At 45.8% G+C, this 71,911-nt stretch overlaps 3 protein-coding genes across 5 annotated transcripts; all 3 read left to right on the top strand.

Moving 5' to 3' along the window:
- Positions 1–13,078: 13,078 nt before the first annotated feature.
- On the top strand, positions 13,079–25,026 carry slc2a15a (solute carrier family 2 member 15a). The gene is made up of 12 exons (XM_067235890.1): positions 13,079–13,123; positions 14,770–14,868; positions 17,196–17,356; positions 18,726–18,850; positions 19,063–19,208; positions 19,955–20,087; positions 20,384–20,571; positions 22,131–22,241; positions 22,458–22,559; positions 22,671–22,746; positions 23,524–23,651; positions 24,772–25,026. The coding sequence occupies exons 1-12, from the start codon at positions 13,079–13,081 to the stop codon at positions 25,024–25,026; spliced, it is 1,569 nt and encodes a 522-aa protein (XP_067091991.1).
- Positions 25,027–40,276: 15,250 nt separating this feature from the next.
- Positions 40,277–45,224, top strand: fgf8a (fibroblast growth factor 8a). The gene is made up of 5 exons (XM_067236377.1): positions 40,277–40,308; positions 40,400–40,436; positions 41,469–41,649; positions 43,150–43,256; positions 44,940–45,224. Exons 1-5 carry the CDS (start codon positions 40,277–40,279, stop codon positions 45,222–45,224), a joined length of 642 nt encoding a protein of 213 aa, XP_067092478.1.
- Positions 45,225–50,580: 5,356 nt separating this feature from the next.
- Positions 50,581–71,644, top strand: fbxw4 (F-box and WD repeat domain containing 4). 3 transcript variants are annotated; one of them, XM_067236504.1, is made up of 9 exons: positions 50,581–50,915; positions 51,839–51,934; positions 52,964–53,149; positions 53,279–53,411; positions 54,065–54,150; positions 63,410–63,475; positions 69,494–69,634; positions 71,190–71,331; positions 71,491–71,644. In XM_067236504.1, the coding sequence occupies exons 1-9, from the start codon at positions 50,731–50,733 to the stop codon at positions 71,620–71,622; spliced, it is 1,167 nt and encodes a 388-aa protein (XP_067092605.1). In that variant the 5' UTR covers positions 50,581–50,730; the 3' UTR covers positions 71,623–71,644. The 3 variants fall into 3 exon arrangements, with proteins under 3 accessions (XP_067092605.1, XP_067092606.1, XP_067092607.1); XM_067236506.1 differs by having other exon boundaries at positions 50,779–50,915; positions 53,013–53,149; XM_067236505.1 differs by lacking the exon at positions 63,410–63,475.
- Positions 71,645–71,911: the final 267 nt, after the last annotated feature.

The following is a 71,911-nucleotide window of genomic DNA, read 5'->3' as shown; positions in this document are numbered from 1 at the left end:
ACTACTTTAAAAGAATACAGACTGGAATCATTCCAGTGTTTTGGGTTCTGCCGTGCAAGTGTCTCTTCTGTAGTTGATGATTCAAACACAGAATCACGTCTCAGACTTTGGGGATGTATCATTCATTCCTGATCAATAACAGAGAAGCCAGTTTGGAATCCCATTTGTCACAGCTAATGATCACTTTTCGTCAGCACCCACCCACGCACACACAGCCTAACTGATAGATGTTTTTACAGTTATCCTTTTGTACTTTAACACTCACATCCGGGTGCTCAAGGAGACCCCCCCCCCACCACCACCACACACACACACACTCACATCAACATCAGTCTTGTCATGTAAATACCTACATACAAAAAATAAATCTGTAGATCTGTAGATCTAGTTAGAAAAAACTGAGATGTAAATGGTAAACTCTTTCTTTTCATTTGTGCCCTTCATGATTGACTTTTGGGTGTAAAAAACGGTATTGTGAAGCACTTGTAATTCTGCACTACAGACCGGACCCTGTCTCAGTGCTTTAATGCTTAATTAGTCTGCTACAAGTACATGTATTCTTACGGACCCTTTCCTAACACGCGTGCACATGCGTCTATGTGTGAGGTAGATAGTCCCCCTCACACACTCTCAAAACAGCAGCATGCTGAAAGAGGCTGAGGCAGGCCGCATATCAAACACACAGATGGACGAGGAGGCGAAAGGCGAGCCACGGACGTCTAGACTTCACCACGGTAACGGATCTGAACACCGTGGCAAGGTCGAGGAGGCCCTCTGCTCTCTAGGCTCAGGGTCAACTGACCTCTATTAACCTCTGACCCCCAACACTACTCCTGAACAAGCCCTGCTCATATGAAATGGAATATGTGTGTGAGATGAAGATTGAGCTGGTTTTTGTGTGCAGTCCTGTCTGTGGAGATTGTCTGTTAAATTCTGAGCTCCATGACCAATCCTCAATGTCCCTCTGTGCCTTCATTTGACTGTCTGTCTTGTTCTTACCTAAAAATGTCTAATGGAATAAAAAATTTGGCACAGGAAACTAAAGGAACTTCCCAGGCCCTTTGTATTTTTTTATGTTGGCGAGTCAATTACTTTTCTCAGTCTAATTGCTGAAAATTAGGTTGTAAATAATGGCCATTCAAAAGGGTTATGCTAGAATGGATCTTGATGTCTAGTCCAGTAGCTACATGAAAATGGATAACAAAAATAAAAAACTAATTCAGATGATGAATTAGAACAAGTAATCTTGATTTCGGTGGTTCCATTCAATATTATTTATGTATTAAACGTCTATTAATTTAACTGACTTTAAACAATGGCTATGTATTTGTTTTTAATAGGTAATCATGGGGGATCCGCTTTTAACATGAAAACACATGTGTGATTTTTAATCTGACATTTGGACTCACACATGATCTCACACACGACTCGGTGTTAACCCTTTAAGCCCCGCATGCTGATACTGTCACGTTACAATAGACATGGTGATCCGTGCCCAGTGAGACCTACCGCTCACGGAGACCAGGAAAACCTATCCCTGTTTGTGTCGCCCAAACAGGTGCAGGATTTCGGCATTGATTGCTCTAGAAAGTGGACTGTCCCATCACACGCAAGGGAAACCCACGCTCTGAGAAATGTTTGGGGGAGTTGAGTGTAGCCACATTACTGATTTGTTAGCCTATCAGCTGGCTGACCTATGATTACGCTTCAAAACAATCAAAAGCACAGTTAGCCTACTTTCGCCAATGAAATACCATATCACATAAACAATATGTTTTGTTATTACTGATGAAGACTCAGTATCTTGTATTGTCTTTGATCAGACCAGTACTTTATATCCTTCCACTTTATGAGTTAGTATTCAATTGACTACCGTAAAATACGGTATATCACATCTTACTTGAAGATGATGTTATAATTGTTGATTTCAGGCGACATTCATAGACCAAGATGGTGGTCAAGAAAATGTATCACTTCTCATGAGCACATGTGGTTGGCCTAGCTCACGTCCACACATTCTTCACACCAAAAATCCTGTCAATCCATTTTACGAGTTGCCCTTTTTGATGGAGCTGGGATTAAAGGTCACTGTGTGGAGATTCCTACAGTTACGGTGCGATTGGAGCGACCATCGGAACACTGTAGCTTCCGAACAGTGCCGCGGAACGTGAAGAAACCAGGAGAAGGCCACACACGCCGAACATGCAATGTCACACGGTCCAGATATGTAGTTCACACGTAAGCAACACAGATGAAAGCCCGATATAAACAGTGCTTGTACATGCAACATGGAGAAAACATGCAATGCCCACATGTCTCAGCATTCTAATGCCTGTTGCTTACAAACCTGCATCAGCACAAGGGGAGTGATGACCTAAAAGAAATCTTGTTTTATGGGTTTTGAACAATGTCTGGGTGTGGATTAGCTGAGAGCAATAGCCGAGAATCCATGTTATGAGAGGTCTCTGAGGAGAGTTTGTCATGAGGCTGGGTCAGTTATGTTAAGGCCTATATGAGCTACCAATAATAGCACAGGGTATCCAAGCAGGTTTTTTTACATTGCAAGTCTGGGCATCCTCAATGCTGTAGGAACAAAGCAATAGAAAACACCAATAGAACTGGGATTGTATGTATAAAGGACATTTATTGCAGCTTCAATAGATTGCCATGACCACCTTCCAATGCTTACGACAGGCCAGTTACGCCAATGAGAAGCTTGTAATTCAGTGGCATGGGTTATGTGTAGTTTAGTGAGTTTAACAAAGTCAGCTCAGCCATATTTTATGTTCATCTCTCCGGGCTTAGAGGTTCCAGCAAAAAGACTTACATATAGGCTACTTCCTCATCTACCCTCTGGTATATTCATGTAGTATTACAATCTGTGCATGTTAGTTTGTTTAGAACAAATGTTATCTACAATGGCACCTAACACAGCACAGGTTCTTGCTAATTATGGCAGCTGGAAATCAAGCAGGTGTACAAGACACCGTAACAACAAATCTTTAGCTCCAGGTACCGTATGTGTGTCAGTGTGTGTCTACATGAAAGTCAAAGAGAAGAAGGTGTGTGAGAGAGTAAGGACGTGCTTTGTTTCGCAGTACTCAAATTGTAACTGGTCAGAATTTCAGCATTTTGTAGTCTTCGGTTTTAGCCAACATACACTTGTCCGACATAGCCCTTATTTTTCATCACTCCATCTTGCTCTATACATCTCGATTCTCTCTTTCTCTTTACATCTTTATCCATATGTCTTACCCACTTGTCTCTCTTTCACTTGTGCACACATATACACACACACCAGTGAACTCACAGTGAACTCTGGTGCTGTGTCTAAGTACAGCTCTGGAGCCAATCGGAGCGTGGCTGGAGGGCACCATCACCTCTCCCATTAGGATAATGGGAATCCCTCTCTGGCTCATGATTCAGAGACACAGAGAGAGAGAGAGAGAGAGAGAGAGAGAGAGAGAGAGAGAGAGAGAGAGAGAGAGAGAGAGAGAGAGAGAGAGAGAGAGAGAGAGAGAGAGAGAGAGAGAGAGAGAGAGAGAGAGAGAGAGAGAGATATCACTAGAATTGATTTGTATTTTAATGTTTATTATATGTTTTCACAAATGAGGGACATATTTTTCAGTCCAAGAGTTTACATAAGCAGTATTGAACGTTTATCATGTATCTTGTATGGTTTTGATTAGAAAAGCTCATGCTAATATCCTATTATATGAAGAGAGAAAGAGAGAGAGAGAGAGAGAGAGAGAGAGAGAGAGAGAGAGAGAGTGAGCGAGAAAGAGAGAGAGAGAGAGAGAGAGAGAGAGAGAGAGAGAGAGAGAGAGAGAGAGAGACAGAATGAGAGAACAGGGAATGACAGCGACAGAGAAAATTAGACAGAGAAAGAAAGGTGGAAAGACAGTGGTATGTGAAGATATGAGTTTCTTCACGTACACTACATTTGTGTTTGTGTGTGTATACGTATACAAGGAAAGTGCATATTTACGGTGTATGTATGTATGTGAGCAAGAACGGGAGCGAGGAAGAGAGAGGAAGGAAGAAAGATAGAGTGTGTGCATGTATAATTCTGTATACTTAAAATGTGAGAATATGTGCTGTTGTGTGTTCCCAGCGCACATGGTTGTGTGCACTTGGGGGTGTTAATTTCCACCATAGGGATATGTCTTCACCATCCCAGCATGATTCATATTAAAACTCAATTGGCCTTTAAATTTGGCTGGACCCCCAAAGTGTCCACTGGCAAGAAATGGACGACTGCAAATGGCACATTGTCCAACAATCACACAGCTGAAATTGAATCTGACCACTGAAGCCAATGGGCCAGAGATGCTGTCTGAACAATTGACCATTACACAGATGAAATTCTCTTGGATGGACACTCCTTTCTCTTGCTCAGAGTGCAGGTATTGGCGGTGTGTATGTGTTTGCACTTTTACAGGCTATGCATGTGAGTCACAGTTCACATTCCGTGTCTGTGTTTGTGTGTGTGTCTGCGTGTGTGTGTTTGTGTGCACACACGTGCCAGCATGTGTGTGCGGTTCTCCTCCTGTGACCACATGGCCTGTTAACAGCAGTGATTGGTACTGGCCCACTCTTAATTTCTCGCATGTCTGCCTTCGTAGTGAGAGATGGCATGGCTGGGTGGGAGATAGGAGGTTGGGGTAGAGAGGCTATCACCCTCCTGCTGACACTTTCATCTCCTCATAATTACTAGCCAAACCACTTCCTACAGCACCAAAGTTTGCCACTTACCTGAGTTCCCCGCTAGAAGTAGCTATCAGCCCCCCCAGCCTAAATTAAACACTTGAGAAGTCTACCGCAAACCAAGTAAGTGAAGGCACGTAGGATACAAAGTTTAAACGAAGAAGATTGTGTTTTTTTCTATCCATCTGACTTCAATCAAAACTTTACATACTGAATGTGCATTTGACCTTTCTTTCCTTAAGGTCATGTATTTAACATTGCTGCTACATTAAATTATAGATAATAATGTGTGTCTCAGCTTAGTAATATAAGATCAGTGCATTTTTTGTTCATGGGGGAAAGAATGGAAGGAAGGAGGGAAGGAGGGAAGGAGGGAAAAAAGCAATGGTTAAACTGGAGCCTGTGTTTTAGCTAGAGGGATGAGCAGTGGATCTGACCGTGGCATGAACTCACGGCGCCCCCTAGAGCCCAGGCAGCTGAGCTCAGGACAAACACCTTCAAACAGTTCTCCCCGGTCTGGCCCAGACCTGCCCCTCATTAAACATCCAACAAAAGGTTGTTAGTGGTCTTTATCGTAGTTATTTTAAACCTTTCTCAGTTGTTTTAAATCAAACCAACAAAAAAAGATGTCTCCCCTCCCTCCCTCCCTCCCTCCCTCCCTCCCTCCCTCCCTCCCTCCCTCCCTCCCTCCCTCCCTCCCTCCCTCCCTCCCTCCCTCCCTCCCTCCCTCCCATCTCAATGGCAGATGCACAGAGCCCGAGGCAGCTCCTCAGACTACGTGTGGCAGAGGCTCTTTGTTAGCATTCCATTCTCTTTCCCCCCATGACAGAAATTAGTTGTCACACTAAACCCTGTGGACTGTGACAGCCAGTCTGGGTCTGGGAAGAGGGGCTCACCGACTGGCCCCATATAACACTCTTGTAGCTCAGCCTTACACTTTAAACATGTCTGTCTGTTTCTATGTCTATTTCTATTTATTGTACTGTGAGACCCGCTGTTTAATTTGAACTTCAGCCAAATTTTCATATGTTTTGGTTGAGTCTTCTGATATTCAGCCTGTCTCAGTCTAGATATTAGTGTATTCCTATCAGATGGACATACAGTATGATCACATGATAAAAATGGAATCCATATATTCACATTTAAATGGGGAGGGGACAATTAGAATTGTCCTCAGACCTGTAATCACCATTCACAAAGGCAGATATAGAGCAAAGTTTCCACCTGTTCTTCGACAACCACAGTCCCTGTTGAAATATTCCTGTAATCACAGGAGTACTTCCAAACAAGGCTTCGGTTTTGTGTTGACAACAGTTTATGTCATGAGGGGTTTGGCCTTGAGACTGTGTTTTGCACCATCAGATTAGCACATGGCTAAAATAACACAATGTTATTCATCATTCATCTTATGAGTGCTACATGCTACCACACCACTAATGCCTACGCCATCCATCATGCCCGGGCTAAGCTAGCACATGGGTAATGTATTTATCATTAATCTTATCAGCTCTGTCTTTCCACATCATTTCAGAGCTCTGCCACGATTTCTAGCACTAATTTGATGGTAATGAACCTGTCTACACACAGTGCTTGATGAATATAGTGATAAATGGCCTTCTGGTCTGTTTTGGACACGATGCATCTGATCTCATTAGACGATCCCTAGCCTCCGTTCTGTTAACACGCATGTTACAGTCATGTGCAGCTCAGACAAAACACTGTGGGTGCCATAGAAGCACTGCATTTTCATACTGCCAAATAAACCAAGAAGATAACAATCATTTGTTCTTGTGCACTACAGCTATGAATGTAGGGGAAGTTGTACTCTCTTTATTACCTATATTTTGAGTTTGTATTTCCCACAGTAGGCATATATACTGTGTATATTCCCCCATCTGCATCACTCCATTCATGGAATGACAATTGATCACTGGTGAAGTAACGCTTTTTAGGCTAAGGGTTAGGGTTAGTCTTAGGTTTAGGGTAAATTATATAAAAGGTCACTCTTCAACTGCGTTGAAGTTCCGAAGCAAACAATTGTGTTGTTTAATGTGACAACCCCTGAGAGTCAGGGGACTGTCTGAAGACCCATAGGCCACAATTTAGAAGACAAAATAACCGGCTGTGATGCAACTTGGGGCGAAAATCTCATTATATACTTTGGGGGGGACAATGTCACGACATTTTCTAAAGGGCAATTATGAGGGGGGGACACCAAAAGTAGTGCTGTAATACATTACCTATGTTGTAATGTATATTGGGGGGGACAAATCGTGTTTTGCCTAGGATTGGGGGGGTCGTGTTCTGTTTGTAAAAGTTCCTTCATTTAAAGAAGAGACTTGAGTGATTCCTGTTTTTGACTATGGAGATGAAGACCTATCCACTTTATTTTACCAACACAGACATCAAGCATGCATGCCTATAAGATGCCAGAACTATTAAACTTAATAAAATTCATTCTAGTCAATAGGACAGCTACATTTAGAAATATAGAGACTACGTCTATGTGTGTCCATCAATCAGAAACCTACAAACATAGAGAAGATCCACAGAGCTCCTAGAGTTAATCCTGGCTATACCAGGTACCTGTAGTTTAGCCTGGCTATACCAGGTACCTGTAGTTTAGCCTGGCTATACCAGGTACCTGTAGTTTAGCCTGGTTAGACTGGACTTGCCGCCAGCCAAATGGAAAATGCAACAGACAAGATTAGACTAGAAAGTGATAATACACGTACGTCCACACACACACACACACACACACACACACACACACACACACACACACACACACACACACACACACACACACACACACACACACACACACACACACACACACACTCATCCACACACTGAATGTCCTGAGAGCAGTGCAGTGCATCTGTAGCCCATTATTCCCAAACCCCCTTAGACGAATGCCCTTGCTCAGCACAGTTATTACGGACAGAGTTTATTGGGAAACTGCTACATTATGAGTAGTGTGTAACAAATCACTTATGCTCCCGTAATTGGATTACAACAGCAGCTTGCTCCCACTACGGAGACTTGGCAGCTAAGACCACGCATGCGCATGCATGACCAGAGAAACACACACACAAACACACACAATGTTAGCATAACATAATAGAAATAATTGACCTGAGGCGGAAATTGGCATTGTAGATGATTGAACATGCATATAAACATTTTATATGTTTCCCCTCTCTCTAAAACAAAAAGGTAATGAATAGAGACAGCAGGTATTGGACAAAACACACCATCACAGAATAATAAGAATCTGCGAAATAATCTAACTTATTATTACAGAAAAGGTACTAAATAACATTCAATATTGTTACAAGGGCTCCAATTGTATTATAATTTGGGAAGGGAGGTAGCCCCCCCCTTTCCTGAGTAACAGTCTGTTAAACCAGCCACATTTCATGCCATTATTGCATTATTCATTGGCCTGGTTTTTTAATAAACTGCAGAGTGAGGCATGTTCCTTTCACTTCATTTAGAGGGTGTGGTGCCAGAGGGCCCCCTTATGGAGCCATTTGACCCCTGAGCCCCACCCCCTGTAAGGCGTAGGGGTTCTTTTCTATGCAAATGAACTGGGATATTGTCCTAGAAGTGCGAGGCTTTTGTCTGGGCAAGCTTTGACTGATCACAGCCTGACAGCTCCAATGTGTGTGCACACTGTCACCGTCCGTTCACATGTGTGTATGAGAGCAGACTGACATCATCATTAAGGTGGCTGGACCCACCCAGCAATCAAAACATTTACCCCCCCCCATCCCCCCCCACTGACAAGCAGCTGAGTCAGTCATCCCACAAAGAGAGGCAGCCCTCCAACATGCTCTCTGATCACACACACACATTCATCATGATGAAGTTTATTGGTGCTGGCTTTAAACAAATCTCTACCACCTCCTCTTAACACACTTCCTGTCAATGACTGCTGACCTGTGCAGCGGACGCTTATTAACCCAGCGAAGCTGAGGGCTGAGGGAAGTCTCAACTGGGAGAATGTATTGTCTAAGGGTTCCCAACCAGTCAGAATGAGTCCAAGCCGTTGTTTGTATTTATTTTATGTACTACTACTTAGTAGAGCTGGACACAAATAATTGACTGTCGGATATTTGATGGTTGGGCAAGTATTCAGTTTACAATTTGCCGATTTGGATGTTCACTTTTGTTTTCTAATTGCAGGCAATCAATAAAGGTGAACTGCAAAGTACATTTAGTATCGTGCTGTGAAGCTTACTGTTACAGCTATCCTATTTTGTATCTTTGTTTGACTCTTGGTAGGGTCAGGTTGTAAAATGTAATAGACTTCGGCTAATAGCCGATGGAATTTGGAACTGAAGTTGGCCCCCGGGCACTGCAGCTACCCCTACAATCCCCCCCCCCTTCCTTGATTAATACCAACACTGCCCACAAAAGGGTAATAGGGACAGCCCTACTATTTACACATTTGTGAGTTTGTGCTTTGAGTTATTAACATCTGACTATTGTGCAATACAAAATGGTAGATGGTTACTTACTCACTGAATCCCTCACCTCTCATTTCCTCTCTGTCATTCCCTGTTCTCTCATTCTCTCTCTCTCTCTCTCTCTCTCTCTCTCTCTCTCTCTCTCTCTCTCTCTCTCTCTCTCTCTCTCTCTCTCTCTCTCTCTCTCTCTCTCTCTCAAACACACACACAGACACACTAACTCCCAGGGTCCATTAGCTGGCAGGCTGTAGAGACAGCTTGAGTGTGTGCTATCTATGCTTCAGGGTTCAAATATCACCTGTGAGTCTGGCAGCAGCTCTAACTAAGCATTTAAACCCAGACAGTCCTACAGAGTCCAGACCCCATGGTCCAGGTCCTGGGGACCTGTGCTGTAGGCCTCAGCTCTATTTCAGATGAGTGGTTGTTGGCCTACTTATGCTAACTGTAATGGATAAGGGGTTTTTAAATCAATTTTTTTTCTGTCACCGAGTCACTGAGGTTAAATGTGGTTGAAAAATATGTATTTTGACCTGGGTTTGAACATAAGCCTGCACCATGAATATCCTGTTCACTCCCAGGTACTCTGGGTAGAGCAACACAGTGTCTGATGTATGTCTTCTTTTCATTGCCTGTTGATTTTCAACAAATTACACATTTCACATTTACAGCTCAAAGAAAACCTTTAAAGCTGCACTAGGTAATATAAAATAAATTCAAACACGAGAAACCGCTTTCCTCCAGCTTGAGTTTGATCCGCAATTTTGCATTTATTGTCAACTGGCACGGAGTTGCCTGTGTAACTAAACAACTCTCATGAGGGCCTCATAGGTACATAATATGTTTATAGCAAACAAAACTTAGATTTTCTTTTACTGAAATGTTTTAACTATTGTACCTCTAATGTCTCACTGTCCCACCTCCCTACATTCTACCACAATACTCATTTTGGCTTTAAAAGGGCAGATTTGTAAGCAACACAAGACAATGGTGAAGTGTAGAGTGTATTAAAGCTTGGTAATGGTCTGTATTGATTGTGTGAATGTGTGTGTGCACACGTGTGTGTGCATATATATGAATGTGTGTGTGTGTGTGTACAAGGGAGGGTAACATTTGGACCCAGGAATAAGGGCTCGATTCCAATCAGTGTTTCCATCTCAGAGACTAACCTCAGTTGAAACCCTGAGGGCCATACGGTACACACACACACACAGACACACATACGGTACACACACACACACAGACACACATACGGTACACACACACACACAGACACACATACTCAAAATGACATTTACACAGACCCAGGACCTCCATAAGGCCTTAAGGCCCTCTCCTCACGCCCATCTGACATTTACACCATGAATTTAGAAAAAAAAAACAGAATGACCCTTTTGAGGTGTCAATCAAAGAGCAAGACAGGGAAAGTAAAACAGCTCAGGGTATTACACCTACAACCACTGTGCGTACTGACTGCTTAATGTACTTTAATGGTGAACACTGGCTTGTCTACTTGTCTTTTCAACTGCTGAGTTGTTCTGCTTCTGGTTGTGTTTTTACTTGGGTTCCTTAACTTACTGAATTGTATCTGTCATCATTCGTTTGTGCAGTTGAGAAAGTTGAGTTCTTCACCGTGAGTGTAGTCTGTGCTGGCTGTATAAATGACTGTGTGCTCTGGCTTTTTGAAACTCTGTGGGAATAATAAGATGCTACATCACTCTGGTAGGGTCGCGATTAAGTGTGTGTTTGCTTGTGTGTTTGTGAGCAAGGGCGTGTGTTTATCCCATTCTGTCATACTCACAGAGACACACACATTGCCTGCACCCACACACACACACACAGGCTGTCTCCCAACATAACTAATGGGTGCGTTTCACGGCAATGACAGCGAGCGGCGTGTGTGTGTCTGTCTGAGCATCATGGCTGGTATGATAATAATGAGAACAAATTAGAGCCATCCATTTCCTGCCTGGCTGCTGATTGGTGCTGATGGCCAATATGGCGGAGGGTAATCCATCTTACAGCCCCTCCCCTTAACAATCACCCTGGAGACCAGCTGGAGGACCTACCAATGGCATCACAGGATTGGAGGGAATGAGCATGTGGGGGAAAGAATTAAGTGTGCAGCACAGGGAATAGTGCTTGTAAATGACATGTTCATGGTTAGAAGCTGGTTTTGGATGAAACACAGTATATTCCTTAATCCATCTTTCCCTCATTCTCAATGAACTACACTTAGTGAAGAATTCCCCCAGACAGTAAGGTCACCATCCACCAGGGGGACTCCCTGCCTCAGCAACATCATTCAGATACTGCTCTTTATGCTCTCTCTCTCTTTTTCTCTCTCTCCTTGTGTGTGTGTGTGTGTAAGCAAGACATATGGTGGAGTCTTATGAACCAGTGCTTCCATCCAGTCCTGTCTTATCATCTTATCATCTGTACGGCAGCCTTACTGAGGACAAAGAATGCTGAACTCTGCTCGGATTAAAAGTTGAAGGACTCTCATTGGCTGAGTGCAGGAGCACAGTTTTCTCATAAGCGTAACAAGAGCCACATGGACGAGACTGTACTTCTATCACGCTGCCACACACCGCATGGGTGGGAGGGGGTTTATGGAGAAGCTTCCGGTAGCTGAGTTTTTTGGATGGCATGCAGGGCCACTGATCTTAATCACATAAACATGCGTGGGTCAATTCAAATCAATTTCAGCCTTAAGGAGAAGACAGACGCAATAACTGATTTTTTATCGTTCTTCCTTTTTTTCTTTATGCCATTCTTTCTCAGAGACAGAGCAATGGATTTCTGTCTGAACCCACCCTAGCTGTCTTTCCCACATTTTTTTCTCTTTCTTGCCTACGTGAGCAGTCAGTATAGTACAGCTGTATCACATCTCTGGCTCCATGAATAGTGCATTATGTGAAGTCATAATTGATTTTTTATAAACTGCAAGCTGCTGTACAGAGGAGTCATATGACCATTATGTCGTACCAGATTTTGACTTGTCAGAAACTGGGAGACTAAAACTGTATAAATATTTGTAGAATCACACATGCATATAAATATAGTCATAATTAATGTAATTATTAAGGTGCATTTAGTTTGATTTGAATTGTATTCAAAATGGTTATGCAGTACATTAGAATTGTATTCATATTTGTAAATATAGGTAATGTTAACAGTTTATAGTTTTTTGTGTAAATGACTAAATGTGTTTATTCATGATGAAGGAGATGATGATGATGATGATTGAACAAGATAATTTATTGTATGTCTACAAATGAAAAAACGTTGCTTTAACTGTGGCAATGGTGTAACAGTAAAAGCCTACCCCTACAAGGTTTAGTAATAGGTATTAATTATATCTGTGTTAGAGGCAAGGGGGAAAGTGGCAGTAATATATATACAGTAGATAGTTGGTAGGACTTGCATTATTGTATATTAATAAGGTGTAAGAATCACAGGTACACACCTGAGACTAGGCTGATCTTCTCATAAAACTACAGATGTAGGCCTGGGTTTAACTCACCATGTTGGCCCTGTCCTTACTTCTGACTGCCAGTCCAGTCTAAGGGGCTTTGTAAATTCACTTAACTAATTGATTCCAGCAGTCTTTCTCTGAGAATCACGTTGCTTGCCATCATGTGATGACACTGGCCTTTACTTGTTAGCCAGGACCGCTGCGCTACCCGTGGGCTGGAGACGCCCGACACGCCGTAGATTATCACACTCCAAACTTCAGTAGCCTGTGACGGGGTTGTCCTCTTGGACTTGAAACTATAACCACGCCTGTCTCAAAATGGGCTTCACTGTGATGCCGGTGGCTTCAAGAAAAGAGTAGCGGGAATTATCTTTCTTTTTATCGTCGGGGAGAGAGAAGCTACTCAATGACAGATTCATAAATGGCTGAGGAAGTTTTGTTAACGTCGTCGGGGAAAATTACATCAGTAAGTTTGTCCATTTGACTTATGTTATAATATATTAAGCGTAAAGTGATTGAATGAATTGTGTCGAATTAACTTTAACATTTTGCCAATATTTGATCAGAAAATATTGTTACAAACAATTTGGCAATGTCTATAGACACACATTTCAAAGGACAAGTTGGTCTTTAATATTTCCTCGACTAGATATCCCAGCTATTAGTCTAACTGTAGGTTTGCTCACTGAAATTACCTATATTGAGAGATGTTAACTCATTAGAGAAGAGAAGAATATAAATCCTCCACAAGTTGGTGTCATGAAGCTGGTCATATATTTGCTTCCTAGTTTTATCATACTTTTTCATTTGTCTCATTCACAACCATTATAGTTTCCTGTTTTGTGTATTTATCTGTATTGGACTTGAAATGTAATTTTAGGACATTTTCAAACATGGCTCATTGAATCCCTGCTTTCCTCTCAATAAGGGGATAGGTTCTCAACTGATTGATAATTATATGTCACAAGACAATGTCTGAAGAACCTTTCTCACGTGTGTGTGTAAGTGACTGCATCTGACCACTTAACGCCCAAATTAAGTTTGAGTGAGGTTTCCTGGCCTGACCTCAACTCTGGTTCTGGTTAAGAGCGCGCTCACCTTCTCTCTGACCGTAGATCTCAACCACAGATTGAGGACAACCATGGGTTCCTTTCAGATTGTACTTGAAATACCTGCCAAATTATTATGGCCTGTACTGTCTGATTGAATTCAGATTGTCAGATCGAATTTCTCAACTCACCATTACTGTAATTGAATATCTATGTCATTGATCAGTTTAGGAAGCTCAACTTGAATGACAAATTAGCCAGAAAACTTCCGGATACATTTCCAGTGAGCCCCAAGTTCAAACTCAGACTCTTCCCTTCTTTGACCCCCATTAACTGAACATCAACTTGCAGTAAACAGCAGCAAGTAACATCATATTATGTTGCTGTTCATATATATAGTCAAGTTGTTTTTTGTTTCTGGTTGTCATAGTAATTTATGGATGATAGAAGTCAATGTTGTGTGCTTAACAGTTATTCAAAAGGTGAAAGTTTTTTCTTTTCTTCTATTGTCTCCTTTCTTCTAGGAAAAAGCAAATCAGGTAAAAGCCAGAAGAAACCGATTCTAAAGTCGTTAGGCTCTCGTGATCTTTTAGTTCAGAGTGATGGCTTTCAGTCCAGTTTTAGTAGTGGAATCATGTGCCTTGAAGAGTGGTTACATTCTACATCTATGCGTGTCAGTGAAATGTACAGTATGAGTTATTATACAGCATGTGTGTGTGTACTGTGTGTAATACACAAACGTGAATACACCGCTTTATAAAAGGTAACTCACAGATTGTGTCAAAGGATAGAAGCTGGGCTAAGGTTCTTGATAATATCAGCTGTTCCCCTTTATCAGCCTTCATTCACTGATTTTCTTGTCCTCAGATATTATGATATTCTTTTCCTCAGAGATGTAAATCTGTCTTTCCCTCTCACTTCTGTCACCCCCCCCCCCCCCATGTGTCCACTGTTCCTCCTACGCCCCCCCCCCCCCCCCATGTGTCCACTGTTCCCCCTACGCCCCCCCCCCCCCTTCCCCATGTGTCCACTGTTCCCCCTACCCCCTTTGTTCCCCCACCAGCACCTGACTTCCTCTCTGTTGGCGGTAGCGTTCCTCACCTCCTTTGGGAGCTCCATGCTCTATGGCTACAACCTGGCAGTGGTCAACTCTCCAGCTGTGGTAAGGCCAACACACTGTGTACACGACGACCTAAATCCAAAGCATCTTAGAGACACGTCCTTAGATATATAAAAATACCCTTCCCTTTAGAGAACTGTTTTGCCAGTATCCATTCTGGCTTTTTATCCCTGACTAACTACATTTTGGCTTTGTATGAAAATGCTGTGAAACCAAGATAACCAATCTGAACACTGCATTATGGACCAATGTCTGACTTGAGGCGTGTGTATAACTCATACTTTCAACCAAATGCTTCATGGATGTCAGCGGGTGATTTAGGATGATCAACCCTTGAGCTGAGATTCAGCACTTACATCTTTCATCCTTTTAAGCCTTTATCATTACTTGAATGACAAAATACTATGATTTAAAAAAAGAATGTAGTGAACTTTAACTTGCTGTGAGACAGACAAAAGAGAGAGAGAGAGAGAGAGAGAGAGAGAGAGAGAGAGAGAGAGAGAGAGAGAGAGAGAGAGAGAGAGAGAGAGAGAGAGAGAGAGAGAATGTGTCAGTGGGTTGGTTGTGGTCAGGAATGTGGACTGAATGACAAACTGGGCTGCTCTTTATCAGAAGGAATGCAAGTCGGCCTAAGGATGACTGTACAGTGGAGATGCTGGCTGCTGGATGCTGGATGCTAACTGTACAGGATGTCTCAGTCAAGAGGTCACTGTCAGCCATGTAGAGACAGTGTTGTATGTAGGTAGTAATACTGGGGTGTTGTAAGATTATTATATTATGTTTGTGTAAGTAAATTAGTTCCTGGATTTAATATATTGAGGTTGTCTCTTCTCGTGGTGAACCTAGGAGGGTTAGAGCCCTCCTAGGTTCTTTATAGGATAACATTTGTGTAGTACAATAGTAAAATACTAGTCCTAATCATAGCTATCTAAGCTATGATTTTATACTATCTATTGTGGTATCATGAGAGGTTTTACCAGTAAGCAGAGTACAGACAGAGTAGGCAAAGTGTGTTCAAACAAAGAAACCGGTTTATTCACTAACTGAAAAAAAGTTATTTCAGGAAGTAAACATAAGAGTTATTATAATATATATTATATAAACATAGGCTTCATACAGTTGCTCCTCATTTGGATCCTACAAACGGTATACGCAAGATCAAAGCTCCTCTGGCGTCAAACTCAGTTTGTGCCAGGTACGCTCCCTCCTGCTTAGTGTCTGGGTCCACTCTTTTGTACTCTCTCCCACACCTGAGCTCCCGCTTCAATCAGTGGGCTGAGGCATTTGCACCTGTCTGCGTGGTGCATTCTGGGAGATGTAGTTCTCCTGTCGGCCTTCTTGTGGCGTGGTAGCCACTCCCGGAGAGAAACATAACGCCCCTCTACAACACGCCCTCTCGCGATGCCACACTATCTATAGAATTGCGAAAGGAGGCTCTATACTGTATATATCAGGGTTATTCAAACATAATCATACATTTAAATACCAGATAAGTAGCCAAAGGAAGAGATAATAATAATACTTATTTATTAATAAATTAATAATAAACAATAAATGTAACAATAAAATTAATTTATTGCTTTGTTTGGAGCATCCTCTCTTACATAGCTACAGGAAGTGACGGGCCTGCTACTTGCATGAACATGTCAGAGCGCCTGCCAGACTTCCTGTCTCTCGCCTCTGTACTGGGCCTCTGAGTGGTTGAATGTATCCTGAATGGCCCACACTGTGCAGGCCTTTGGTAAATTGATTTGGAGGTTAAGGTTTAAAGAGGAGAGACTAGAGGAATTGGATTAGTCCACTACCTGTAACTGCCAGAGAGAGAAAGAGAGAAGTAGAGAGAGAGAGATAGCGAGGCCTCATGACAAGGACACACACAGTTGTAGGCTTAGACTCATTTTGAGAGACATACGCGGATTGGTCAAATGCAATTGGTACATCTTGGACTGGGCACTGACAGAGTGGTATTTGTCTGTGTGAATGTCAGCTTCATGTCTTCTGTGATGAAGCACTGTGTTGAACGCCACATGTTGTACATTGATCAGTATCACATGCTAGTTTGAAAACCGTATCTTCGATAACTGTCTCTCTCCATTCAGTTCTAATGCATTTGAGTTCATTCTCATGAAAAGAATGTTAAATCACCGAGCACGGGAACAAATTCAGCAAACCACAGGCATGACATAGTATTCCTGTTCCTTCAAATAGCAGTCATGCTAAAACTCCATCTAAAATGTATCCCCCCCCCCCCCACACACACACACACACTCTAACTCCCACTTGTATCTCCCTCCTCCTCTGTCCCCCTCTCCTTACCCTCTCTCCTACTTATCTCGCTCCTTCTTTCCCCCTCCCCCCCCCCCTACCAGTACATCAAGGACTTCTACAACAGGACATCGGTGAGCCGTAATGGGACGGGTCTGGACAGCGAGGCCCTCACCCTCATGTACTCGCTCACCGTGTCCGTGTTCGCCGTTGGCGGCCTGGTGGGCTCCCTCATGGTGGGCATGCTGGTCACACGCTTCGGCAGGTGAGGCCCTCAACGCACATGCTGCGGGCACCCGCACTCACACGGACCGCCTCAGCTGCCTCAACCCACCGTACGCACACTGAGAGAGGACACATGATCGGAGATGCTGGAGGTTTTTTGGGCAGCGAGCGAGGGCACGTGCTTGCCAAGTGACGTTCGGAGAGGCGCAGCTTGTTTAACTGTCGTGTTTCCGGAAAACCCCAACTTAGAACTTGTTCACGGATGTCATCCATTGCCTCTTTATCAGAGAAGTTCTGCCCGTCAGCTCTAACTGAACTCACCCCTGTAATTACAGGCCTGCATTTGAACTTCTGCAACTGTTATGTAGCTTGACTGAAAGGGTGACTGAAGTTTGACCACAGTTTGGAAAGTGCTGTCCTTTGTAGACCTCTGAGTTGGTTCTGGCCAGTTCCGACGCTTTGGTCCCTCACCCCACTGCAAGCCCCGGAGACAGGCCATCTTTAGGGTGGATGTCAGCCAGTTGGCATGACCAGCCTCAGAGACACGGAAGCATCTGGAGCTGTGGGCACGGCCACCTAGGCCTGGAACATGGAGCTCTACGAACACACTCAATCACTCACACACACACACACACACTTATACATGCTCACACTCTCCAAACAGAAACCCCAAACAAACTCGCATTCATGCGTTCACAAATAAAAACACTGCTTCTCTTTTTTACGAACACACACACACACCCATCACCTCCTCATCCAGCGCTGAGGTCGTTAGATAACCTGCACCATCTATCAGGCTTCTACCCTCCTAAACTCAGTGATGACCCTGCTCACATTTCTCTCCCCTGGCCCCATATGTGTACCAAAACAGTCCCCTTCCCCCCTTTAAAGTGCACTAGCACTGTCCCCTTTACCCTTCAAAGTGAACCAACCCTGTCCCCTGTACCTTTCCCAATGAAAACTCTCAACCGGTTTCACTGAAGGTTTTTCTGCACCTCCAGCAGTTAAAATCTCTGACATTGTGAGCTTGTTTACAGAAGAGCTCTAACGCCTCCATGGCTGTGCATTTACATACAGATGAAAGAGAATGATTTACAATGCTGTTTATAGTCTGATCAATTTCACCACCCGGTAGTGTTTTATGACTAATCACAACTCTTAACACCAGACATGGCCATCCCTGGCTGTTTCTCAGTGGGAGAGTTTACTACTGATAAAGGCTGAGGAACTCCTGCTTGCATAAACCTGGCCCACATGCTTTTATGCACATTTCCAATGCCATAATCTAAGGTCTTGGTACATTAGTTTGTCTGTTCTGATAATCAAAGTCTTTTATGAGAGATGGACCCCATAACACCAGTATGTGTGTGTGTGGGCGTGTGCATGTGTGTGTGTGCGTGTGTGATCAGGAAGGGCACGGTGGTGAACTCAACGGTGCTGGTGGTCATCGCCGGGTCACTCATGGGCTTCAGCAGAATATGTGGTTCTCCTGAGATGGTCATCATTGGCCGCTTCATCACTGGGATACACTCAGGTAATACACATATCCCCCCCCCCCCCCCCCCCCCCCCCCCCCACACACACACACACACACACACAGACACACGCACATACAGTACACACAAAGACACACAGCAAGATGTTCCCGTTCACGAACACAAATCCAACTGCAACCCCATACGCACGCTCACGAGGCACGTCTGCTGTGTTGAGCTAACCGTGCCCTCTCACCATGTTGTTGCCCAGGCATATCCCTCAGTGTGGTTCCTATGTACCTGGGGGAGATCGCTCCCAAGAACCTCCGGGGCTTCCTCGGCCTCGTGCCCAGCATCTTCATCTGTGCCGGGGTCTTCTCCGCTCAGATCCTGGGCCTCCACGAGCTCCTGGGGAAGGTAGCACTTCCTGGAATGTTTTTCGAAACATGAACTTCGTATGTGTCGAGATCTTTGTGAATGCATCCTGTGTACACTTGGACATCACATGCTGACAAACTTTGATAATGCATTTTTTATAGATAATGTGAAAGTCCGTTGAGGTCACGGGGAAGTGTGAAGATTATCTTAATGCCATTGTATAATGTCTTTGGGAAATTCTGTTAAACTCTTTAAAGACATTTTTTCCATGTGCCCAGTTACCCAGTAGTTGCCCGAAAGAGCAGAGGGAGTTACTCAGCAGCATGACTGCAAACATGACTGTGGTGTGGTTGTAGTTGTAATCAGCCCAAAAAAACATGGGTAAACAGGGAGTCAGGTGGCTGAGCGGTGAGGGAATCGGGCTAGTAATCCGAAGGTTGCCAGTTCGATTCCCGGTCATGCAAACTGACGTTGTGTCCTTGGGCAAGGCACTTCACCCTACTTGCCTCGGGGGAATGTCCCTGTACTTACTGTAAGTCGCTCTGGATAAGAGCGTCTGCTAAATGACTAAATGTAAACAGATAAACACATCTACATTCAAAGACTCCTTAGTTCTGTAGATTTTAATAAAAGAGCTTTCTATGGATTTCCTGGTTTATGCATGCTTTTCATGGACCACAATACTAGATCCAGTATGGATTTAAACATTGCGGACACCTGGTTTTTCTTAATCCTCAGTCCGTCCGCCATCCCATAATTATAAACCAACATTGCCACGGTTACAGGAGGAGCACTGGCCCCTGTTCCTGTCACTGGTGGTGGTGCCCACCTTCATTCAGCTGATGATGTTGCCATGGTTTCCTGAAAGCCCCCGCTACCTGCTGATAGAGAAACACAACGTCCACGCCACGATCACTGGTCAGTGTGCACGCCACTCACTTCTAGTCACACCGAATCCACAGAGGTGTCGGAAAACAGTCTGATCACGGTGCTGATCTGGTTTAAGATCTGTAATCATGACCATATCTACTGTATGTGAATGGAGTCAGATGGCTCAGTGAGTGTGTGGAACAAACATAGCATGTCTACTTTCTGAGGTTGAATGTTGACACCTCTGGTAGGTGAACCATTGGGATAGATGACACAGATTCCACCTATCCCATTTATTTTGTATGTCTGTGATGTGATTTCCTGACATGAACTTCCTGTACCAGCTCTAAAGTGGTACCGGGCCAAGTGCAACATCCAAGCGGAGATCGAGGAGATGCAGGAGGAGCAGCGCTCCCTGTCGTCCGTGGATACAGTGTCGGTATGGCAACTGCTGCTTGACCCATCGGTGCGCTGGCAGCTTCTCAGCGTGGTGGTCATCAACATCGGCATGCAGCTGTCTGGCATCGACGCTGTGAGTCCGGCTAGCGTGTGTCTGTTTCCCACGATCGCTCTGCTCTGCCTGGCTCCTCAGCCCTCCTTGGCGCCCTCTCTCCCTCTCATACTTCCATCCCTGTCTCTTTCTCTGCCTCTCTCCTTCTCGCCTTCTCCCCCTGTCTCCTCTCCCTCGGTCTCTTTTTCTCTCTCTCCCTCACTTCCTCTGTCTTTCTCTCCCTCTCTCCATCTGTCTTTCTCTCTCGTTCTCTCCTGTGTGCTCCATGCCTGTTTCCTTGTCTCCTCTCCCTCTCTCCCTCAGTCTCTTTGTCTCTCTCCCTCGCTTCCTCTGTCTTTCTCTCTCTCCCCTGTGTGCTCCATGCCTGTCTCCCTCTCACCTCCATGCACCAGTCTTGCCCTCATCCATCCCTTTATGCCCTTCCTTTCTTTTCTCACAGCTTTTTTGTTTCAGCCTCCATTCCCCGTCATCAACACTCTCCCTTACCTTTTTCAAGTGCTAGTTCAAAGTTTGTTGGCCGACAGTCAATTATTATTCGAAATTCTTGTCCACACAGACCAGCAGTTCACCCGCCCCTCCTCCTATACCCCAGATGTAATGTACAGTACTCTGTAAGAAAAAGATGACTAAATAGAAAGCTCGATTTTCTGCTTCCCCATGCGGACCCCGAGAGCAGACCCAAAGCCGCGAGTCATCACTTTGCAAAGATTGGATTCGCACAAATCCCTTCTTGAATTATGCCACTGAGAAACATTAATTATTCAAATGATTACAGGGACTCCTGGGCCAAGATGTGCCCGCTCTAGTAGCCAGAGCACAAACTCATTAGCAAATTCATCTCCTGACTGTATTTTTAGCTGCTAATTAGCGGTTGTAAACCAATGTGAGCCAGTGCTCAACGCGGTAATAACGGCAGTAAGGATGAAGAAGAAGAGGTTAGTGGAGGTGATGATGGCAGTGATGATGACGATGATATCAGGCAGCTGTCTCCTGTGATCTGTAGGCTTAAGGAGATGTGACGGTTAGCAAACCTTGGCAGTCCTCCGTAAGCACAGCTGTGTGATCGTGTGTCATTGTGGTGTCTGTCTGTGCATACAGTATCCATTTGTGTGCGTGAGCGTGTGTGTGTGTGTGCGTCGCCACCCGAACAAGACGCGCTCTCACTCCCGCCGTCTGCTGTTCCTGTTGATGGTCCCCTTGTCTGGAGTTAGCCTCCCTGCACAGTCCCCAAATTGAATGCAATTGAATCTGAGGGGTTGTCCACTGTTACCGAGTGGCCATGTTGCTTCCACCTGCGCCATGCTCTGCCACCTGCGCCGATGCCCCTCAGGCTCACAGTTGCCGCGCTCGATCTCCTCTCCTCTGCAATGGCCTTCTTCTCCCGTACGACTCAATGTGTTTGTACGAAATCGAAGGAGAAACATCTTGTTCTGTATCTGATAAAGGGCTGAATGAGGGCTTGAGATGAAATTCATCTAGGCATGACAAATGTATATCTTGGACAGTCCCTCTCTCTCTTCTCTGTCTCTCTCTCTCTCTTTCACTCTCTCACTTGCTCTCTCTCTCTCTCTTCCCCCTAGATTTGGTTCTACACCAACGACATATTTGAGAATGCAGGTATCCCTGCCCCAGAGATCCAGTACACCACAGTGGGTACGGGGGCCATTGAGATCATTGCTGGCCTCGTCGGGGTGAGTCTGGGGCCTGGTCAGAGGCTGCTGTTCAGCTGTTAGAAGTTTCTCATCTTACTCAATACAATTTTGATCAATGTTTTAGGTGAATCTACTGTAGTTTGAATGGTCTCTCCTTCCCTCCCTCCCTCTCTCTCTCTCTCTCTCTCTCTCTCTCTCTCTCTCTCTCTCTCTCTCTCTCTCTCTCTCTCTCTCTCTCTCTCTTCCTCCCTTCAGTGTTTCACCATAGAGAAGCTGGGAAGAAGGCCTCTCATTATCGGGGGGTTTGCAGTCATGGGAATCTGCTGTGCTGGGATCACCTTCTCCCTCATTCTACAGGTAGGTGCGTGTTTGTGGTGTACGCATGTGCGCGCGCGTTTTTCAATAGCGTTCACGTTGCGTGTTCAACTCTGTAATTGTCCCTGTTTCTTCTCTATGTCTTTCCTGCAGGTTCACGTATCGTTCATGCGGTACGTCAGTGTGGGGTGTGTGGTCGGGATCATCGCTGGGTTCTGTATCGGCCCTGGTAGGTCATTATAAAAGTCTATTCGTGAATTACAGTTGGTGTCATCTCTCCTCTGAGGGAAACACTAGAGAAGTGTGATGAACTGGGTTGCCTTCTGATCTTACATGAGCAAATGGCGCCCTCTGGAGTCGAAAGAAAATCCAGTCCCTGTTTTAACCTCCCAGTCGTGTAGGTTACAGTTTGCATGTGAGGGGGGTTGTTCCTAAGAGGGAGTAATGAGAAGAGTCATTGCTCAGACGATTGCAGCATGCAGGATGATGTATGACGTCCCGCCCACACATACCTCAGGTCTACAATGGATGCTCGTAATTAGGCGTATTCATACCTTATTGGTCAGATGCAGTATTTATGCAAGGCCATATTAAAATGAATCACAGATTAATTATAAATGATGTATAGTATACACAAACTACTCCTTGGTTGAACAGTTTGCTTTTACACTCACTCACTATAGTCATTATGCACATTTTGACATTGATTAAAAAAAACACTTCATCACACAGACCAGAGAGAATACGAGTCTTTGGATTCACAACATCAAGCATTACCAAACTCCAAAATGTGTTTATTTACACGTGTTGGTAGGATTTTAAGTAGATCAAAATGTAAAATTAAATATGAATGAAGGACATTTTGATTTGTCAAAACTGTCTATTGTGTGTGTGTATTGTGTGTTTGTATTTTATATAGTGTGCAAGTGTGTAGTGTTTAGGTGTGGTTGTGTGTGTAGTGTGTGTATGTGCGTGCATAGTTTGTAATACTGGTGGTTTGTTGCAGCGGGAGTACCATTCCTGATCACTGCTGAGCTGTTTAAGCAGTCCCACCGGCCAGCAGCCTACACTGTGGGAGGCTCCCTCAACTGGATGTCCAACTTCACCGTGGGCTTCGTCTTCCCCTTTCTACAGGTAACTTCCCTTACTACACATGGCCTCGCTGCCCTCACTACACATGGCCTCTCTGCCCTCACTACACATGGCCTCTCTGCCCTCACTACACATGGCCTTACTGCTCTCACTGCACATGGCCTCTCTGCCCTCACTACACATGGCCTTACTGCTCTCACTGCACATGGCCTCTCTGCCCTCACTACACATGGCCTTACTGCTCTCACTGCACATGGCCTCTCTACCCTCACTACACATGGCCTTACTGCTCTCACTGCACATGGCCTCTCTGCCCTCACTACACATGGCCTTACTGCTCTCACTGCACATGGCCTCTCTGCCCTCACTACACATGGCCTTACTGCTCTCACTGCACATGGCCTCTCTGCCCTCACTACACATGGCCTCTCTGCCCTCACTACACATGGCCTCTCTGCCCTCACTGCACATGGCCTCTCTGCCCTCACTGCACATGGCCTCTCTGCCCTCACTGCACATGGCCTCTCTGCCCTCACTGCACATGGCCTCTCTGCCCTCACTGCACATGGCCTCTCTGGCCTCACTGCACATGGCCTCTCTGCCCTCACTGCACATGGCCTCTCTGGCCATGGCCCACTCAACCAATAGTCTCTGCCCTCTATACCCACGAGAAAAAGCTTTCACCAAATACTACCCCATTTAATTCACCCTTCACCCTCTGAGAATGGTGACATTTTGAATCCACTGTGGGAGTTTCCGTTTAACCATTTAGGTCAAGTATTCCCTTTTTCAAACCGGCTTCGCATTAGCATGCTTTGTTTCCTCTCTTTTCTCTGCTTGACTGCTGCCTGAACTAATGTCCTCGATTCTTCTTTAGCTTTATGGCCAAACTTGCCAGGTTTTGCCCTTTCCCTAATGGGCCTAGCTATTGGCCCAGCACGGCTCCACACAAATCTCACTCAATGTCGTCAACACAGAGCTGAACGTCTCCAACCCTCAATCAGCATGACTGCAGCCCTGATTCTGCATATTGACCCTATCCCGCTTCCTCACTTATCATAATAGTATGATTCAGTCAGCTCCATGTCTCACTAATCTAGTCCCATCCCCAACCCATCCACACACCCTCTCTCTCTCCCCCTGCCCTCCTCCTTGGTGGCAGATGTCCGCTGGGTCCTACTGCTACCTGGTGTTTGCCTGTGTGTGCCTGGCGGTGGCCATCTTCGTGTTCTTCGTCATCCCGGAGACCAAGAACAAGACGTTCGTGGAGATCAGCCAGATGTTTGCCTCCAAAGAAGCGGTCCCTGAGACCCAGGCGCTCAGCCATCCCGACCAGCTCAAACTGAGGAAGATGAACGGATACGGAACCCTGGAGCACGGCTCATTGGAGTTTGACAGCTCCTCCTCCGTCCCATGAGCCAATGAGAGTGCAAATAAAGAGAGAGAGAGAGAGACAGAGAGAGACAGAGAGAGTAAAGATCAATGTATCTATAGTTTCCTTCTTAAATGATCCCAGAGATTGTGAAACTATGTGTTGAACATCTTGAAAAGTAAAACTTACCCAACCGATTGTTTAGTTCTTTGTTGATAATCTACTGTATAATGAAGTCTGTGGTGTATCAGGTTAGGATAATTTAGGGTTGACTAATTGTAGATCAAGAGCAGCATTGAGTGATAACTCCTCCACACATGCACATGTACACACACACACTCACACATACACACACACACACACACGTACACACACTCGCCCACTCACACAATCACAACAATGTACACAGAAGTCAGTGACTTGGCACCATACATTACCTTTTATTAAGTCTGCTGTTGTATTATTTCCCCTTACCCACTCCCCTGTTTTTGCAGTCACTATGCAGACTGCATCAGTATTCTTGACTGTCAGAGCTGTACATTTTTACACAGGATGTATCTAAATGTTTTTTATACATACTGTATGGTTTTAGCAAAAGCCAGAGTTTATTTTCTAATATATAACTGTCTGAATTGTGTATGTTCATATATTTTATGAGAGCAATGGTAAATACAAAGCTTTATGACCTAAATGATTGATTAAAGTAGTTGACACTTGTGTGAGCTTCAGATACTTGTATGGATTACAAAATGATCATTGGTTTGTGACTGTGTTTAGATCGCTGGTAACATTTACTGTGTTTATACAATACATTAATAGATGATGCTCTTTTGAGAAAATCATTAAAAAAATATGTATAGAATCTACTCTGACATCTGGTGGTCAAATTATGAATAACTTTGAAGAGCTGCTGTTGCAAAGGTTTGGGGAGACGGGGGAGAGAGAGATGGAGGGAATGAGAGAGGGAAGGAAAGACCCGTTGAGCTGGGTCAACAAGGAGTGTTTATACATTTAAAAAATATTCTTTAATATAAAAAAAATCCTTGGTTTGATTGCAGGTTCTATAAAACTGAATGACATAAACATATAATACAGTATGTTAACATATAACATACAAACATAAACACACTCAATCACACACTCACACACACACACACTAGGGAGGGTGTCAGAAATGAGTCTGAGAGAGGTGTATTGTCAGGGTGAAAGTTGTTTAAGATGCTAATCATCTAGCCTAGCCCAGAGGCCACAGACAGCACCACTGATGCTATTATGCTAACGCCATTCCCAATAAGCATCCCACACTATTTAAAAAAGACCAGAGCTGGTTTCTCCTGAGTTACGTCATGTGTATGTGTTTATTCTCCTGCATCATTAAAGCCATAAGATGTTGATTGGTCCCTTTGTATGTTCCGATGCGTATTTGTGAAGGCGTTTTTGCCAGCGGTCTTTGATGTGGAGAACTTGTATTGTTAGGTTCCTGTTGCGTCTGTGACTCCAGGCTACTTTGAAGTGAGCCTTGAGAAGGTTAGAGGTCATTGAGTGTGGGGTGAAGCAGCACAGAGAATACAGGGAGGCCTTGATCAAGGGTCAGTGAAATGTTGAATGATATAGCTGTTGCATAAGTACAAGATACACTGATTCAAAACCTACCTTTTCATGCCTAAATATACATGCTGAATGACCGCAGGCTGATATTGATACGTACATGTCGTGAGCAACTACAGCTTGTTTCTCACTTATTGCTATCACTCAGTCCAATACTGTCACACGCACTTGCAATCCCTGTCCACACTCATTTGAAAACAAAGTCCTACACACTAACCCACATACGGCTCTTATTTTATTTTATGGTCATTTGACCCTCACATAAACAGTACTTCCCTCTGCACATGCAGGACATGCATCAACGGGAACTGACACTAGAGGGCACTGTAGACACATGTTTAAGGCCAGTCCAGTGCAGGTGGAAGAACGAGGAGGTGAGGTCTAGACCAGAGAACACATCGCTGTGTCGCCCTACAGGCCATTCTAGATCCTACTCGAACACATCAGGCTCCTAGGAAACCCAAGAAGCTTCACCATGGTGTGATCACAGCATTATTACTCCTTTGGATGTCGTCCAAACCAGGTCAGCACTGCGCCATTAACTCAGGGCATACTCCACATTCAATACGCCATTCACTCGCAAATGCGGGGAGACATCTTATTACTTTGTTCGTTTACGACGCCAAGGGGAAGAAAACGATGGCCCAATACGCAGCCAGGCCCACAATACGCAAGGTACCGCAAGTGTCTGTGACTGGGGGCTCTGCTCCATTCTCTGGTGTAGAGGGGAGTTTACCTTGAAACCTATTTGAAGTCATTGTGGGGCCACAACCCTCTTTGTGTACTGGGCCCTAATCTCAACGAGTGGTGACAGTTCGCAACTACCTGTAATGGCGGAGTCCCCTCAGTCAAAGGCTGACCTGTGTGTCTGCCTCTGTGAATAACAATAGACACCATTTCCCAGTTTGCATTGTGGGCCCTGTGATCCTGCAGTGGGACTAGGGCCCTATGGCAGCTCTTTATGGCTCTCTTTAAAGAGAGGGGCCACAATAGAGGCTGGAGAGAGTGTGGTCGTGTCAGGTCAGCCTGTGACTGCTGTTGACGGGGGTGTAAAGTGAGGCCGGGGGGGGGGGGGGGGGGTTGGACCATGGAGGGTTATTAAACTATGTTATAAGTGGGTGCTAATTGTGGTCGGGTCAGGGCAGGTCATCTGTGGTTTAAAATGTAGTGAGTTTGGATCGATGAGGCTAAAAACCTGTTAGAATATATACAGTGTGACTTAAGCTGTGGTCCTTCATTTTTTGTCTGTGTAGCGTTAACCTGGGACGATGCCAAGGGTCGCAGTGCATTCAGAGGTTTGGACAATGCTTGACCAAGCTTGACCGGTAGTACTTAAATGTCGTCTATGGTTTGGACAGTGTGAACATCAAACTTTGCTTAAAGTTGGGTTGGGAAGTGTTCTGACCACACAGAATGAACCATGAAGGATTAACCAGTTGGTGGAAGGTATGAGGTTTGATGGGGCGTGTTCAAACCACATCAGGAGAGGGATCTAATATGTGTTTGTGAGTGTAAACCATGCAGGGTTTAGCAGTAAGGTCACAACAAGGGTCTGAATCTTGACCATAGAAAAATAATTATGACCATGCAGGTTGAAATTGTGGTTGCAGAGTAAGAGTTTGAAAAGCTTTGTTCAAAACGTTGTATGCTGTATCCATTTAGGGAAGAACTATTTTTTCACTCAAAAGTTAGAATTTGGTGTGGTATTTACATTTAAAGTACCCAATTGTTGGTTTCTTAGTTCTCAGTTTGATGTGTTGACCCATAAAACAATAGGGTTCAAAGTGTTTTGGCTATAGCTGTAGTGTGGTCATTGAGAGTTCCAGCAAACCGGTCGAGTCAGTATGCACCTGCATGTGGCTGTGTCTGGTGTAGAGTTGGTTTTACTGGCTTGAATAAACAACGCAATACATTATAACTTTTTTTCCTTTTAGGGAGAGGCAGTGTGTCCTGGTCTGTATATGTTAAATACATTGTATGCAGGGCAGAATGATACACATCATTCAAACACATCACACACTCACACCCACAGAGGTATCTGTTTTCTTCAGTCTCCTTCAGCTAGTTTTCGGACATCCAGTTTCATCACTGCCTTTGTTATATTCTCAAGGAGTGCATCAAAACCAATCCAACTACCTGGTATTTTCAAAGACAATTCAAAATCTGAAAGTGAATAAAGACTGTGATGCCCAATTTCTGTCGACATGTTTATGTTACTTAACTTGAATGATCAATAAAAACATTAAACACAACAACAAAAAAATCTGAAAGTGAACAACAATTGCAATAAAACCTAATGTTCTTGTTTATAGGCCCTACACTTGCTCCTTATGATGTTAGTTAGGATTGTATAAATCACGTCACAGCACTTTAGGTCTATATGCAACAGCAGACCAGATGTATTTGCAGATAGAAAAATCTGAATGTGCTGTCGTGTTTTCTCTTTCCTTTTCTTTTGTAACTAGCCAACTCTCTGTGTCCTAACCAATGTTTTTCTCTCACAGAGAGGTAAAGACATCACATCCCAATTTGTCCAAATCACCCTGCAGGACATGGGTTTGCGTGGAGACAACCACAGCTATGATGATTGCAGCAGTGACACTGGCTATCAGCACACTGCCATTATAGCTGGCGGGAGAGAGTGCATGAGAGAGAGAGGGATCTGGGAGGAAGAAAGGCGCACACACTTCTCACAATGCTTTTACACTACCAGTTGATTTCGGATGAGTATGAAATAGGTTGAAAGTCCCCATGCATCTTCCAGTTTCGTTGTGTCTTTCACCCAGTGCTATCAGAGAGTGATGTATCTGCTCCCAACCATTTCCCGCCATGCCCCTTGTCCCCTCTGATTGACGGACTCTTGTCTGAGTGTGTGTGTGTGTGTGTGTTTGCAGACACAAATATCTGTGAGTGTGTCTGTGTGTTTGTGTGTGGACAGTGACAGTATCCCAAGCCTGTCTTTTGTGTGAGTGGACAGTGTGTCAGTGTGGTCCCTGGCAGGGCCTGGTCAGAGGCAGGGACGCAGCAGGGCTTTGCTCCCCCCGGGGGTCCCTTTCACCCCCCCCCCCCCCCCTGCCTCACCACCACCCTATTTATGAGCTTTCCTTTACATATTCATTCTGCTACTGTTAAACAAAAGCCCCAGGGTTGCCCCTTCTCTCTCTCTCTCTCTCTCTCTCTCTCTATCCCTCAATCTGTCTCTTCACCACTCTATGGGAACATCGCATCTTGCCAAAGAGAGACAGGGAGAGAAAATAATAGACAAACTTAGCAGCCTTATGAAATTAAGGGAGACAAAGTGAGAGAGAAAGAAGGAGAGAGACGTAGACAGAAAGAGGAAGGGAAGGAGGGAGGCAGGGAGGCAGGGATGGGGGGAGGGGGGGAGCAGATGTTGACTTTCACACTCTGTCCCACTGTTGAGTTTCTCCCTCTCTCCCACTGTCTCCCTAAGACTGTTTGGTTTTCTGCTTGTCCATCACAGAAAGTATTGGAAGAGTGTCATCCTAGGCTGAAACCCACATCAATTAACCCCCATAACTAAAATCAAACCCTAAATCAAATCCTGTGCACATGCTTACTACTCCTGGCCATACAGTGACTTAGAATAGGCTTCTTTTCAGCACCATTGTGACTTGGTCCCGATGACATGGTCCCCCCTTAACAAGCCCATCTCTCAGACCAGGACATAGGCAGAGAGACAGCTGGCCAGATAGCAGGCCTGTGGTTGCCATGGTGAGGCAGTTTGAGTGGCAGGTGGGGGGGTTGATTGATAAGGACCCCCCTGCTATTCCAGCGACAGCTCCTGTCAAGAGGGCCAGCACGTCCCACATCAGATCACGTCCCCCTTCTCCCCCCCCCCCCCCCGCCACACACACACACACACCACCACTCCACTCTCTCAAACAGACACACACACACTCAGCACCCCCCAACTCCACCGAAAAGCCCCTAATCTATACTCCACGAACATAAACAGAACTTTCCGTTGCTGCTCCAGAATGCCATATAATCATACTTTACTGATCTGGTGCAAATATGACATCGACCTCAACTCCAACTGTGTTTTATACATTTCTACATCTCTGCTTTACTCGTAAAACACATCGGCAGAGCATATTTGGGTGGGTTCCGTTGACATGACTTTTTTGGATATGTAGGGAGTGTGTGGTCGAGTTTGCAATGTCTTGTGAGGTCGCAGAGGGCCAAGTGTCTGACAAAGCTCCCTGTTGACCCTGCTAGCTATTTCAGGCCTGTGATAAGGTTATGGACGGAGAGCAGCTTTTAGGAGTCGGATGTGTTTAGGAGGTTGCCAGTGTCGGCAAGTTGTAAAAGTCATAATTAGATTTCACAGGTTAAATGATAGATAACGGATTTGAGTGACGCTACGCTGAAGGTGTTTTTCCAATGTTTTTTGGATGACATAGCTTGGTTGCGAGGAGGTTCTGAGGGGCGTTACGTGGATGTTGGGCAGCATCACTGGGTGCATTAGTGGGGAAAGACGAGAAGGTGTAAGGTGAGAAGAGGACGGGGTGTCAGCGTGTCTAACCGGACAGCGAAGGTCTCGCTCTGGGGGTCCTGGGGTTATCAGCTATTCCAGATATGAGAGGCCCCCCTCCGTCATCGCTCAGGGCCGACAGCCACACTGACAGACCCCTATGGGAGAGAGGGGGGCCGGCCAGGGGAGAGGGAGAGGGGAGGAGATAACACACCTGATTGACGTCCAAAGGAGGGAAAACCGAGAGCGCAGGATGGAATGCACGCTCTCTCTCTTCTCTCGCTCGCTGACTCCCAACCCCAGCACCACCAACCAGGCCCCAGCACGACCACCCCCAGCACCACCGCCCCCAGCACCACCACCCAGGCCCCAGCACGACCACCCCCAGCACCACCACCCAGGCCCCAGCACGACCACCCCCAGCACCACCACCCAGGCCCCAGCACCACCACCCCCAGCACCACCACCCAGGCCCCAGCACGACCACCCGGCCCCTCCCTCCTCAACAGGAGTCAGGTGGCTGAGTGGTGAGGGAATCGGGCTAGTAATCCGAAGGTTGCCAGTTCGATTCCCGGCCGTGCCAACTGACGTTGTGTCCTTGGGCAAGGCACTTCACCCTACTTGCCTCGGGGGAATGTCCCTGTACTTACTGTAAGTCGCTCTGGATAAGAGCGTCTGCTAAATGACTAAATGTAAATGTAACCAACCCTCCCGCCGTATAACATTCCTGTAGTTCCAGCCCTGGCTCTAAATGCAGACCGTTGACCTAATTAGGCATGTACGGTGGGAATCCTAAACACGTTGACCATTAACACACCGACGTAGCTCTGTTTGATAATATTATATCCTAGTCAGTGGTGCAGACGGGCAGTCAAACGTGATGTAAGCTGAGAGTGGAGGATTGTCGTTTGGAAGGTCAAAAGATCCTGGCTGAGGAGGGAATTGATGGCTTGACAGTTTGCCTCTGTGGTTAATTATTCTGTAATGGTGCTCCATTGAGTACTTACCATGTTCTAAGCCAAGTCTATTTTTTTTTTTACTCCAGAGTACTAGACTAGAGTAGCATCTGGTATTGGGAGCCCACCATTCTTTTAACCAAAATACTATTTGATAATAGAGTCAACTTGAAGTACGATGTCTGAAAATGACATATGGTAAAGGTTTTCAGTAAGTCTTCTCTCAAATGTCTCCATGCCAGTTACAGTTACTGTAAATCTGCCAAACACCCATGGTCACACTCCAGTGACCCTACATAGGTCAAAGGTCGGGCCATGAGCTGTGTAGGCGTGCGCCTGCTGGGTGGCATGGCTGAAGACTTCACCAGGCTACACACGCGCAGGCAACCTCTCTGTTACCATGCCGACAACACACAACAGTCAGAGTGAACCTGTGGTCAATATGTGCATGAGAGAGAGAAAGCGAGAGAAATCACTTCACCCCAGCCCAACACTCTCTAAACATTTGTTATGTCACCTCTACCGTTTCTCCGGGTCCTAGCCCCTGCCCCGTGCAGGTTCACCTCGAGCGTCACACTCCAACACACTCAGCTTGCATTTCACAGACTACCTAAACCCCAGTCGTCAAAACTCAGAAGTCCTAAGTGTCCCGCTGGCCCCTAACCTGCCACAGAGCTGCAGTCTGCGGCCTCCACAATCTGCAGCCTGCAAGCCTGCAGCCCAGCGTCTGGTAAAGACATCAGGAGCCGCTGGCTTTGAAGGGGACCTCTGAAACACAACAGCTCTCAACACGCTGCCTCCTCGCTCCTTTCGGCCAGCCCTCGCTCCCTCTCTCCCGAAAATTCCTGCAAGACCCCGCGCCGCCTCTGCTTTTTCAATTTCTTCCCTTGCTCGCTCGCTCGCTGATCCCTCTTTCTGCCTTCCCCGTGCCCCTCCCCTCCTTCTCTTCTCTCTCTCACTCACTCACTCACTCCACTTAATGCTACCCCCTCTTCTTACCTCTCTCTCTCTTCCCATTTCTCACTTTATGTATTTCTCTCCCTCCTCCTTCACTCTCTCCTTCTTCTCTTCCTCCTGCTCTGGTTGTTGCTGAGTGCAGAGACAGGTCACACTGCACAGTTGTCTGAGCGCTGGTAGAAATTGATATGGTGCGAGAAACGTTGAAAGAACGTTGACAGACCTTCTTTGTAGATTTGTGCAGTGCTGGACAGTTGTCTGGCTGTCAGAAGGTACGGTGACAGGGGAGCCAATGGGGAAAGACAATACTGCATGAGGACCAATTACAGCTTGATTTGTGTCTCAATTTGACCAATTACAGGCTTTGATTCCATGATTGCTGTCCACACTGCCCATACAGACTCATGTGTGGTGTGACATGGTGCCTGTAGAAAACTTTCGCTGTCTGTTTGGTTGTACTGTAAGGAAGTGTGATGACATACAAGCCTTGTTACAGCCAGAGTTTTGGGATTGTTCTCCCTATACGGCCTGGAGTTTTTCCTGACCACATGACACAATCAGGGATGACCCATGTGGTCCTCAGTGTGTGTGACATTTGGGGTCCAGAGGTGACATTTGTAGACCCAACCCCCGTTGCAGTGGACTATGATGATGTCTGCGTTTACACGTGTGTGAATGTGAATATGCGTGTGTGTATGCATGTGTATTTATAGTTGTGCCTGCACATGCATGTCTACGTGTGTGCAAGGATATGTGCATACGTGTGTCCATGTGTATTTGTGTGTATATGTGTGTGTTTGTGTGTGTGTGTGTCCGCGTCTGTCGGAGACGTCACACATGCTGCTCCACTCAGCTCCTGGTCCATATGGTCCCTGGCGTCCCAGGAATGTGAGGACGGTACTGCTGACCCCAGACCAGTCCACTAGGGTGGGCTCTGATAGAATTGTCAAGGTGGGTGGGGTGATCAGAATATCTCTTTACAGTCATCTATGTCTTAATCTGGATACACAGACAGTGACTTATATTGACGGGTTAGCAGTGAGAGAGATTCCATATCCACCCCCATCCCATGACCACTGGAGTGAATGTGGACTAAATATTGACTGGAGCAGAGTCATCTGTTTCTCTCTCTCTCTCTGGCTCTCTCTGTCTCTCTCTCTTTCTCTCTCCATCCACTCATTTTATTATCTTTGTTAAATGATCTACAGTATACTATAAAGAGGTTTTGATCTGGTTTGAGATGGTTTGGCATCCTATCAGGAGACTGGTGAGTGGAGAAACCTCTTTTTTTTCTTTTCTCATTCTGGCTTTTGATTGGCTAGTTAAAGCTATCATTATGACATTACCATTACCACCTGCAGATAATGCAAGCTGTGATGTTACATCTTTCTGACTGAGAAGTAGCTTCAAATTCATGAAGGGCCTATGATTACATCTCTTAACCTACAGTATGTCATCATTTTCAGGCAACTGCGACATCATAATCATAGCAATTCCCACAGAACTCACAATGTAACAGGTGACCACCTTTTGACCACAACTCACACCACACACAACATGTACTATCAAAAATGTCACATATGTACACTTACACACACACACACAGACACACAAACACACACACAAACTGGTTTCATTTGCACTCCTTTTCCAAATATGAGGTTAAATAAGGACAGTGGGTGTATTTTATCTGGATTAATTGGACTGTTCACTGGGTCTAATCAAATTTAACACTCGTCCACCAACCAGTCTCGGTTACCATGAAGTCTTAAGTTCTGATTGACAATATTAATCTTTAATTTAATTATGGAGTCAGGACATCGTGTTCCTGATGACTTGAACTTTGTATTTACACAGTGATGTGTTGACTGGTGCTGGGTTCTCATGCAGGATAGGAGCAAATATGGGCTTGTGTGTGTGTGTGTGTGTGTCTGTGTGTGTCTGTGTGAGTGTGCGCGCGCAAGTGTGTGTGTGCCTTGACACACACACACAGGAGGAACTTAAACAGTTGGGATTTTAATCACTGGAATACCTCTCCTTCCGCCTCACACTATGAGCACATCAGTATGAACAGAAAGACTTCCGTTGATCTGGGACTCAAACCCACGCAGGTCTGCACCATGCTCTTTGCCAACTGGTGGGAACAATTTCCCACGCTTTTTTCCACTTCACATAAAGGCAGGACGTTTCCTCCTTGCCCCAACTACCCAACAGTGTGTGCGTGTTTTTATGTCCAGGCTCAGCCCAGGCAATGGCCCATATGCCTGTGTGTGTGTTAGCCGAGCCTGGTCATTCGAGTGTTTTCATACGTTTACTCATTCAGTGAGTCCCGCTAATTCTCAGCAACGGCAGGTTGCCAGGTATTTTATGGCTGTACCCCCACGTGTCTGTGTTGCAGTCATAGCATGGATGGTGTTAGCAGAGGACAGATGTGAAAAGCACATACAGCGGACCTGTGTGAATGGGCTGAGAACATGGCAACGTTTGGAGAAAGTCCAAAGCCACCTTTTCCACCATCAAACACAGACCGTGTGAACCATGCAGGACAACCCCAAAGTGTGTGTGTGTGTGTGTGGTGGAGGGGGTGTATGTCAAAAGGCACAGTGATGTTTAGTGAAAGCACGTGTGTAGAAATGTTTGCTTGGTATTGCATGTCAAGCATGAAATGGTCAAATGGACCACACCATATCTACGTGAATATTGCAGACCTGAACACTACCTTTATACCATAAGATAAAGCTGCTTTTGAAACATACTCACTCATATCAGATCCGTATAGATCATGTAGCTGGTGTTTCATAAATAAACAAACTGCTCAACAATTCATTGTGAAAAAAAGAGTAAACAATCAAAGAAAGAAACGTTATGAACTTATGTTTAATAAATGTTGTTGTCAATAAAGAAGTCTAGGGGCCTGGAGTGAACTCTTCTGTGATCATTATGGTCTGTGCACCAAGGTTAGCACCTTTCCATAGCTGAGGATGACGAGGACATGAGCAGACAGAAGCTTCCGGACACGGCGGAACAGAGGGTCCAGTCTGATGCCTAATGCTGAAAAACCTGGTGTTGGGCTGTGCCTTCACTCATATGGAATAGGTATTACTGCTAGTATGTGTTGGGTTGAAAAACACATATATCTGGATGGGCCCAACGGAGCCATGAAAGCACCCCTGGCCAGTCTCTGAGACTGGTGAGTGGAGCTGTGGTCAGGGAGTCTCCGAGGTACTGGAGATGCCAGGGAGAAACTTTTGTCACTTTAGCTTTCTTTTTCTCTGTACTCTCACGCTCCCTCTCCTCTGGCTTTTCTCTGTCTTGCTCTATCTCTGTATCTCTCCTTGCATCCTTTCCTTCCTTCCTTATCCTCCTGCCTCTCAGGCCATGATATTTCTCCTTTTCTTTCTCCCTCTCTCTCTTTTGCTCCATCCATCCAGATGGATAAAGCGTTGGAAAGCACACACCTAATGAGTGAGGTGATAGTCTGGGGGACTGTGGGGCTACAAACATACCTTAGGGCTGTGACTTCATTTAGCTACTTTATAACACTGTCTTTTAGGTCACTTGAGCTCTCAGCCCAGTAACTGGGGGTTGGGGAAAGCATAAAAGTGCTGTGCTTGTAATTGAAGGGTCCTGAGTTCAATCCTAGTGAAGTGCAACACTTTTTTGTTGTCTTATTGCCATCCCTAAGCCATAACCGCACATGGTTAATATGACTCAAACCACCTACTCAATCCCAAACATTACCCAGCTAAAGTAACACCTTACCATTTCCTTGCTAAATGTGTGACAAAAAGGATGACTATCAGTAATGACTTTGGTGTTGACACTCGTAGCGAATTGTTATTACGTACAGGCCTCAGTATAGTACAACAATGGTAACATAAACTCAATGCACATTTGACTAGTCGATCGGATACTGTTCTATTCTCGGCTGTCGTGAAGGGCACGTGTCCACTACTCCCGTGGGTGTATGTGGTGTTTCTCTTCACCAGACAAACTCAGTGAAGTTGTATGCTTTGCAAAGACTTATTTCTGGTCTTCTGGGCCCCGTAACACACATCAACTGAGGTGAGGAGTGGCAGAGAGGAGGCCTGGAAGTTGTAGCCCAGGGAGGAAGGGAGAAGAAGGGTTGAAAAGGAAAAGAAAAGTAGCAGAGTGGAATGACAGAGTGAGAGACAGAGAGAGAGAGAGAGAGAGAGAGAGAGAGAGAGAGAGAGAGAGAGAGAGAGAGAGAGAGAGAGAGAGAGAGAGAGAGAGAGAGAGAGAGAGAGAGAGAGGAGTACTGGGGAGGAATGGAGGAAGGAGAGTGAAGGAGAGAGAAGGTGGGGGAGGGCCAGGGACCCCCACAGGGCTGCTGATGGATGTGTGGCTCCCGGGGTTCAGGGGAGGGCAGCCAGTCCCTGCGCCTGCCCTCAGAGTGGCAGCTACCTGCCGCTCATCACACACACACACACAAATACACACACAGATATTAACATACACTCATGTACGCTCACACACTGTCAACACACAAGTGCACAAAAGCAAAGCCACAAATGTCCACACTCAACACTCTCATGCTCTCAACATATACACCAGAAGGTGAAACACACATTACAAAAAAATACACACACTCTGATGGGAGAGAGGAGTGGAAGCTGAAAAATAAACCATCAAGCAACTAGATGCCTGACAATTGAAGAGATCCATCCATGTTACATTTTTACATTTACATTTTTAGTCATTTAGCAGACGCTCTTATCCAGAGCGACTTACAGTAAGTACAGGGACATTCCCCCGAGGCAAGTAGGGTGAAGTGCCTTGCCCAAGGACACAACGTCAGTTGGCATGACCGGGAATCGAACTGGCAACCTTCGGATTACTAGCCCGACTCCCTCACCGCTCAGCCACCTGACTCCCCATGTTACTTTATAGTGTGATTAGAAAATGTATCACAAAGAAAGACAAATTAGGGGTGTGAGAGCGGCAAGTGATCTTAATGTATGCCTACATGTCAGTATGTTATTAATCTTTTTTAGTGTAAATATCTCATGGTTATGCAAAAACATTTGTGGCGCCCCCCGGTGGCTCAGTCGGGTTGAAACTGGCAGGATGACAAGGTAGAAATGATAATGATTTGTCATTAAGTGACGCTGCGGGGAGTAATCCATCAATTTTAGGTTCCCAAATCCATCATGGTTAACCTCAGTTTGAAAAGTAATCAATCAGTGCGTTGATCCAACTGTAGTTTGTAGAATTAAAGGCATACGATGCAAAGTTTTTGCCTGGATAATATGTGATTTACTATCAGAGGTAATGTCTGACAGGTTTCGGGATGCATTTTTAGATGATGTCATGGCGTTCGGCATGTTGCTCGATTGGTAGAAGTATCCTAAGCCTTTAGCCTATATGGAGCTGCTCCGAAAATAGGCCATTGGCTAATACAGTGTGTACTTGGCTTCATGGTTTGCTTACAATGACAATTTAAGAAATGCCATTCTTAATAAATTGAATTGCTCTGTTTAGTAGCTTACTCTTGTCTGATTATCGCACTGCCCGATACTGACCACATTAGAAATGGCGCTTAAAATAATTAATTGGTGGACAATCAATAACTACGAAGCGCTCTGATGATGGAGGTTAAAATCGTCCCTGTAGGCGGTCAAATGTTAATTTGAGGTGGTTTGGCTTGTCTCTTAAGGGGGAAAAAAACAACAAAATAGGGTGATTAATTTGAAGAGCTTTAATGGACCATTCGCCTCTGACCCCTTGAAGTGAGCGAGTCTTATCATTGTTCATTATTAATTGTTCTGTTTGATCCATAATGAAGTGAGTTTTCGTTTTCGTTCATTAGAAGAAGTCTGTTTCACTTTAGATTGACTTTATATAGTTTCAGAGCAAGTCATTGTTCATTTGTTGTCTCGGGTCAATGGTAATAAATTGAGCACACTAGGGACATTAAGACCTCTATTGACAACAATAATTTTTTTACTTTTATACTTTTCTTCATGAGAATTTAAACTACAATGCGTAAAAGCCCACCTCGTTAAGACGAGAAGCTCCTGTTTAGAGACTTGTGAAGAATGCGGCTCTTTATCAAATGAAGGGAGGGGGTGTTTTAAAAACGCTAATCGCCTGTAATCCTTTTAATATGTCTCACACTTATCCCGGCAATACACATGAAGCTAGCTACAAAGACTGACATGTCGCATCCCTGCGGCACATCCCAGTTTCATCCTAGAAACGTAAGAGACACTTTGCATAACAGTTATGATTTCAATGAAGATAAGCAAATAAAATCATTTTAGCGATTACAGCATATGTTATACAGAGAGTACCCCCGTATGCAGCGTTGAACAAACATATGTTCTTATTCGATATTATAAACTGTAGCCTGGTCAATCACAAGTCAACATTTTATTTCATTATTTCCAAGGATTGTTCGGCGCAGAAGCGTCATTGCGCGCTGGCTAGAAAAGACTCCTCCTTTCTCCCTGCAAGTGTTGACTTCTCCTCAGGTGAATATATGTTTTAAATGCAGGGGGAGGGGGGTCGCTTTTGTTCTGGAGAAAGAGGGCTTGTTCCTTGCAGATCGCCCTTCCATTTTAACCACGGGTGTGAGCGCGAACAAGGGGTTGACATTGGAGCTTGGGATGGGAGTAGAGGGGAGACGGGTAGAGTTCACCAGTCCTTCACTACCGACCACAGAGGCAACATCACCCTCTCTGAACGCACGGGACACGCACGGCATATTCACCACGAAGGAGGCCGACCTGTACGCACTCAGCAACGGGATAAAATCTAGAAGACAGCGTCTGAAGTGTCGGTTGTAGGAATAACAAATAAAGACACCGCCGCGCTGGAACTGTCATCTTACTTGGCATCCGATGACCTCGTTTTTGTTTTAGATATTTATCGCTAGGACACTTCCAAGCGCTTTTGTCAAAACTTGAATACATTTTTCAGTTAGGCTACTTCTAAGTGCACTTACATTCTGACAGACACTTGTTATCAGTTATCACAATTAATTGCATCTTTGAAAATTATAGCACATACTGTCAATGTAGTACAGTCTTGTGCGGCAACCTCTCGCAGAAGGGTTATGGACAATGATTACACTAGGAATGTAGCCCAAATTATGGTCATATCCATCTCTTCATACGCCCTTGGTTGTTTTGGATTTTAATGCTTTCCTTGGAAATCCAGGATTTCAAGTGCAACTGAACCCCGCGTCTTTTACGGTTTACCAAATAAGGTCGAATTTGGAAAATAATTTATCAAAGGAACACTAAACCAAATCAACATGCGACGAATCCCATCTCCCTTGAGTTATCTGTAAGTATATTTCCTACTTGCTTACACTCGATTCTTATACTATCTATTGAGTGTGTCAATATATTAACCCGTTATTTAAATCTCTTTCCAGGTTCCTACACTTCTTTGCATTCTGCTACTATGCTCAGGTATGTCCTCATATGTATTTATTTGGCCTATTTGTACTTATTATCATTAGTTATAGTTAGTAAGGTCCACATATTATTTTGGAAACCCCAGTCATGTTTTAAAATGTCGATCAATGCATTCATTATTTACTATCGAGAGGAGAATAAGTGCACATGTTCATCCGGCATTCATATTTTACATAGTTTACATTTTACAAATCGTCCACTTTTAAATTGTTTAAACATATGGTTGGTGTAGTGGTTCGCGAGAGTGACGTGTAATAATAGCGAGCAGTGAGGGAGAAAGGTGAGAGATCATATCATTTCATTGTGATACAACAACATATCAGATGGGGCCCACGGCGCGAGGGGCAGCGGGTGCGCGGCATGCTGCCCGCGTCACAGCCTGGCAGGTATCTCGAACATACTGCCATCGCGCAGGATGCGTGGGCACAGAAGGGGCATTGCATGGGGAAATGCAGGGCTGTGAAAAATGTCGTGTGGGTAAAAAACGAGGGCCAAAGTTTCCGTGGTCATTCCATCACATTGTCCCCTCCAGTCAGGTCAATGTTTCGAATTGAAAATAAGTTGAGCGCATTGATCTCTTTTTTATTGTACATGCATGTGACGGCCATGGCAATTTAAATATTTTATATGTAGGCCTATGTATAAAATAGACTACCGTACATTCTCAGAATCATTATTTTACGCACACGCTGTTATCATGGAGCTTGCGTAATCTTCTTGATTGGATCTTTAATTTGACATTACGTGGTTGCTTTTCAAGTTGAAAAGGTGCCTATTGGGGACAAATGTATTGTAATTATTAGTAAAAAAAAAAAAAAAAAAGAGTTGGCTTTCGTTAATAGAAAGACAATTGGAAATATATAATTTCCCTAAGGTTGTTGCAGTTTGAGGTTTTATGACAGCCAACTGCAATTCTCTCCTCAAATTGGCTTCCACTTTTTGTGACGCATAGGCTATTTAGGCTACTGTAATACATTGAAGCAATTTTTGCAGACACTGATTGGTATGACATCTAATTTCTGACAGGTAACCAATCAGTCCCCGCCTAATTTCACGCAGCATGTAAGCGACCAGAGTAAAGTGACGGACCGGGTGAGCCGCAGGTTAATTCGGACCTACCAACTTTATAGCCGAACCAGTGGGAAGCACGTGCAAGTTCTCCCCAATAAGAAGATCAACGCCATGGCGGATGATGGAGATGTTCATGGTAAGTTTAAGATCATATTACATTAACACAGCAATTAGTAAGAAACACGTAAAATATTGCCATCTACCTAAACCAACTAAACCTGTTGAGATGACGTATGTTTCCATTACAAGTAGTCTTTTTTACGTCTTTTCTGACAATATTTGATGACCTTTGATATCTGGAAGGCTTTTGTTGAGAGACGTGTGCGCGCGGAGTCGAAAAAAATGTAAAATGGATTCTAGATTGTGCTGTAGGTGATTCTCTAGAGAGACGCATGTCTGGAAGAGCCATTAGAAGTCATCCTACTTCAACCTCCTGAACATTTCCTGCATAGCTCTTTCCCTCTCCCTCTGTCTAGCTAAGAACCAAAATAGGCACAGCCGAATCATAGCCACCCCTGCCTGCCTTTTACGCGCAACTTTACCCCCGCTCTGGCTTAATCTGTTCATGAAGCACACGTACACATGAAGTTAAGATGTTCCTTTGAATCCCAATTTTAAAATCCAAGCCAATAACATGTTATATTATGCGGAATTGCCTTTAATATAAACGGACACATACACACTAGTGTGTCTCTACTGCAGCTACTGTTGGATTTTGCTTAGCAGGATCTCTACAGCTAATGAGTCGAGTGTGTGTGTGCAAGGTATAAACCCTTAGAGAATGGAGGCTCCCGATCTGTATTAATGTAACTGGATGTGTCGAGTGTGTGAAGGGGGGGGGGGGGGGGGGGGGGGGGGGGGGGTCAGGACTTGTGGCCTGCCTGGGAGGCAATTTTTACTATTGCCAAACCTCAGAATGTGACCACAACCACCAGCCTTAATCTGAACTACTGGGCTGTGGTGAAGTGGCAGGTCAGAGACTAGTCAGTTTGACCATGGCCAGGACTACCAGTAGCAATTGAAGAGTGGCAATCTGCCTTTCCTTTTCAAGAATATGAAGTAGAGAATCTACTTTAGCAGTTCAGTTACTGCATCCATTGAATATAAAAGTACATTTTTATTTATTTATTTTTTTGGGTGGGGGAGTAAGACTTCAACATTTTCCAGTAATGAGTCAAATAAAAAATTTTTTTATTTAAGTTTTATCAATTAAATGTTTTGAGATGGAGGCTACACATTGAACACCATGCAGGGACGTTTACTGTTGTTCTGTTTAAAAGTGTGTCTTAGAATAGAGATAACGGTACCACTGAAATGTCAAATGTATAGATATTTATTTAAAAAAAATACAATAACACTGATAGTCTCTCCAGGATAGCCTCTTTAAATTTCAAAGACACACGTGGTTTTATCATTTTGCAAAAATGTAATGCTTACATAAATCCTCAAGAATGGTCCCTGCAGATTTTCTGTGTGTGCGTGTGTTTCTGTTTGAAAGAGAGAGAGAGAAACTTAGGAGTGTGGTGTGTACTACAGTCTGTATGTGTGTGTGTCCACGTCTTTGAACAACATGTCATTACAAACGGTGCCAACGTTCTCTGCCCTGATCGCTAATAAAACTCTTTTGTTACCCCAGCCAAGCTTGTTGTGGAGACGGACACATTTGGAAGTCGTGTGCGGATCAAGGGAGCCGAGACTGGATTCTATATCTGCATGAACAAGAGGGGGAAGCTGATTGGAAAGGTAGGAAGAAAAATTATTGTCATATTTATGATTATATGTATATGATCATGTCACGTTATTGGTATAGTTGTCCAGGCGTCCAGCAAGCATCAGAACTTCATTTGTATTTGTAGATCTTGACGGTGCTGTTGTAAGTGTGACATTTCCATCACTCTTACTGAACCTTTGGACCTGATGGAACAAGAGAGGTTTCCTGTTTGTTGAATCGATTGAACTGATCTGGTTCATATAGAGGTCTCCTTTAGAGTTGTGCTACAGCGAGGGATGAAATCCTACAGTTTCTATCATTCTCTGCTCACCTTTCTGCAGGCTGCAGCACTCGGTGTTATAGACACGGTTCTGTCAGAAACAGTTTAGGTTCTGTTGAGCTCCGGATTTTTCCCTCCTCTTAGGTAGATCCACAACTGAATTCCAAAAATGTCATATTTTTCCGTTTCTAAGGTCTTTATACAAATATAGCCATATTTCTAACCATGTTCTGAAAAAAGGTTATAGTTCCTATGGTTAGGGTTCTCTTTGGTGGTTCAGAGTGTGAGTGTTGTGGTGAGGGTCTGAGGGTGTCTCTGTGGCCCTATCTTGCTGTGCTGGTTAATAAACAGGGATGCCAGCCCCGCCTCCCCGGTCCAGAACCCTGCCAGGTGCACCATCTGCCCTGATCTACCTCTCTCTGCCATACTGGCTCAGCAACAGCCTGGTCTGTGTGTGTGTGTGTGTGTGTGTGTGTGTCTGTGTGGGAGTGAATGTGTACATGCGTGTGAATATGTGTATCTATGTGTGTGTGTGTGTGTGTGTGTGTGCACATGCAGGACGCTAGGTTTATTTTTAACAGTTCATGTTGTCCAAAGGTGGGAGTGAGCTAAGTTAGTGCTGCCGGTGTGTGACGTTTCCTAGAGCAGTAAAGGAAAGGTCTGTTAACTGGGTTTGGAAACAGGGGCTTACCAGAGATCCAGAATATAATAATACCAGACTTGCTAGTCAATAACTCTGTAATATCTTCATAACGGTCAGGCTCTCTTACAAGCATGTCCTGCATGGCTGAGGATGCACTACAAAATGATTACATTCCATTGTCCTTCAATTAAGAAGTTCTGTAGGGCTATATTAAGAAGCAAATCAAGGAGCTTCCTAATTGGAACTCTACAGTAGACAGACTTGATTTATTTTGAGGTTGATGGATTGATATTCAACCCAAGGAGCACTCTGATTATATTTAACCACAAGCTGACAGCCACAGCAGTAGTCGATCGAAGCAGAGGGAAATCCACACTAGAAGCTGATTGAGCACTAGGAGGAATAGTAACTTCAGAGGTATTTGTTTTTGCAAAGGTGATGGCGTGACTCAGGCAGCTGACCCACGAGTGGTTCTGGGCGGACGCGAGTTGCCCTTGTCGGTGTGTTTGGTGGTGGTGGGTGGAGGGGGGTGGGGGATCATTGCTTACTGTCATCCCCTCTCTCTGATCTGGGCCTGTAATGACTGTAGCATATGGTTCATGCGTGTGAGGAAGGCTGCGTGCATGTGTATGTGTGTTGGGATGAATGTGTGTGTGTGTGGACGCAGAGACCCAGTGCGTGGTAGCCTTCATATATGTGATCTCCCAACTGTAAATCTTCATAGAAAGTGCTTGCTTTTCTTTTGCTTGCTTTCTTTCTAACCCTACGTGTGTGTCTGTACGTTTCCCACAGAAAAATGGTCAAGGCCGTGACTGCATCTTCACAGAGATCGTACTGGAGAACAACTACACGGCACTGAGGAACGCTCGCTACGAGAACTGGTACATGGCCTTTACCCGACGCGGTCGCCCACGGAAAGGCTCACGGACGCGCCAGCACCAACGCGAGGTCCACTTTATGAAGAGACTTCCTCGCGGACATCAACCCGTCCACCAGGCGCACCAACGGCCGTTCGACTTCATCCAGTACCCTTTCAGTAAGAGGACTAAACGCACACACCACTCAGCTGAGCGCTGAGGGGGAAGACAGAAGGGGAGAGAAACACTGACTGACAAAGCAGGCGCAATCTCTTCTGCCCCTAGTCTACTTAAGTCATTTTTTACTGAGCATAACTATACCCTAACTTTTAGTTTTTCTATTTTTATTATAAAGTTAAAAAAAATATAAAAAAATGAAAAAAAAAACATACAAATGAGGAATCTATTTTTCTACTCCAGACTTTTAGTACTGACCTGTAAAATAAAAGTTGTTTTTTTAGACGCACCTAACCTAAATGATGGACATTTGAGGTGCTGGCGTTTCAATAGAACGTTGACTTTTAGAGCCATTTCAGAGTCGTTCTGGACTCGTACCTGCTGCTCAAAGAGACTTGAAGGGCCCAGTTTGACCGCACTGTCAAAGAATGCAGCGTTCAAAGGCCCAGACACTCACACAGAAACAACGCTGCATTCAAGAGGGCTGTGTACAACCTTGTATAACTGTTCAGTAATGCTGCCTAACGTTTTTTGTAATGACATTACAGTAACGTTACATGACATTATGGTCATGTTGCGTGTTTAGAACCACACAATGCCACCGCACCTCTGATTAATACTGTGTTGTGACTATGCTACTTCTGAAGTTCTCTACAAACACAGTTAAAACAAACCATGTTTGTTTAATGGAAAATGTGGCAGCTACATGGATAATCACAGGTTTCCTGCTAAAACTGTAAATTTAGGTGTAAAAATGTATTCAAGTGTAGCGAACTCCCTTTGTTTTGTTGCCCCATGTCTGTCTGTTTTTATACATATATAAATATATTTTTATTTGAGGATGTGTAAAAAAAATAATTTTAAGGATGGAGTATTTATTTAAAATGTGTAATGAATGTACATTAGAGTACCGGTATTAAACGCTTGTTTGTAAGTGGTTGTTGTATTATCCTTGACTCTTTTTCATTTCAAACTCATCTTGTTTTTCACTTCTGTGATGACTACAGTCAATCCAGAGCAACTCATAGTGATACTTTCCCATTAATGCTGTGACACACACAGACACACTAGATTGCATGTGCATTTCATCAAAATGTTATTGTATACCTGACTTCATCATTGACTTAAATTCTGTCATTTATGTTTTTAAAGCATAGATGGACTAAGGACTTTTTGCTGTTGACCAAAATGACCTTGTCTCGACCATCCTGAACAAGAATAAAAACAGACAAACATTATATGACAAGGACCCAACATTTGTCTTGGTCAGGTTACATTGCCTGGGACAACTCTTAGTAATTTGACATCAGAGCCTCTTTGGCACATAGCTATGTGTCACTCTTATGGAAGATAGCACTGCTTTGGTCCTGTAGAGTTGATAGCAGTGTTTGTTTTAGGCTTCGGTTTCCCTGGCCTCAGTAACTGTCTCTCCCCTTGTCTCCTCTTGTGCAGACGGCTGTTTTTCTTTCATCTCCCTCCCCTTTAACACCCAGGGGCTTAATCTGATTGGACAGTCCTGGTGTGTGTTTGTAATCTGATTGGACAGCCCCAGTGTGTATGTTTGTTTATTTGTGGACCACGTCTTGGAAGGTGGGGATGGTTGAAGCGGTGCTGAGTGAAGGGGTTTGATGTTTCTTCGACACCATCTCTCAGAGGATGCTTCTGGTTCTAAAACGTTAACCACCTTGCTCATCCGCCATCACAGATTCAGTATATAGCTGATAGCACAGACTACATAATGTCATATTAAAAAAACTGCATTTGGATCCTATTCAATTCTGTTATTTTGGCTGGAAGAATCAGTTTTGTACATACTGAAATCATACACACACAGGAACAAACTGATAAAGTGTAGCAGGTTTATGACAGGGCATCATTGGTAGAACAAGGCCTCACAGTGTAAGAACCTCTCTGAGGAGTCCTGTGTGGATGTTTATGGAGAGTATTGTCCTGTATTGATTTGAATTCAAGCTCTACTTTTGGTCTGGATCTGAAAGATGGTACAACCTCGTTTGGGCCACCTCTCACATCTTTAAGTCACAGTTTTAATCCAAGACTTTCTTAACTTTGTGATGCCAAAATGAGTGCAAGTTACAAGGTTAAGTGTTTACTGTCCTTCATGTGGAATTTTTTCCTTGTGTTCCTTGTGAAAGCAACAAATGAGTATCTAGATGTTGTATATGGATTTGCTCGCGTCTTAATTCCACTGATCTTTTCATTCAGTGCTTAGGTGTTGAGAAGCCCTTCAACCCGGGAGTGCTGAATTAACTGGTCCACACAATATTCTTGACATTAATCTGATTAAGTCCTTCCACAACGGATTAAAACAGTTCTCTCTGGATTCTCTGTAGTAACCTCACATCAATCAATTACTGCCAACATGTTCTCCTGATAACTCAATGATTAAAAACTATTTGCAAGAATAATGGCACATTCAGTTTCATTGTACATAGTCTCACAAGGTGTTGATTGAAAGATATGAACCTACCCACCAACCTGTTCACTATTCTGCAATGCAAGTTTTGTATTGTTTTGCAAAAAGTTATGTGCAAATTAATTGAATTAGGGCACTAGTCTGCCCTCTGCATTACGACTCTTGCTGGCTCCTATGGCTGTGGTGCCACAATGGATCCTGGGAAGAACTAGGTTGTGGGAAAAATCACACCTTCTACGTAGCCTGTGATGCCATGCAAATGCAGAGCAATTCGGCTGCAGAAAAGAGGGGGTAAAATCACTTTCATCCGCTTTATTGAGCCTCAACCATCATCCTTAACCCCAGATAAACAAACAGAGCTACCTTCTTCATTTACTTAGGGAGCAATTTAGCCCCTGCTCCAACTCTCCTTCCCCCCCCCCCTCCCCTGTGGAGGCCATAGAATAGCAGGGGTGAGCGGGGAGCGCGACCCTGTCTCCTTAAGCAGCCCTGCATGCCGCTGGCCGACACAAACTGCCCCCATCAAAACCCACTTAAAACATCTTCACGGTTTTACAATTTTGAGGAAATGACAGCAAGTTTGAATGATTTAAGAAAAACACCTGGTTATCCTGCTTATCAATACTTAATGGGTATTGGCAAACATTCACATTAGCCACAATCAGCCCAGGCTGACCTCATTATCAGGCCCAGACATGGAAGCTGTCCTTCCATGAGAGGTTTCCAAGGGGTTAAATGTCCTTTAGGACCTCTTGCCTGTGTCCATACATATACATGTACTCACTTTCCTAGGGCTATTGCTATCAACATTTGGTTTTGAATTACAAAATGTCTTGAAAACTGTAATTATATAATTGTCTACTATGTGGTACTACTACATGGTAATCTACTAAATAGTAACAGTGCAACAAACCCTGCAGTACCTTTTGGGTCCAGTTTGCAGAAACTTCAGAGGTAGATTACCACTGATGTCTCGGTGGTCCTTATTCCGATACAGTGCAAGACACTGGGTTTAGGTATTCCTCGAACGTTAACGCCATATTCTAAAATTCTTTATAAAATCTGTCAAATGGGGCCAGATAATTGAATGACAAACAACGGATCAAAGTAGAGTTCCAAGTCGGCAGCCCCATTGTTTATATATACCAGCCTTACAGGAGACCTGTTGACTTATCCAATTGGAGCTGTAAACTTTTGTTTGTCCATGCATTTCCAAGACTGATTGTCAGAATGATCTGAACAATTACCAGCTAAATGTGTTTGCCAGCTCAGGGAGACCACCCCCCCTCCTTTCTGCTCTGCCCTAAAAAGATCAAAAGGGAAGACCCCCTCAAACCCCCAATGCACCCCTCCTCTCCCCCAGCTCCCTCCTCCCAACCTCTTCATTTCCTTTAAGCCATGACAGTTCAGCTGGAAAGCCGACCATAAATGATTTTTTTAGACGTCCCAGTGTTTAGGACGTGTCCTTTCAGTGTGTGCAGCGTTCAACAAGGGGACAGGTCTCTAAAAAACGATCTGCATATTTCAATTATGTGCCGTCGTGCACAGCTGATCAAAGACTTTTGGGGGCTGCCAGTTGCAACTGAATGGGACTGTCGTGATGTGAATGTGCACCAAAGTGTGCTACTGATGCTAAACGTCAAGCATTGTATGTGTTTTCATGTGCTTTTTAGTCATTGTTTCACCCATGAAAAACCAACTCACTCAAATAGCTTCTGGTAAATAGACAATGCCCAATTTGTAGATACATTTTCTTTAAAACATAACAAAAATATCTGCACACGAGCTACACGGGGTGGGATGAAACAAAGTATAGAAGAAAAGGCACTATTCCAACATCCCTGCATCCTTCAAAGACCCATTGGTAAAGCAAAAGTAAACAGGTATCCTTCTCTACAGTTCTATGGTCCTACAGTTGTTGTTAAGAATGTATTAGCTTTGTCAGCCGTGGTCACAGTTGAGTCGGTGTAAGGAACTCTTGGTCCCTAAGTCCCTCTTTAGGATGTGGTCGCCCTTCGGTCACTTCTCTGTGAGCAACACGGTCACTGTGCTGAATGAGCTGAGGTCATGCTGCCACTTTGGTTTTAACAAAAACCGCCACCTGGGAGCTGCATATCTGCCAATCACACACCGTGACCCCTGATCAAACAACCTATCACATGCCATAACCCCTAATCAAGCAAACCCTATTGTGGCTGTAATAGAAAAACATGTCAGACAATGATGGTTTTGAATGTCAACATGAAATGGGGGTCAACCAGTAATAACAAAAAAACTCAACATCTAAAAAGAACGACCAAACATCAGAATGACAGGGTAAGCCATATGCCACAGGCCTGTGCACTGCTCACCCTATGTGGCTGCTAGGAACCACACTAAGGATGGAAAATAGATTAGAACAATACAATTATGGACGCTAAGTCATGCAATATTTTTCTCAATATGTAAACATTACAAATGTGCTTCACAGAAAGCAGTTATTATAGTTCAGGATCTCAGGCACCCATGTCATTTGAAAAGTGAAAACAACCATATGCATTTAGCAAACTTTATGATCACATTTTTGGAATACAGCCCAATGTCTACAAGCCTAAGGTACCACGCTGCTTTATATAAACATATTCATTTGTATTTTTGTACAATCATTTCTTATTTAAGTCATTTATCACATGATCACAATCCGTATGTCTCTGTTTTGTGGTTAGAGACTGCACAATTTGGCATTTCTATTTTGTTCTATTCAATTTAATCCACTGAAGGTAGAAACGACCCCTTAAGTAATAAATAAAGATACATTCTAGTATGAAACATCTCTTTGATCTCAATTTAGTACTTACGGTACAATTATTATTAACCTGCATAATGTAGTTAGAGCTACTTGGCAATGGTTATGTTCTTGCGTCATTACGTCATCAACGTTACCACGTGGTGAGTAGACAGCTTGGGGATGGCTTCCTGTATCGCTTGTAAACACGCGTTCTGAAAACATGGAATATTGTTTATCGTTATCAAAACCTGTTTTAGGAAATTACCAGAGACGAGGCAGTACACCTCCTAGAGAAAAACACAAGACAATACGTAACGGGAAAAGAGCAAACTTCTCAAATAACTCAAAATGTTGTTATTTCAGTTACCAGAGGATGTCCTTTACCACATTTTGTCGTATTTGGACTGCAAGTCTTTGACTCGTCTTTCTCAAGTTTGCAAAACAATTAGTAATTTCATCAACCGTGACGCAGTATGGAGGGAGATAGCGAAAGAGAGCATAAACACTGGAATAACACGACAAGGAAGAGACTTGTAAGACTGGTGATCTTACTGCTTCCGTTTTAGTGTTTACATGTGAGGTTGTATATAATGCTTGCGAGACTATTTTACGTACTATACCAAGTAGACCTATAATTGTAAAGTACACATTGATGGTAGTACGTGGTAGTTACCTGCTAGGTCGTCATTAACATTAAGTAAAGTGTATTTTGTATCATGAATGGATGATCATCAGTTTTTATTCAATTGTTCAGTATTATCCTTTTAATGTCTGCTTGAAACTTGCATGAGTGTAATGCTTTAAAATCAGTAAACAGTCAATGCCAATCCTTTTCTACACACACAACATTAGTTATGAAGGAAATCTATGCCTACGTATCAAGCGTGTTAACAATATCCCAAGATTGTTAGCCATGACTGACTTGGTCCAGTGGTCCCAACATGGCAGTTGGGATGGGAGCCAGCCTGGCAGAACAGTTTCCTCCCTCTCAGCCTCCTCACTCACCACAGACCCATTCTATACAAACTGTGGGCTGTCTCATCTGAGATGCAGGCTGAAGCTGGTGTAATTGAACTTGGCCTTCCTACTGAGTGCTATGGGGCTCCACATCGCTCAGCTCTGTGAGAGGAGCAGGCTGTTTCCTGCAGGCTGTGGCCACCCCCTATGGCACTGTGCTCCCCAACACATGTGAATGCATATGCTACTGTTCTGGATGACTGTGTCGCCCACTGAGATGAGACCCTGTCATATCAAACAAGTCTGGTTTACGGAATCACTCGCCCGTTTCCTTTTAGCTTGTTATTCTCTGATGCTTACAAATAACGTTTTTCTTCAAACTTGAAACCTCACACTATTTGAGCATCTGTACGATATCAAGGAAGGCTATGACTGACAGTTTAGCACTTTAAGTTGTACGTAATCACTCAGATCATTCAAATTATGTTTTGTTTTACAGTTACCCTCATATCCCCCTGAAAGAAAGAGTGAAGGTGTCTCAGAACTGGTGCCACGGGATATGTAGAAAACATGTCCCCCTCAAATGGAAGATCAAGTGAGTGAGCTTAGACTCCTTTCAAAGCATGTTTATGTTGACATGTTGATCTGAAGGTTAGATCCACTGCATTTTACAAGGATTGACTGATGACATACCAGTGATTTGATTCATATAATTAGATTTGGCTATGTCCTCACTTTTGGATTAAATAATGTGGGGTCAGATGGCTGAGCGGTTAGGGAATCGGGCTATTAATCAGAAGGTTGTTGGTTAGATTCCCGGGCAGTTCCAAATGACATTGTGTCCTTGGGCAAGGCACTTCACCCTACTTGCCTCGGGGAGAATGTCCCTGTACTTATTGTAAGTTGCTCTGGACAGAGCGTCTGCTAAATGACTAATTTCTTCTTTTTTTTTTTAATAAAAATAAATAAAACACAAGTCAGTCCAGCCAATTCAGGCTTTGGTATTGACACAAAGAATGTACAATAAGCACATTAGTTAGTACACTAACCTAATCAGACATTTTGGATTATAGTTTCTTCGGTAGATTACTTGACATTTGATATTTTGACATTTACATTTAGCAGACGCTCTTATCCAGAGCGACTTACAGTAAGTACAGGGACATTCCCCCGAGGCAAGTAGGGTGAAGTGCCTTGCCTAAGGACACAACGGCATTTGACTGGCCGGGAATCGAACCAGCGACCTTCTGATTACTAGCCCGATTCTGTAACCGCTCAGCCACCTGACTCCATACTTAAAGGCAGGGTAGGTAATGTTTTTTCATTACACACTTTTCATAAAATGTAAAATAAACTTCACATCCTGATAGCAATCGATAAATCGAACGCTCTGACAATAAAATAAATCAGTTATCCGTGATGTCGCATGACCATAGAAAAACACGACCAATCATTGCGTTTGGGCCGAACGCAATGATTGGACAACATTCAGACCGAAAACCTTGCCTTTAAAATGACAAACCAAGGTGTGTCATTGCAACTCAGAATCATTGTTTCTCAAATCGGCATTGTATCAAAACCCTTTTGTGGGAAACATTTAGTGAGTACGTAGTTATCCCTACAGCTTGTTGCCATGGATCCAGCTGAGCGATGACGTGCTGTATCTGTCTCAGGCTGCGGACATCGCAGCGTATCCTCTACGACAAGACAGAGGGAAGCTCCTGCGCAAACCAATGGCTGTGTTCTCTGGGCACCAGGATGATGTGTGCCGCTTCGCTGTGACGGACACACACCTCGTGAGTGGGGGAAGGTAAACTTAAAAATGTCACCTAACTGAATGGATGAATATGTCAAATATATATATAAAAAAACACTTTCAGCTTCAGATTAACTGTATATTTGACCAAATTGTATTTCACAATGGGCTTTTATGTCTCAGTGATGGGAAGATCCTGGTCCATCACAGGAGAAGTGGCTTCTCTGTGGAGTATTCTGGTCACAACCAGGAGGTGAACTGCCTGGACTGCAGAGGAGGGATGATCATTAGTGGTTCCAGAGACAGGACAGCCAGGGTGAGACAACAGACAAATTTAGTTCTAACACCTCCCTAAAAAGATAATGGTTAGCGTAATTCTGATATTTCTTATTATTATTACCACTAGCCCAGTGGCCATTGTTTAGTGCAGCTTAACATGGCAGCGAATGTGCTTATGTATTTCTATTTATTTATTGTGAACTGCTCAACCAAATAGCTTCACACTGCACATCCTTTGGTCCTGAGAAATACACCTAGTAAATTTCAGGGAGTCAGGTGGCTGAGCGGTGAGGGAATCGGGCTAGTAATCTGAAGGTTGCTAGTTCGATTCCCGGCTATGCCAACCAAAATGACGTTGTGTCCTTGGGCAAGGCACTTCACCCTACTTGCCTCGGGGGAATGTCCCTGTACTTACTGTAAGTCGCTCTGGATAAGAGCGTCTGCTAAATGACTAAATGTAAATGTAAATTTCAATTCCATACAATACCTGATTCTTGAAATAATTGTGCCACAGACACACAGACAGAATTCCTGCTTTTATAATTAGATGATCCTACATTAACATATTCTAAATGTCTAAACTGAAAAACAAAAATGTGATGCAAACAGTCTCCATGCATTGTCCTTACTAGTATAACATGTTGTAATATGTAACAGTATTCATATTGGCTTTTTATATTTTTCCTCTAGTTATGGAGCCTGTCTTCCAACTGCCCCAAGTATACAATCCCCTTGTACGACAGGGTGTGGTCCGTGGCTATTAGTCCCACACTGAGGTAAGCAGATCCTAGAACCCAGTCACTGCTATAATAATAAGATATCCACCCCCATTCTCCAAACATACTGTAGATGAATGACCTTTCCTACCATCCAACTGAAGAATAACCTGTAGATGTGAAAGATAAAGAATGGATGAAGGCTTAAAAGGGGGGGAACACAGGATATCACAGCCAAGCAGGGTGGCCATTGGAGCTCTTTTGATTTCTCAGCCATGATCACACCCACACACTAAGTGAGAGAGAGAGAGAGACACACACACACACACACATAATGACACATAGACAGGCACACAAGGCTGTAACCATATCCCTGCTTCGCCACCTGCCCCAGGCCAGACTGAGAGGCAGCTGATCCGTCAGACTGACCTCAGAGCCAGTGAGTGGAAACCCAGAGTTACAGGTGCTGTAGGGAGAGAAGCTCGTTCACGACCTCTGAGAGGGTCGGCTTCATACATGTTTTGGTACAGTACCACTTTTGGGGGGATGATCACCCTATATGCTAATCTAACTGTCAACTTACTATAAATTAAGCAGTTGTTAGGGTTTTGTGCATCAATCTATTTGTTTCAATGTCCTCTAACTGATCTCATAATGAAGTCTAGGCCGTGGTATTGGGCCATCTGTCATCTGTCTTAGTGAATGATAAAGAACTACAGGTATAACAATAGCTATTTTTCAATTCAAGACATGGATTGCTCATATTCATAACTGGAGTCCAAGTAAATTGACTGAACTGTACACATTGGGGCAAACTAAGGCATAATCTCACACCACCTCAAAAGGTCCACACCATAAACCCCTCCATTTTCCTGTCACACACAGATAGTCCCTCACACACACACACACCTGTTCTACATGGTATACACTTTCCTAACACATCTGACACTCTCCTCAGTGTACACACACACACACACCAACACTCCTATCCCCGGTGGCCCAGCCTGTGTGCCCAGATCTGAGAGTACGGGCCGATTATCCACATCATTAATTCTATCCAATTTGCTGGCTGAAATAGCAGCCGCGCCTCAGTCTGCTGCACCCTCATAATGGAGGCTGCTCCTTCCACACACTGACCAACGGGCTGGTTAATTAAAACTCCTCTGGAACGGAGGTGTCAACTAACTGATAAACCTGTAAACCCACCTAGCCCCCTTAAAAACAAATCGTCTCTTCAACCTCGTGAGGTGACGGCAGCCAACACAGAGAGAGATGTTACGCAGCCACAGTGATTATGGAAGTCATTGGCCTTGAGTATTGCTTTTTCATTTTTATCTATAAGAAAAAAAAATGGTGAATTGGCACTGAAAGAAAATGCTTGACAAGAATACATTTCAAAACAGTTTTGAACTTTTGGGCGGTATTATTCTTTACCTTTTCAATACTGAAGGCATAGAGAGGAGTCTTCAAAACCTGCGGCCTTTCATGGTGAGGATGCTTGTTGTTTAGTGCAGGTTGTTGAAGTCGATGTACATTTGTTGGTCAAAGTTGCATCAAATGGTTTGTCAGTGGTAAATACCTCATAGCTAAATCATCTTCACAGCTGTATGATGTTGGGCATGTCCCCAAGCCCTTAAAGGGTCAGTTTGGGACATTTGGTGACTCGCTGAACCACTCTGGAAAAGTTTGTTGAATGTTATTTTAACGGTAGCTGAGAATGACACAGTGAAGTTGTCATTGTTTATCTACTATGACTTTTTCCTCGTGACTGGGGAAGGGAGAGAGAGGAGCTCCATCTGTTATAAATGCAATTGTCCCCGCGTCACGCTCTAGGAATACAGAGATGAAAGAAGAGGACAGCAGGGGGCTGGTAGGTAGATGGGTGAAAGAACCCCCCCCCCCCTTGCTAGCAGGGCTAAACACTACAGAGCTGACCTATTGCCCATAATACTTTGATGCTAATGTGGCTATACTGCTGCCATACTGTGTAGTTGCTCTACCACTGGCCAGTAGACCTTTTTAGCATTTAGTAAAATCTGTAATTGCAGAATTTTAGCTAATCACCACCAACTCATCATTACCCTACAAACCGCAGATTCCCAGTTTTGACCAAGCACGTAAATATAACGATGTAAAAGCAACATTGATACCTGTCGCAAATTCAGATGGCAAGAGAGGATAGGCAGCACATGTTTGAAGTTTATTTGTTTCAGTCGTTTTTCGAATACGTCCAAAATACTTTTCAACCTTGCCATGCCACGCACCCACCCCCTTGTTCGACCCTATAGCACTCAAGCTGTGGGCACCAAACAGAGCTGCTGCCCCCTTCTTTCCATTTTCCTCCTCTTTCTCCTTCTCGTCCATGCCCTCCCTCATGTTATCTCACTACCTGATTTATCTCCCTCTTTCTTTCCATTTCCCTCTGTCTGGTTTCCAGCGAGTGTCATCTCAAGGCCTGTTAGCGTGGCATACTGTGGCTCATGTGAAATGCCAAGGCCGAGGCACTGGTCCGTGCTGGCCCATGCCTGCGTGGAGGTAGATTGATCCCAGCAGTAGCTTCTGGCCATGGCCTTCTCCTCCAGATTGCTTTTCTCCCTCAGATAGACTTTTCCACCACGCCATACTGTGTGATACTGAATCCTGACCCAAGCATGGCATTGAGGTGTTTTATTGAAATGTGACCGTGACCGCTCCAGAGAAGGTTTCGGTCGGACAGATATAGTTTTGAACGAGGTGGGTGGCTCTGAAAGATCTGCGTTTGTTTTTACAGCATTGACGCTCAGAGCAAGTAGTTATACAATCCTTTTAACAATACGAGTGACAAATTGCTCAAAAGGTCATAGTTGACACGATAGCGAGGACGGTTACTTTTATCATGGTGTTGACTTGATCAACATTCAATTACAGCTTTGCGTGTAGGTTCGGACTTCTGTAAGTACTGTAGCATTGTGATTGTCATAATAACTATAGATAGATGGTGGAATTTTCATAATATTACGGACCTATGATGAACAACTTGGATTCAAAGGCTTAGCTTGAGTGGGGGTGTGTTGACATGGCCGAATACAGCCCCATCTGTCTGTGTATCTATCTCTGTATTCCTCTCTGTATCACTTTCTCTGTATCTTTGTCTCTCCTTCCCTCTCTCTCCCCCCCCCCCCCCCTCCCCTCCTCCCACCTCCACTGCTGTCACTCGCCCTTCATCGTCGGCACGGTGTGTTTGGGGGCAGAGCAGAATTAGAAGGAAGCAGGCAGGTGGTTAATGGGTGACTGAGGCGTTTCCTGTGGGGCCGAGAGGCAACAAGACTGAACAGGTCGCGTCTGGGCCGCTGGAGCTGCAGTGGCAGGTCACCACTCAGGGAGAGGGAGCGCCGAGTCACAGCTGATATGGTTGCCTGGCATAAGTCACGGCAGCGACTTTCTCTTCCGTTTGCTCCTCGTGCTGCAGAGCTCGCCGGTCATAGGTTGGGGAGCTGAAGAGAGGGTTTCAGACCAGGGGATTGGTATAGTCGGATGTCACGTTCTAGTTTTTCCACACAGCTGTTTTGAAACTGCTCGTTGCTACCGTTGCGTTGACGGGTTATGTGTTTGTAGGTCTGGGTTGTATTTCTTGGGAGAGTCACGAGAGAACTACCTGGGTGCCTGAGGTCTTGAGGGAAGTACTAACTTGTGGGGCTAGCCAATAGGAGCATAACGAGTCAAGGCCTTGTCCGTGAAGTCCAATTGTACTCTGCTCCAAAGAGCCAATCAGATTGATCCATTACCCTGCACACAAAAAAATCCCAGGAGCACAAAGAGCTTTTTTAGTGGGGGGGGCTACACTGACTGACTGAAGTAAGGTGGGGGTGTTGTTGTGGAGGGGGGGTGGGGGGCTGGTTGAAGCCAGTGGAGGGAGAAGCTACCCTGAGGAGAGGTGAGAAAGGGGGGAACCTTTTTGGGTTAGGCTTGTTTTGTGTAGAATTCTTCAAGCACAACTACAAAGATGTAGCAGGGCCCGAGTTGCCTTTGAAAGTTTCCAAAGGAAAATGATTGTTGGATAAACCAGCCCGATTCACCACTTTCTCACTGCGGAGGGGAGGGGGTGACCTATGACCCCTGGTATCAAAGTACAGACTGACACCCTCCCCCCCCCCCCCCCTCTCCTCCCCCCTGCTCAACACCACCACCCCCACACTCCAATTTCACCCCCACTGCTCTGCCCCACTCAACCGCAAGAAAAAGCCTGAAATTCATGTCTTTCTCTTTCGTCTCTCTGAGGCCGGCCCTGTGGCTCAGGAGTCAAGAATTCAATTAGTTAAAAAAAAAGGAAGAAAAGAGAGAGGCTGCAACAATGCAGCGATAAGGGTCTGAATGTGCGTTCCCACACGTTAAATACAGGGCGCTTTCTCTGGGGCCCACAGAGCCGGAGGACCCACACCACAGGAGGAGAGAATAATCACAGCTCCTCTGAAGCCACTCATTACACACACTCACACACACACACTCACACACTCATACACACACACACACACTCACACACACACACCTTACGAGACATTCCTCGCACACCCACCTTACAGACATGCATCCCCGGTGCATGCACACGCACATTCAGATATACAGTACCTCAAACTCTCGCACACCCAAACCTACTTATACTGCGGACTCATCTTGTATACACAGAGGCGAGCTTGGGAATTCAGATGACCCACATATACACAGAGATACACACACACACACAGCTTTCAAAGCCTCTCATTACAAACTGGCCTCATACAGGTGTTGAAAAGTCTCAGGTCTTAGACTTTTGTATGCAGTATATTACTTCTGTATTTGGGTGACAGGGCTGGAATAAAAAAAACTTGAATAACTTATTACCCATATTAAATACGACAATTTTTTGTGGCATATTTTTGATGTCAATTTAGGGTGCCTTCAAACACTGCTGTGGGTGCCTTCAATTAGAATTTTGGATTAATAATGAAAAAGGTTCTCTATAATGTCTCAATATGATGTCAAGTTTATTGAGACGTTGTTTCATCACATATAGTTATATATTATTATTAATATTGTTTGGAATGACCACTCTGATTGATTGGACTCATTTCACATTTTATGTTGAGTCGATTTGGATCGCAACCAACACGACATCCGCGTGAATTGCCACTAAAACATCACATTGGTGCAAATGTACTTCCACGTTGCTTCCCAGTGGTATTTCCTCAGCCATATAATCCTAACGAACGTCCCTCCCTCTAGACGTACAGAGTGAGGGACACAACAGAGTGTCTTATCACTCAAGTGAAGCGCTCCCACACCAGCAGCAAATCCCAATTTACAACCCGTCTGTCGCGCATCACTCTGAACCCTCCACTCTGAACCACCAAGCTCAGCCTTCCATTGTTGGGATATATAGCAAGCCATTTTCTCCCAATCGCCAGTCAGTCTAAGCAGTAAGTAATGGCAGTTATTATTTTCTCTGTTAGGGAATTCTGGTGTTACGTGTTGGTGGCCCGTTCAGCGCTGGCCTGCTTCGTTCCAGCCGGTTAAGCAGAGAGGCTGTGTGTGTGGAATGTCCCCGGTGCTGTCCCTGTGACCTCAGACAGGAGGGACACAAACAGAAGCCAAAAGGGCCAGGAGGGGGGCGGGAGGGGGGGGCGGGAGGGGGTTGGGAAAGGGGAGTGGGGGGGGGGGCACGAATTTGGGGGGGACAGGCTTTGGAGGCCAGGGGTGGGTGTGTGTGTGTGTCAGCGGGGGTCAGCACAAGCCCCCTTTGCCATTGTTCCCCTCCAGGACGATATAAAAGCATCATAACCCTTTGAGCTCAGACATATTTAGAGAGCAGATAAAAGCACTTTTTACAAACTAGATACACGCAGTGCACAAAGCCCAGGGTCAAGCGCAACAAATTAACAACCTCTTTCTGGCTGGAGGGGGGCGGGGACAGGAGGGGTGGACGGAGGGAGAGGGGGGAGGCAGGGGGCCAGTGCTGAGCCGCCCCTGGAGTCCAGGGCCATGTCTCCACATTCCCATCGCCTAGCGGCTAGGCCCTAGCCCATATACGCCTGCTTCTGCAGTTTGGACTATTCTTCTGTAATTGCCTTTAGGGGCTGAGTTTCGATAAATGCTTGGTGACTTACTTTTTGTTTGCTTTCTTCCCAATGGAGGGAAACATCAGGAAGAGCTGCTTGGAATTCTCGCGGCTGCACACAAGTTTAGACTGCTGTCCTCGGCCATAGAAAAAGTAAAAGAGTCAAAGTAATTATCCTACACAGTTTTCCCCTATTTTATCCAGTCGGCTAGCCTTTATAAATGTGAAATAGTTGTTTAAATCATAAAAGTATGAAGATATAATAGTATTAAAAAAACAAAATCATATTTATATTCTGTAATGGAATAAGGTATTTTAGCCGTGGGTTAATTAATGTTGACCCTTTAAAAGATTCCAGCAAACTCCTTCTTTAGTACAGCAGTCGTCGACACTGTGTTCTGGTTAGACACACAGGGAATTTGGACTAACAATGCAAGCCAACTGCAGGAGCCACAAACACACACAAACTCAGAATGTGCAGTTCCAACTCAAGGTTTGACACCAAAGAATACCAGTGAACCTCCGTTGTGGTAGGCTGGACATATCATTAGAACACAGTTGGCGGAAGCAGAGACCATTTAAACGCAGCTCCCTCAGGAGGGACAGAGGCTGTTTGCTCTCTTATGTCAAGATGACTTCTTCAAATATATGTATGAGGAGAAAGGTAAGAAACAAACTAATTGTTCAAAAGTATGACTCCATCCTCAATGCTTTGTTAAAGTATACCTTTTCGAATCCCAAGTTATTTCTCGCTATCTCCAAAACTAGGTATATAAAGATTGTGTGATGATATAACTGCAGGGACCACAGAAGAAACTGCCAATAAAATACTAATAATACTACTGGTTATAAATGGTCATCTAAATGTGTCTAATATGTGGGTTTCTACAGAGTGAATGTGGAACATGCTTGTTTGGAGGTCTGGCTCTCAGACTGGGAGCAGGGACTGGAGTGTTTGTGGTGGTCTTGGGAAAGTGTGGTGCGCCCTGTGCGGTCAGCTTGTTGATTGGAAGCTAACAATGTTGGTACTGTTGGGCTCATCTCCCAGCAGGAACTCACTGTGTGTGTGTGTGTGTTTGTGTGTGTGCGCGCGTGTTTTGCACTTGTCTGCGCTGCCTGTGTGTGTGAACGTGCGAGAATGTGTTTATTTGTGCGTGCACTTGCCTGTGCTTTTGTGTGTGTGTGGATGTGTCTGCTTATCTGTGTGTACTCTTTACTAGGCGTGTGAGTGTGCGCGCGTGTGTGCATGTGCGTACGTGTGTGTGTGTCAGTTTGGCCGCTTTCCCAGCGGGGTCTGAGTTAGTTTGTGTGACCCTGCCACACAGGCCCTTAGATAATGCAGCCAGCTGATGAGGTTACCCAAACGGCAGCACAGGCTCAGCATGCTACTAATGATGAGAGGAGAGGAGCGGACCGTGGAGGGAGGGGGAGGAGAGGGGCCGGGGAGGGGGGGGGGGGGTACGTGGGGGGGGTCACGGTGGAGAAGGGGGTACCAGGATTCTCAAGAGAGGTGATTGGGGACGAGCAAGGTGGGGGCACCTGTCCCACATAAGGCGAGAGGGGGCTCTGACCTTAGCGGCTATGATATCAGTACGCCAGTCTGACCCCAGATCAGGCCTTAGCGCTGAATGAAGGTCGGAGCGAAGGATTGGGGGCAGAGGCTGTTTATTCATTGTATGTGCCCCCCCCCCCCCCCCCAAGGCAGGGCCCAGTGAGGGGTGAGTAATGTGAGTAATGGAGAGTAATAAGGGGCCAGGGAGCGAGTGTGTGACCTTAACCCTATTGTATCCTGTGTCAGCGAGGGTCGAAGGTTGAGACCGACGCTCATACTCGCCCGGGGGCTCCCCTACCCCATGTCCCCCCCCAGCCCCACCTCCCCCTGAGCAGGCCGACGGGGCCCAAATGAGTTTACCCAACACTAATTAACAGGGGGGCCAGAGCCGTCACTAACGGGCACCGCACTTCACTCCAGCCCTGACAGCTGCCCCCTGGGCCTCGGTTTGACGTGTCTGTCCCAGCCCCCTCTCCTCCAACACACACACACACACACACCCTCGCTCACACACACACACACTAGCCCGCACCTTCACCGACCCCCCCCCCCCACCCTGTCCCAACGCCAACAGGCCACAAAGGGTTTCCACCACCAGAAGCGGGTTGATTGGTTCCCTAGACGCTTTTTCCCTCTTTTTCCTTTCCTTTCCTTTTTTTTTCTTTTTTTTTTTTTTTTTTCTTCGCCCCTCCTCCTCTCCACAAGATCTCTTCCCACGTTCGGGATCATTCGGGCAACATTGGCTTTCCCTCCACGCCGGGCCTTCTCCACTGTGCCTCCGAGCCCCACTATGACTATCGCCATCTCCCCAGCCAAGCACAGCACTTCCACCCACCTCGGAACCTTTTTCTGCTAGCTTCCGAGCGGACGCGCCTGTGGTAACACCGCTCCTGGGATGCTGTGATTCCCCAGAGCATTCGAAACCCAAAGTTTGGGTTAGATGAGTGAGGAGGATAAAGAGGAACAATAGAAAGGGTAAGATGTGCCTGGGGGATCCTGCCGCTCCTGGGCCACCCTATGAGGGCTCTCAACCCCAGCAGGGGTTAATTGTTTGTTTCCCTCCTGTCAGTTTAGATGAGTCCGCCAGAGGATGGCCAAGGAGTGTCTGTTGCTGCTCTGCCTGTGTGAGAACGGACAGTGCTGTTGGCTCACCTAGCACTGGAGTTTGTTACCGTGTGTGTGTGTGTGTGTGTGTGTGTGTGTGTGAGTGTGTGTTTCTGCATGTGTCTCGATGTGAATGCCGGACCTCCCCTCTGTCAGTCAAACCTCCAGGAGTCCCTAAGCTCTGAGATATGGGCAGGGCCCGGCCGAAGCCCCCCCGCCGGCACGCACCCCTGGCCGCCGCCACACCCTCTACACAGACCCTGCTGCACCCCTCACCCCCCTCCTAGCCCGCTCCTCCCCTCTCCTTTCACCCCCCCGCCCCCCTCCTCCTCCCCAGGCCCATACATCGCCATGCATACCTAGACCTCTAATTCCGACCTGTCACTCGAATCAAAAGATCACAAGTGTTTTAGTTTCTCCCCTGCACCACCACCACCCCCCCCCCCCCCCCCCTCTTCTGTCGCCTGCAAAACAATGAATGTGTGTCGGGCTGAGGGGTTGCTGAGCGTGTCGCCCTGTGGCTGCCTTTGCTGAACGTTCCTCTCTTCTTATTTCGAATGTCCTTGTCTCGTTTTTGTTTCTTTTGAACGCAGCTCCTTCGTGACGGGCACGGCTTGCTGTGAGAACTTTGCGCCGCTGAGGATCTGGGATGTGGAGAGGTGAGACTCGACGCGTGCACACGCACACACACTACCCAGACACCCTTCACTGTGCTCTAAACAAGCTAAGCCAACTGTGCACTCTATACAGAAACATTAAACATGAATACACAAAAGCAAAAACTATACGGCAAAGAATTTAAGCCCACCACACACACCCTGTCACTGACTATCAAGTTTCACTCTTGGCCCTTAACACACACTTGCTCCCTGGCCCCTTATTACCAACTGACAGAAACTTAACGCTCCAACTCTTATGCCCCCCCCCCCCCCCTCACGCACACATACACACACACACCTGTGTAACCAATCACAGAGCAACGAAAGTGTGGAAACGAGCGATAATGATAGTCGTCGTTTCATCATCTGTCTCTTTCTCCGAAGAAGCCGCCCTTTCTGAGTGGTGAAGAAGTTCAAAGGGGGCCTGGGTGGGTGAATTCCTGGCCTACTCTGAAAGACAGAGGCTTAAATCGGATACATCCATGACAAGCCGCAGTAATTCCCAGCTTTACCTGCCCTGAATTAAAACACCCCTGACACGTCTTTGTCACGGCCAGAGAGAGAATGGGGCTTCCTGCCTCCAAATGACATGGAAATTTGAGCTGAGGAGAAAGAGTGGAAGGAGAGCGAGAGAGAGAGACAGAGAGACAGAGAGAGAGACAGAGAGAGAGAGACAGAGAGAGAGAGAGAGAGAGAGAGACAGAGAGAGAGACAGAGAGAGAGAGCGAGAGAGAGACAGAGAGACAGAGAGACAGAGAGAGAGAGAGAGAGAGGTCTTTGGCAAATTTACAGGGTTACAAGATTCTTTTTTGTATGGTATCCGTTTCCTCAAGAAGACTGTTGACTAGGCTCAGGTGTAGAGTTAGAAATCTCGTTGGGTCGGACTCAGGTAACATGCTGCTGTACAGTCCATGTCGAATGGCACATTGTCAGACCAGCTGGTCATGGAACTATGGACTAGCTCACATCTGTGTTGACCTGCCTTGTCTGTCCCATGCTGACTCACTGAATCACTGACTCAACACAGGGCAGTCTGGGGGAGTAGAGGGGGCTGTACATGTCTTCCCTGTCACATATGCACTTCTCCATAGCCCGACAAATATCCACACACACACACACACAGACGACCAGAATGAACCCTCACAACCCTGTGCATGAGGGCAACCACAAGTCCAAAGTGATGGCCCACACATCCGAGCCAAAACATCATAAAGACGTTTCACCTGCACCAGAGATCACCGCCCTCGAAACAGCTGCTACATCACACAGTCCGGATCTGAGAACAAGTGTCATAACAACACTTATCATATCCAGTGAGAATCTGCGATTCGTCCTCCATCGCATAATGGAAAACCGTGGCAGATTGCAGAGGGCATCCGGTCATGCCACACACCGGAATGCATTGAGCGTCGAGCTGAAGATTTGTGTTAGAACAGGGAGAAGGTTCAAGTAAGTAAGTAAGACTTTATTTATATAGCACTTTTCATACAAGAATTGCAGCTCAAAGTGCTTTACATAAAATCAACAAAAACAATAATACACGTGTTGTATTCAAGAAGGGAAATGCAGAGGGGGAGGGATTGAGAGACGGGAGACGGACGGAGGTGTAGAAGTTGAGGGAAAGGTGGGGAACTTGAACGTTCGGAGTAGACGGATGAAGAACGCGGGGTTCCCCGGGACAATGTCCGAAGACGTTGATTTTCCGCCAAGTGCTCGTCCCTCACCAGTCAGAGGGCCGAGAGACTACAGAGGCCGTAGAAGAGCACGTTCTAATAAATGTGCCACCATTCGAGCCCCTTCCCATTACAAATCGCTTGCTCTTTGTTGACCCTTTTAAGTGTTGCCATGCAAGTCAAAAACCTCCCCACTTACCCCAGGGGGGGGGGGGGCGGGGGGGACGCGATAGAACTCTCAACCCATTCACCTATTGTGACTCCGATTTTAATTTAATTTAACACATTTCTATCCTCCCCTCCGTCGCAATTAATTCTGTGTCTCTTTTTCTTCATCTCTGTGGCACACAAAGAGTCTATGATCAACCATACAGAGGGAGATCCCACACAAGTGGCGCCTTTCCATGTGGCACCCCGACCTTTTTTCACGCCCGCCTTTGCTCACGGCTAAACAGAAGAAGAAGAAGAAGAAGAAGAAGAAAAAAAGCATCAAAGAAAATCCCAAGCCGTCGCTCCCGAGATTCCCGTCAAAAGGAAGTCCCCCCTCTTTAAACACAATCGCCGGGCGGATTCCTGGCATTCCGCCGCTGAAAGGGACGGGGTTAAATGTCTGCGTCGTGGAGGTCGTCGCGTTATACAAATTGCTGCCGTATTGTTGTTTTGTTTTGTTTTTCCGCGACAACTCATGTGACATTTAAAGGTGGGCATTGTTGGGGAACCCCCCCCCAGACCCCTCATCTCCCAAACACCACGCAAACACACACACACACATTCCTTGCCCGCTGTCTTGTGCCCCTGTGGCTGGGTCTTGAGGGTAAATTGGGTGGACGTGCAGCGGGGTTGCAGCGTGGCTCCCTTCTGTTTGTTTTAGCGGATGAAAACCCCAGCAGGGCTCTTTCTCTACCTGTCTGACGGCCTTTCACCGGAGGGCCTGTTTCCCAGCGCCTCCCCGGGCCCCTGGGTTAGACTCCAGACTTCACCTTACAAGAGCCACGCACCCCCCCCCCCCCCATGCTACATAAGGAAAGAAAAAACACCCTGCTTTTCTATAGCCCCCCCCCCCCCCCCCCCCCCCCAATAACAACGAAGAGAATGCCCCTTAGCTTCTTTTTTTTGGGGGGGGGGGGGGGAGTCCGTCAATTCATTAATGGTCCTTTTCTCTGTGTGTGTTTGTGTGTGCGTGTGTGTGTGTGTGTGTGGCCTTAAAGCCAACCTGACTCCTGCAGTGAGACCAGACAGGCTTAAATCAGGACTTACACCCTCTGTGTCACACAGTCAGCAGCCTCTCATAACAATCAGTAAGTCTCTCCCCCCTAGGGCACACTGTCTACCCTCCCTCCCAAACAGCAGGGTTGGGGTCCAATTCAGCACTGAACAGGGTCTCGATAGAAAAAGTGTAGAGCATTTAAAATGGTTTCGAATATATTCCATTCCATTTGACTGTCACTGGCCAGGCCATTCTTCTGTCCTAGCCGGATACCGATAAAAGTCTTGATATTTTCCTCAGCCGGACACAGCGGTGCTCTGTGGTCGTGGTGGTGTCACGGAACATTTGTGTTCTCTGAAGGGGGACCCCCCCTCTCCACCTCCCTCTGGCTCCTCTCTGTTCCTCCTCTGGGCTATACGGGCCGTGAGATGCGTTTTGCAGATTGACCGTGCACCCAGTGTCCCTTTCTTGTCTTTCGCCGACCTTTCGACTCCAGCGTGTGCGTTTGTTAGACAAACGTTGGAGGCATCACCCGTTAAGGCATGCCGTGACAGAAAGCAGCCTTTAGAAATGCATTAGCTAACTTGTAATAGCCCGTACCTGTTGTTTATGGCTCTTAGACTCTATGGAGTGAATTCAATCAATAGCTCCCCTCAGCCTGCTTGTCCACCACTTGTATTCCTAAAAATGTTGGTAGCCCTGGTACAGAAAGAGCGCTTACATGAAACATATTTCAATTCATCTTTGAAACATTTGCCAAGTCTCCACCCAATGTACGACAGTCAAAAAAAGGGGAATTCCTATCTTGTTTATTTGGCTTCCAAACATTCTTTGGCGAGCGCCTTGTTGTCACAGAAGTCCATGAGGTTTGAAGCTTTGAACGCTGACGAGCGTTCATATTCTGGCGTTGTCGAGGAGAAGACGCCCGGGATACATAATTGCGCTGACTCATGGAGCACGCCCGTCTACGGAGCGGACCACGTGACGGTTTACATTCAGACAGGCTTGGCTCGGGGGGCCTGGCTCAGGGGGGCCTGGCTCGGGGGGCCTGGCTCGGGGGGCCTGGCTCGGGGGGGCCTGGCTCGGGGGGCTTGGGGGGGCCTGGCTCGGGGGGGGCCTGGCTCAGGGGGCTTGGTTCGGGGGGCCTGGCTCGGAGGGCCTGGCTCGAGGGGCCTGGCTCGGGGGGCTTGGTTCGGGGGGCCTGGCTCGGGGGGCCTGGCTCGGAGGGCCTGGCTCGGGGGGCTTGGCTCGGGGGGCCTGGCTCGGGGGGCCTGGCTCGGGGGGGGCCTGGCACGGGGGGGGCCTGGCTCAGGTATGTGACGACGGTATGGACCCAGACATGCGATGGTCAGAACACACCGCAGCAGCTCGCTCGCTCGCAGATACAGTCATTTTGACAGATTACACGGCTATGCACCCATCCTGTAATCTTGTGCGGCCTCATAAAAGGCGGTGACCTAACAATTTGAGAATCCCTGCTGTTTTTCGCAGCTCGCTATCCCATCGCTACAGTGCTATTACTGGCTTTAAGATCCCCCGGCAGATGTCAAGAGGGTTTTTATGGACCTGGCGCTTGCTTCGTGGTTTTGCTCTGGTCTGTTTTGGATGTTTGGAGAGCCAGTGAAAGAACCCTGGTGACGGTGGAGCTTTTTCTTTTGTGTGTTGTATTTTTTTTTTTACCGCTCTGTTTGTCAGAGGAGTGATTTTGGAGCCCAGTTATGAATTGATTATCTCCTTTAAGGGTGGAGCCGGGGAGCTAGGGATCTCAACAAGACACCCCTATTGAGTTCTCAATAAGACGGCCCTGGCCTTTCGTGCTGGCTGGGGTTTGCTTTGTGTGGCATGCATTAAGCTTTTGGTTTTAGCCCTGAGGAGAAAATGAGAGGTTGCTGCCCCACACAGACCTGGACAGAGAGCCTCATCACAGACTCCCTATTGGCCAAGGCTTAGTCATGAGACCCCGGCGCTGAGAAAGCTCTCATCCAATAAGACGCCCCGTGGGGAAAGCCCTCGTCCAATAAGATTGCCCCCTGGGGTTAGGCTGGGGGGATTACTAGCCCGGCCCTGGGGTTTTTCGAATCGGGGGGGAGTGTGTGTGTGCGGGGGGGGCACGAGTCGATGGGGTGGGGTGTTTGGTCGCTAAGGCCAGCGGCCTCCTTTAAATGGTTGCTATGGGGCAGGTATCAAAGGTCTGCAAGTTGCACACAGTCACGGTCATGGGGGAATTAAAGTGCAACAAAGAGACAGTTATTCTGCAATAATCCGCCCTGCCGAGTTAGAGTTATTCTCCAATAATCAGCCCAGGGAACAGGGCTCTGTGATCACAAGAGCATGGCACATAAACACACACACACACACACACCTTCCCTTAAATAGATTCACACTTTTCCACACAAACTAAGCCATCGTTCAGTAGCACACACGTTTTCTCCTGAGACAAACTCACACACACACACACACACACATACTTACATCCCTAATGGTGTTGTACCACGGGGGAACCCTGTAATCTGTCTCAAAGCCCACTCCTTTAGATACAGAGCTGTTTACTTGGATCTGCCCAGGGTGGTCTAGTGGAACCAATACGACATGGGAACAAACTGATTGATAGAGACCCTTTATGTACAAGAAGATGTGCTTGCGCGCACGCGCACACACACACATACACAGATCCACACAAGGAGACACACTATCAGAATCCAAACATCTGACTCGGTCCCGCTCATGCATTTTAGATCTGAAAAGAGGGGATCAACTCACACAAAGACCTTTGAAAGTTTCAGATGTGAAAGATACACCGTACATCAATGAGTAAAGAGGCTCATTGGTTATGCAAGGTGGCTGAAGGGTGTAAGCATATCCTTCACATCCTCGCTCGGCAGCACCAAGGGCTTCCTGTATTGGACAGATTAGTAGTCAGCTAAGGGTATACAGTTAAAAAGCAGGTGACACAACTGAGAACGGGTAGTTCCTGCTCCACGGGCTTCCCCTCGCCTTAACTGTCAATCTCTCTCTCTTCCCTCCTCTTTCTATCTGCCTCGTCCTGCCTCGACTCTTCTTCACTCTCTCTCTCTCTCTCTCTCATTCCTTCTCTCTCCCTCCCTCGTTCTACCTCTCCCCTCTCTCTCCCTCTCCCAGGTGTGAGTGTGTGTGTTGCTTGGGCTCAGAGTTCCGGCGGGGCGCAGGTGTGCTGGACATGGTGTACGAGTCCCCCTTCCAGCTGCTCACCTGCGGCTATGACACCTACATCCGCTCCTGGGACCTCCGCCTCAGCCCCAGGTACGCCGCTGGCCGTCTGTCTGACTTTAGATAGGGCTGGCTGGCTGACTGGCTGGCTGGCTGTCTTTTGGGTGGTCCTTCTGCCTGTTGGCCTTGTCTGGCTGTCTTCATAGCAGCTATGTGCTCAAAAGCAGACCTCCCCCTGCCCACACATACACACTATGTGTACACACTTTATATCTGTCTCACAGACACACACACTTTCTCTCACACACACATTCATAGACACACTGCCCGTTCTTCCGAAGAGTGCTGGTGGGACTGGGCGGTGGCCCCGTATTGACACAGACCAACACATATCTGCTACAACCAGACATGGTCCAGTGAGAGGAGACTGCAAGGGGGGGAGGTGGCATGTATTTTGTGTGGGTTAGGTATATTGGGGAGGTTGGGGGGGCATTCAAGTATCACAAATCAGATCTGATTGGCAAATAGCCCTGGGGAGTTATGAGAGGGTGGGGGCTGGGTGGATGAAGGGTGAGGGTCCCTCTTTAGACATGAATAATTGACAGATTTGGAGCCCCCAAGAGGCTCCCCCAGGACAGGGAAGTGGGACCGCTTGTCTGCAAGTGGGGCTTCCGCCCACCAAAATACAAGAAAGAAAGCAATTGAGAGTGAGACGCCATGAGTGTTAGTGGCCAGTGGGATACACATTCTCTCTCTTACTCGTTCCCAATCTGTCACAGTGTCTTCACACTTTGTTCTCCCAGCTGACACCTTTTTGGACCAATCGTATGTCTGAGAGATGGTGAACACAACAATAATAACAGACTGTATTTTAAATGTTGTGTGTGAGTGTGTGTGTGTGTGTGACTCCAGCAATCTCTGCTGCCCTGCTGTCTGCCCCTACTTTCAGCTCCATCACTTATTGATGAAGCCTCTAATGGAGAATCGATCTCTATTGGCAGAGTCCCTAGAATATTCCCCCCACCACCGCCACCTCCTACCCCCCTCACCACCGTCACCTCCTACCCCCCACCACATCACTTCCTACCTCCGTCACCTCCTGCCCCCCCACCACCGTCACCTCCTACCCCCCCACCACCGTCACCTCCTACCCCCCACCACCGCCACCTCCTACCCCCCTCACCACCGTCACCTCCTGCCCCCCCACCACCGTCACCTCCTACCCCCCCACCACCGTCACCTCCTACCCCCCAACCACCGTCACCTCCTACCCCCCACCACCGTCAACTCCTACCCCCCCACCACCGTCACCTCCTACCCCCCCACCACCGTCACCTCCTACCCCCCCACCACCGTCACACCCACCGCCACCTCCTATCCCCCCACCACCGCCACCTCCTATCCCCCCACCACCGTCACCTCCTACCCCCCCACCACCGTCACCTCCTACTCCCCCACCACCGTCACCTCCTACCCCCCAACCACCGTCACCTTTTACCCCCTCACCAAATATGATATGGATAGCAATTGGTTTCAGATGACTGTTGGGTGTCTTCAAACGTAGTTTTTTCAGCTGTGGATGTGGGATGAGGGAAACCAATATGATGTGTATCCCTTGAAGTGGTGCTATCTCTTAATCTCCCAACAGGAAGTGTGTCATGGAGTGGGAGGAGCCTCATGACAGTGCCCTATACTGCATCCAGACTGACGGGAATCACATGATCGCCAGTGGCTCCTCCTACTATGGCGTCGTTCGACTGTGGGACAAACGCCAAACCCGCTGCTTGCAGGTGTGTGTCAAAATTCGGCAACATCGGGCAACATTTCCTTCAAAACGCAACCGAACAACCCCTCCCGTGCTTGCCTGCATGTGAATGTGTACGGGTGCAAAGAAGGTCATAAGATACCACATGCTACAATCTGCCTTCTTCTTCCTCCTTCTCCTCCAGTCGTTTCAGCTGACCTCGGCCGTGAGCAGCCCGGTCTACTGCCTCCGCTTCAACTCCTCCCACCTGTACGTGGCCCTGGCCACCGCGCTGCACGCCCTCGACTTCAGACACGGGACGCAGCCGTGCAGATGACACACACCGCCCACCCCCCACCCCCACCCCCGCCCCACCACAATAAAGTATTTACTTTGACAATGCACGTGTCCCTTTGTTGAAAACGCGAGTTGCGTTCGAGGCATGACTTGGGTGTTTTTAAACGTATGCTTGTTCAGCAGAATTCCTCAGGTGGTGCAGATGAGACACGGCGTTCTGAGGTACGCAGGTGAGAACAGGTGGGGATTCAGTTTGTAGTCTGTCGGGTATCTAAAGCTCCAGTGTTGCTTCCGTGACACGTTTGACTTTTATTATCACGTCGAGTCAC

This window comes from Osmerus mordax, chromosome 5 (genome assembly GCF_038355195.1).
Source record: "Osmerus mordax isolate fOsmMor3 chromosome 5, fOsmMor3.pri, whole genome shotgun sequence".
NCBI classification, from domain to species: Eukaryota; Metazoa; Chordata; class Actinopteri; order Osmeriformes; family Osmeridae; genus Osmerus; species Osmerus mordax.
The sequence above is the reverse complement of the archived record's forward strand: the minus strand, read 5'-3'. Positions and strand labels throughout refer to the sequence as shown.

Bases quoted from the DNA above. Each gene is read 5' to 3' on its own strand.
- slc2a15a (XM_067235890.1), top strand. From the start codon at position 13,079: ATGGCTGAGGAAGTTTTGTTAACGTCGTCGGGGAAAATTACATCA. The intron at 13,124-14,769 runs GTAAGTTTGTCC...TTCCCCCACCAG, and splicing joins CGTCGGGGAAAATTACATCA to CACCTGACTTCCTCTCTGTT. The intron at 22,242-22,457 runs GTGAGTCTGGGG...TCCTCCCTTCAG, and splicing joins TCATTGCTGGCCTCGTCGGG to TGTTTCACCATAGAGAAGCT.
- fgf8a (XM_067236377.1), top strand. From the start codon at position 40,277: ATGCGACGAATCCCATCTCCCTTGAGTTATCT. The intron at 41,650-43,149 runs GTAAGTTTAAGA...TTGTTACCCCAG, and splicing joins GGATGATGGAGATGTTCATG to CCAAGCTTGTTGTGGAGACG. The intron at 43,257-44,939 runs GTAGGAAGAAAA...CGTTTCCCACAG, and splicing joins GGGGGAAGCTGATTGGAAAG to AAAAATGGTCAAGGCCGTGA.
- fbxw4 (XM_067236504.1), top strand. From the start codon at position 50,731: ATGTTGTTATTTCAGTTACCAGAGGATGTCCTTTACCACATTTTGTCG. The intron at 53,150-53,278 runs GTAAACTTAAAA...TTTATGTCTCAG, and splicing joins CACCTCGTGAGTGGGGGAAG to TGATGGGAAGATCCTGGTCC. The intron at 53,412-54,064 runs GTGAGACAACAG...TTTTTCCTCTAG, and splicing joins CCAGAGACAGGACAGCCAGG to TTATGGAGCCTGTCTTCCAA.